Source organism: Scyliorhinus canicula, chromosome 14, assembly GCF_902713615.1.
Source record: "Scyliorhinus canicula chromosome 14, sScyCan1.1, whole genome shotgun sequence".
NCBI lineage: Eukaryota > Metazoa > Chordata > Chondrichthyes > Carcharhiniformes > Scyliorhinidae > Scyliorhinus > Scyliorhinus canicula.
Genome location: NC_052159.1, coordinates 142,434,198 through 142,506,286, shown reverse-complemented (window position 1 = coordinate 142,506,286; position 72,089 = coordinate 142,434,198). Strand labels below are relative to the sequence as shown.

The window sequence follows — 72,089 nt, the reverse complement described above, 5'->3', positions numbered from 1 at the left end:
CTTTTGTTTTAATTTCCTTCAAAACAATGCAAAGAAAAATAATTTCTGAGTCATCATTTAATAAGCATTTGTTTGGTAAAATTTTGTACTTAGTATATTAATTGTACTCACAGATGTCTAACAATTGTCAGTGAAACCTTGCTTTTGTATTCGCTTTTTTGTGTTTTGTATTTGGGCGACACGGTGACACAGTGGTTAGCACTGCTGCCTCACAGCTCCAGGGTCCCGTGACTGTCTGTGTTGGAGTTTGCACTTTCTCCCCGTGCCTGCGTGGGCTTCCTCCAGGTGCTCTGATTTCCCCCCGTAACCCAAAGATGTGCAAGTTAGGTGGATTGGCCATGCTAAATTGCCCCTTAGTGTCCAAAAGGTTAGATTGTGTTACTGAATTGCGGAGGTAGGGTGGAGGGAAGGGCTTAAGTAGGGTGCCCTTTCCAAGAGCTGGAATAGACTTGATGGGCCGAATGGCCTCCTTCTGCACTGTAAATTCTATGATTCAATTAGCCACTTTAACATGCGGTATATTAAAATGTCCAGATGTAGACTGCTAATGGCGGTTTGATTTCTTCTTTTTATTTCCCCAAAACTTGTTAAGTTGTTTTTTTTAATATTTTCCCTTTGCCTCCTTTTTACCTCCCTGCAATATGTGTCATCCCCATTTGCCATTCCCACAAGGAGACGTGTGAAAGTGGCCTGAGAGTATCTCTCTCATCCCTTTCCCAACCTCACTGTTCTTCAGGGCAGCAGTACGGAATGAAGAGCTCGTCATGGGCGTCAATGTAGGCATACTAAACCTCAACAGGACACATCAGAGCCCAATGCGAAATTGCCACTATGCCTTTGCCAATCTTCCATTTATTCCTTATTCCTTTTGGCAGAACCTTACCTTCACTTTACTGTGCTTTTATTGAGACTATTTACATGACATGTTACACAAAGACATGTCTTTGGTGAAATATGTTTTGCAGTTTTGCTCATGTACATGAAAGGAACATCAATGTACAGTTCTGCGAGGGGTGTATAGTTCACTAATACTTCAGCAGCACTTGGATAGGTACTTCAACAGGAGGGAAATATCAATTGAATTTAACTGATGTCAGTATCTGTCAAACTATCCTGAAGGAATTGCAGGTTTGATTTCATTGATGCCAGCTGTGAATGTTTCTACATGCTATATATCAACGCCATTCAACACAATAGCAATTCTTTTTTTAAGATGAACATATTTGCAATCCCTCAGGTGCATCTTATCTCCGAACATCTGCACAAAGTCTGAAAAAGTAAACAGATTTCAATTAAAAATGACAACAAAGAAACTAAAGAAAAGCAGGGTAATCCTAAAGTATCTGGCTCTTAAAGATACAATATTTACAACAACATTTTGGAAATAAACTGATGAATCAAATCTAATGCTGATTTTTAAAAAAATGATAATAATGATACTGGTACGCACCATCATTTTGTTGGCTCGGACACATCTGTGAATCTCTTTGTATGTGCAGAAGCGTATAGAGATCATGTATGCAATGCTGTCTATGGGAGATACATCAAAAGCACCTCACTGTACGGCGACGGATATGTTGCAGACAGGTTGTGTTATGGTTTATTTATTAGTAAGGCAGACATAAACAATGCATGTTATAGCAGAGGTCATGGAATATCAGAGAACGTTCCAGGAGAGTTGTCGTACATGCAGTTGTGCAAATATTGAGGTAGTCTGCGTTTACTTCGCTTTATCCAAACTAAACAGAAATTTTAATCCCAAAATATTTGTGACAAATTTCTTGCGTTGGGGGCATGTGATAGAATTCTAATCTAGTGATGAATCTATGGACTGGAAAATAAAAACGTTAATGGTTTCACAATTAGAGTTTCAATAATGACCTTGGACAGAATATTCCTTACTTCATGATAAATGAGAGAAAAGTATATTTTCTCCATAATTAAAAGCTGCTAATGAGGAATCCATTCTATTTCTGTTATGCTTAATAGCTAAACTTGTAGATAATTGGACACAGTAGTGTGGAACAGGTAGTGGATCGCCACAATACATACATGATACACACATAATACATACAATCGCCTCTTGGCACGAAGATTAGTAAAGAAAATGGAACTCACTCCCTAAAAAGGCTGCTGATACTGGGATCAATTAAAAATTTAATATCAAAGATGGATAGATTTGTGTTTGGTAGGGGTATTGAAGGGCAACGACCCAAGGCGGGTAGATGGAGTAAAGATTGGATTGAATGTCGGAATGGACTCATGGGGCCGAATGGCCTGCTGCTGTTCCCGCTTCTAATTGGAGGATGCAGTAGCTGCATTTATTGAGAGGAGGGAGCGGGAGGGCTTGGGATGGTGGAGCTTGGAAGATTAATGGGACATAACAGGCAGCAAAGTCCCATAGAGAGCGCGTTTAGCTGCATGTTTCCTGGAGCTTGCAGCGGTGAGGAACACAATGCTATAAAACGGCACCTGGATTAAATAGAGGGCCTCAGCGGGGAACGCCCAGCCGAGGCTGCACATAGCCCCGTTGTGTGCACTGAGGAGCTCAGCTCGCCGGAACTCCTCAGTGTAGCGAGAGATCAGGACACCATTTTCAAATGCCGCCCCAATCTCTGGATCCCCCGGTGCAACCCCCAACCCTCCCACAAGCCTCAGCGCACTATGGGAGAGTCCCCGGGCACCCCCGGCCTGATCAGTACCGCGCAAATAATGCCAGCTTGGCACCACCAGGCTGGCACCCAGGTGGCACCAGCAAGAGCCAGGGCACCACCTTGCCCAAAGAGCATGCATCTGGGGGCCTTCAATCCCCCGGGAGACCCTCACAAGTGCCTTTCTGTCTGATCCTTGTTTGTGGAGACAGGTTTTTTTTTCAAAAAAATATACTTTATTCATAAAATCTCTAATAAACATTACAGAACATTTCAAATTGTCTTGACTGTACATTTCCATCAAAGTTACAAATTCCCTTGACTTTCTTCCATTCAATTGGGATGACATTACACACATAACCCTCTTTACATTCCAATTCTTTCTTAAATATTTACATTGTCATGTTTCTTTTATACATTCGAGTGTTGATGACCTATACCGAGGGGTTTTACACTGTTACCCACCCCTCGGTGTACATTTCTTGGAAGACCTTACACAGTGGTCTTTCCCCATTGCGTCTTGGCGGCAGCTGCCCCAAGCTTGAGTGCGTCCCTCAGCACGTAGTCCTGGACCTTGGAATGTGCCAGTCTGCAACACTCTGTCGAGGACAATTCTTTGCACTGGAAGATCAGCAAGTTTCGGGCAGACCAAAGAGCGTCTTTCACCGAGTTGATGACCTTCCAGCAGCAGTTGATGTTTGTTTTGGTGTGTGCCCCTGTAAACAGTCCGTAGAGCACAGAGTCCTGTGTCACAGAGCTTCTCGGGATGAACCTTGACAAATACCAAGTCAAGGCCTCCTTGTACATGGACGACATCGCCGTTTTCTGCTCGGATCCCGCGTCTGTACACAGGCTCTTGAATGCCTGCGACGAGTTTGAACTGGCCTCGGGAGCCAAAGTAAATCGTGGCAAGAGCGAGGCCATGTTCTTTGGGAACTGAGCCGACCGGTCCTTTGTCCCCTTCACTGTCAGGTCAGATTACCTGAAGATGCTGGGGATATGGTTCGGAGCAGCTGGGGCATGCACCCAAAACTGGGAGGACCACATAGCCAAGGTAAGACAGAAACTGGGCTGGTGGGAGCAACGCTCCCTCTCCATTGCAGGCAAAACCCTGGTCATCAGGTGTGAGGTACTCTCGGTGTTACTGCACATAGCGCAGGTCTGGCCCATTACCCGACCCTACGCTGCAACAGTCACCCGGGCCATCTTCAAATTCATCTGGAGATCCAAGATGGACCGTGTCCAAAGGGACACCATGTACAAACCTCTGAATAAAGAGGGAGGAACGTACCCAACGTCGCCCTCATCCTGATGGCCACCTTTGTGTGCAGCTGCATCAAGCTGTGCGTGGACCCCGGGTATGCAAATACCAAGCGTCACTACATACTGAGGTTCTACCTGTCCCCGGTGTTACGAAGGATGGGCCTGGCCTCATTGTCGCGGAACGCTCCAAGTAGTTGGACCGTGCCGCACCACCTGTCGCTTGTGGAAAAATGTTTGAAGAAAAACACCTTTGACCACAAGACAATGAAGCAGTGGTCAGCACGTAATGTCCTCGAGGCCCTCAGGGAAAAGGAGACTGTGGAGGACGTTGGATGGTTCCCTGAGCTGACTGTCAGAGTCATCTGGCAGAATGCCTCATCACCAGAACTTACAAACAAGCACCAAGACCTAGCTTGGCTGGTGGTGAGAAGGGCCCTCCCCGTTAGATTCTTCATGTACACCCGAAGGCTCAGCACCGTTTCACGCTGCCCTCGGAGTGGCTGTGGGGGAAATGAAACGGTCACCCACCTCCTTGTGGAATGTGCCTTTGCAAAGAAGGTCTGGAGAGAGAAGCAGTGAAATTTGTCAAGGTTCATCCCGAGCTGCTCTGTTTGTGGAGACCAGTACTGAACAGCGCTCACCCTAGGTCTCCGAGGGAAAAGGGGATAGATCCCAATGCCTCAGGTACCTCAGAAATCCACACATTAAAGTGAGACTGCCTGTATCACTTTTAATATGCAGATTTGCCCAAAAGTGATCCCGCCCACAGTCACAACATCTTGCATGATTGCATTAGATCTCGCGAGGCATTGTAAGCCAGATAAATTCCAGGAGTGGTGTCTCCCAGCTTCTATCGGCCATACTGCACTGTGCTGTGACGAGCTGCTTTTCAGGCGTAGTGTGGCTGTTCAATCGCACCCACCACCTTAGTCATTAATCGAATGATTGGGTACAAAACCAGTAAAGGTCACATGGGTAGAGAAACACAGAATGACATAGTGCACCAACACTTGAAAAACAACTGACCTACCTACCTAAACCCATTTGCCAGTACTTGCCTTTAATGTTATGACGTGCAAAGTGCTCATCCAGGTACTTTTTAAAGGATGTGAGGAAACTTGTCTCCATCATACTCCCAGGCAGTGAATTCCAGACCATCATCACCCTCTGGGTAAAAAAACTTGTCCTTAAATCCCCCCCCCCCTAAACCTCCTGTCCCTCATCTCGAACATGTGTCCCTCGTGACTGGCCCTTCAACTAAGGGGAACAGCCTATCCATATTGTTTATGCCTTCCATCTTGCACAAATCTGGAATTTAACCATTGCATAACTTGGACCAGATAGGATCATCCTATCCATTAGAACATTGACTTTCAGCCTATCCATAGCATAGAAACCCAGCCCCACTACACCCCAGGTCAATCAAAGAGCTGAAGCAGCTGACAAATTGTTAACAGCAACTTAAGGCACCATGAACATGTCTGTCACAAGGTATACATTATTGAGATTATGGAAGATTAACTTGGTTCCAAACTTCAAATGCATGTCATGTGTAACCAGTTTGACTGCAATGAGAAATCCCGCTTAGTTCCCCTCATGAAGGGTGATCACGAGTTAGTTATTAAACAACTGGCAAATGTGGAGTTGAACCCATGTTCGGTGCACAGTAGGAACCAGGAGGTCCTCCCAAAAAGTCCAAAGTAGAATAGCCAACAACATGGCTCATCGCTAAAGGTACTAACGGTGTGCTACAGCATGGACACACATCTACCACAACAAAACAAAAGAACATATGACATGGGAGCAGGAATAGGCCATTTGGTGCTCGTGCCTGCTCCACCATTCAATAAGATCATGACAGATCTGGTGTGGCCTTAACTCTACTTTCCTGCCTGTGCTCTATAACACTTGACTCCCTTGTCAATTAAAGACCATCAATCAGTTGCCTCTTCAAACCCACCGAGATATGATCACGTGTTCTTACACCCCTCTTCCAGGTACTGACTCCAAAGAGCTGAATTTTCCTATCAGGTTTCTAATCAGATGCCTTTGGAATGGTGAAAGAGCCTTTGTAGGGCATCTTGAGATGTGCCATACATCTTGATGTGGTGTCTACTTCTCCTCAATTGGTGGCACTATTTCCTCTGAACAAGACGGTTATGGTCCAAGTGCCAATCCAGAGGCTTCAGCATATAATTTAGGCTGGTATTCTGGCACAGCTCTGATGGTGGTGCTATACTTCAGACGAGATATTAAAGGGGAGTCGTCCCAGAGGATTGGAAAGAAGATCAAGGGAATTTTTCAATACTTATCCTTCAACCATCATCACTAAAACATGGTCCTTATGTCGGTGGGACCTTGCTGTGTGCAAATTGACTGTTGTGCATCCTACGTTATAACAGTGACGACACTTTAAAGCGCTTAATTGGCTGTAAAGCACAATAAGATGGTGTGAGGTTGCGAAAGATGCTATATAAATGCAAGACTTTATTTCTTTCTGTCCAAGTTCAGTAGTAGGTACTAAGCTTATTTATTACACCTGCTTACTCCAGATCCTCAGAAGAGGACATTTGGTAACGAGGCTGATACCATTTTCCCACCTCCATTCAGTCCTCCCCTATCACTGTGGTGGCTGAGCACAATTTGCCCAAGTACATGAATGTTTATGTTGTAATATTGTACATGAAGCTCTCGTCAGAGAGCAAGGACAAACCTGATCGCAGATTGCACACATAAACAGCTGCCACCACCCTCATGAAGCAGGCACCAGCCCAGGTAGTGAGAGTATGGGAGAAATGGCTTTTGATATTGCGGATAAAGCTGAAGATGTCCAGCATTGGTGAGAAAGGATGAGCAGTATGGTGGTTGATGAGGGATCAACTGCTCCAGGACAGAAGCCCAGAAAAACAAGTGACACATCATCAAATGGAATTCTTAGCAAGGTTAATGATATTTCCCTCCTTTGTACCATGTCATAAACATAAATTATTAATCAGAAATTTAGTGAAGTCATACATGCTTCAAAATAATTCACGCAAATGTAATACATAATAGTTCCTTCTGTAATTGTAATTTTGATCAATAGTTTCAGGATTAGGTGCAGATTGGGTTTGTCACTATTCCAGACACTGGACTGGATTTTCCAGTAACGCTCCACAGCATCTTTTCCAATGGCCATGGGAGTCACCATTGGCCAGCGGTGGGATCTTCCAGTTCCGCCAATGTCTACGGCTCACCCATCCCCGCTGCCGGGGACCCCATCACCCCAGGGGGGTCTCCTATGGCGCGAATGGAAGATCTCAGAAAAGGGCCAAAAAGACCCGCCATTGTCTCGGACAGGATATTTGCTGTCGTCAGGCTTGAGATGAATCTTCAATCTCTTTCCAACTCACCGATAAGGTGATGACCCCCTAAAAGAAGAAAAGTGTCACACTGCTGCTAATTAATTCATAATTTTATTAATTTACTCTTAATTGTAAAATGCATTTGGCACACCATTAGTACACCTATCCCAACGTTGGTGATTTATTCGCCAGCAATGTCAAAATAATGCATACAGCCCTTTTAAATGAGACATGCTTCATACTGCATTATTAATATTGTTGTGACTTAATCTGTACTGCTACCAACCACAGTAAGACACAGGCAATTGTTTGTCCTCAGACAAATTTGGATATCACTTCATGTGTAGAATGTCACATGTTAGATTTCATGAGGCGCATTCAAAATGTGAAGCCAAATCATCCATATATAGGGCAGCACGGTGGCCTAGTGGTTAGCACAACCGACTCACGGCGCTGAGGTCCCAGGTTCGATCCCGGCTCTGGGTCACTGTCCGTGTGGAGTTTGCACATTCTCCCCATGTCTGCGTGGGTTTCGCCCCCACAACCCAAAAATGTGCAGAGTAGGTGGATTGGCCACGCTAAATTGCCCCTTAATTGGAAAAAATAATTGGGTAATCTAAATTTATAAGAAAAAAAAAATAAAAAAAAAAAATAAATCATCCATTTATTCTCATAGTATGTGTTTGGCGATTTTTTCTTTGTGCGTTAACCTGTCGCGTAGAAAAAATTGTGATTTGGGCTCTTGTGTAATAAATAATAGTTGAAATACAAGTGGATGTATGGTTATAGTTCAATGGCTGCTGGCCTCAACAAGCAGTGCTGGGTTCAATACCCAGCTTTGACTGACATTCGCACTGAGTTTAACCCTCAAGGCTGAAATTAATGGTCTTGGCCAGGTCACCTGGGGAGGGATGCAAAGTTGACCATCTAATTTTCTAAAGCACGCTCCATCATGTGCAAGCTTGTCAGCCAGCTCGTGCTTTCTCGTAGTTTCCTGCGCGATAAGGTGAATGGTTCAGTTCAGGCAACATCACAAAATGAAATACAATGTTAGAACAAATCTGAAACATAAAAGGCTGTGGCATGTTGATCTCTGCTGAATTTCTTTCTTCTCCAGTGCTCTGTAATGCTGTTGGTGGCCCTTGGGTGGGAAGTGTTGAAAACAAGCTTTTAAACTTAACTGGGAATATCGTGCATAAATATTTCTAATAAATAAATAAGTGGCAGAACGGAAGAGGCACGCTTCACGTGTACGCATCCAACCCTTTTCGCTTCTCTGAGAAATTAGTGACCCACTTTCTGTATGACACACATCATCTGGGTTTCATAATCTTCTGTTGAGTTGTGATGTTCATCAGGAGGCTCCAGAGAGCTGGGAAGAATCAAGAGAGCCTCCTGCTCTGGTCACTGACCTTTTTTCTTCATTGAATAACTAAAGGGAGGGGGTAATGGATTGGGGGACTGATGAGGGTTGGTGGGGGAAGCAATGAGGCAGAAGTAGCACAACATCTCAGAGCTCCAGGACCCTGTGTCATTGAGACCGGCCCACACACTCCCACACAGAGAATTCCTGACCTTGATTGTGGCATCCCTGGTGGTCAGTGCTGGGATAAGGATGGTGAGAATGGCACAATTGACTATTCCCACAGCATTCCCAGCGATCGCGGTACAATAATATGAGTAGAAACCTCACTTTGTCCTGTAAAAAGTACCCACCGTGGGAATTTTATATTCAGTTATCAATCTCCGGGATTTTTCAATAGAAGGCAGAATATCTAGAAGCAAGCTGGTAAAGGATATAGGCTGGAATTCACCGTTCCCCACTGTGAAGATCAGGAATCCCAATCGTGCGGAGAATCCCACATTGGCCCAAAAACGGGATTAGAGTTGGGCAGCAGACACATTGCCCGTCTCCGGTCCCTCCCCGCCAGTCATAGCAGACTTCCAGCCCCACATTGGCAGGGCTTATCATCATAGAATCAACAGTGCAGAAGGAGGCCGTTCGGCCCATCAAGTCTGCCCCGGGCCTTGGAAAGAGCACCCTAGCCAAGCCCACACCTCCATCCTGTCCCCGTAACCCCACCTGACCTTTTTGGACACGAAGTACAATTTAGCATGGCTAATCCACCTAACATGCACATCTTTGGACTGTGGGAGGAAACCGGAGCACCCAGAGGAAACCCACGCAGACACGGGGAGAACGTGCAGACTCCACACAGACAGCGACCCAAGCCGGGAATCGAACCTGGGACCCTGGAGCTGTGAAGCAACAGTACTAACCACTATGCTACTGTGCCGGGAACATGCACACAGCTGATATGCATTTATTGGAATGCGACTAATGGGCTGGTAGATTGAACCTTCACCTCCCTGTTATGCTCTAAACTCCACGGTGGGAACTCCACTGGGCGATCTTTGGTGCAAGTACGGACATGCACTGTCCTGGTGCGTTGGACCCCGAAGAGGGTCAAGGGCGTTATTCCGTTGCTCATGTGCCCCTCTGCCGCTGCCAGGCTGCAGAGGAAAAATCCCCCAAGGGTCCTGGAGGTTTGGTGGGCTCGGGCTGTGCATAAGGTCTTGACCCCAGGACCCTCGCCTGGGATGGGGGTCCCATGTCTCGTCTGGGCAACCTGAACGTCACTCATGGCATGGTGATCTCAGGCACCTATGTTCAAAATTATCATCCTGGTCTGACCTGTTTAAACTACGAAGTGGCCTTCTCCCTCTGAAGTGCTCCGCCTGTCAGCTGATGAGCAGCTCAGTCAATTCATTAAAGATGCAAACAAAGAAGGCATTCCCTATCCTCACATCGATTCACTCAGGCCTATGCTTTTAAAACTGTTCTTCTTTGAAGTGACGGAGCCTTCCTTTGAAATCCCTGAGATCCTTTGAAATTGACCAGCATTCATTCAATTTCACAGTGTAGAACCTTTACTAGACTTTGTATGGCAGCTCAATAGTTTAAATATGGCAGGCTAGAGGTTTGTTTATTTTTCTTGCCCTTCACACTTGAATGCATCTGATGTGTCCTCCATTGATCCTAATTGTAACGTTTATAAACATCCTGGGCGGGATTTTCTCACCCCAGGGTCGGGCCGGAGAATCGGCGGGACGGACGCGAATCGTGCCACGCGGCTCCGTGCCGGTCCGCTGATTCTCTGGAGAGTGGAGAATCGCCGCCATTGGTGTCGGCGTGGCGCTGGTCGGGGGCCACTCTACGGGGCTCCCCCCAGCGATTCTCTGCCCGGTATGTGCCGAGCGGCCACGCAAAAAAAGCCGAGTCCCGCGGCGCCATTCACACCTGCTCTTACCCAGCGGGACCTCGGCGTGGATCCATCTTGGGGCGGCCTGGTTGGGGATAGGGGGGTCCGACCCAGGGTGGGGGAGGGCGGCGTCTGCTGTGGCCTGGCCCACGATCGGGGTCCACCAATCGGCGGACCGGCCTTTCGGGCTGGGGGCCTCTTTTTCAACGCCATGTTGCGTTGGGGCCGGTGCGGAGAAGGGAGCCACTGCGCATGCGTGCCTTGGCACCGGTCCCACTGTGCATGCACAGATCCGCGGCTCCTGTTTTACGCCGGGGATCGGCAGCTGGAGCAGCATGGTCACTCCAGTGCCGTGCTGGGCCCCTGTAGGGGTCAGAATCGTTGCTCCTGAGGCCATGTTGATGCCGTCGAGAAACGCGAAGGCGTTTATGTCGGCGTCAACGCTTATCCTCATAATCAGAGAATCCCGCCCACCATTCTGATTGACAGATGGTGGCCACTTCAAAGCAGCTAAGTGCATTCACTTCCTCTTTTCTAACCAAAAGCATATATGTAAGATAATTTCAGAAATATCAGTGTACCATGGAAGCTTAGAAATGTTACAGCACTGAAATAGGCCTATCCAGCCTAATCCCACTTTTCAACTCTTGGTCCAAAGGTAGGTTAACGAACATCATCTGCATACAAGTATCTTTTAAACTCTGCCTCTACCATCCTTTCAGGCAGCGAGTCGCAGGCCCCAGCATCCTCCGGCTGAAAATATTTTCCTTCAATTCCCCCCAATCCCCCTGCTGATTACTTTAAATCTATAACCTCTCTGCAATGGTAAATAGGTCCTTTCTATCCGTGCTAAATAGGCTCTTCCTAATTTTCTGCACTTCTGTTTCATTTGCCCTCAGCCTTTGGCGTTCCAATTGCTTGTGTGAGAAGTTGCAGCGGTCAAAATCATTTGTTTTTATTCACTCCCAGAGCATGCCCCTTTAACTTTCCCTGTTAACTCCACAGCCAACTGCTGTCTCCAACCATCTCTGAATTTTCCGGATCCCAATTTAATATGGCAGCAGTGAGCAATTTCAGATGTTTTACTTTACGACAAATATAATTCCGACATGGCAACATTACACTTGTTTCTTACTCTTAGAATCTTGGGAATCCTAATTAAGTCTGTATTGTGTACACTTAGAAAAGTTGCCACCACTTCCCATTAGAAAGTCTCTGTTTATTCATCAAACATTTACTGACAGTGACTGCTGGGAGCAGGATCAGATTCCTCTTCCATTATGGGTTTGTGGCATGAAGCACATTAATTATAGATACATTACAATATTCAACTCATTGAGGAAAAATTAGCTGATCAAGGTTCATTTTCCTTGACAATAAGCAAGTTAATGAAAATACTAATTACTTGATGATGAACTGGAACCTTTATGAGTGATTACTGAGCTGCTGTCGAGAAGCCTTTCAAAAATAGGCAGACTTACAGGGGCCATTTATCTGTGACTACATAATTGCTTTCGAAAACCCATCACTTTTCTTGCTCATGGAATTAGGGATGCTTAAAGTCTTATTGACAAGTAAGGGCTAAGATTTCCTACAGACATAAAAATGTCCTTACTCGCTGTGTTGATTATTCTTTTTTTGTCCCCCCCTTCCCTTCCCTCCCAGAATGAGAAGCATTAAAAGAAACTAGGAAAATTGGTCTCTTTTTTTTTGCTTCTGCATCTGTTTAAAATGGTTAAAAACTCACGGATCTCATTTGGATGTGGTTGTAACTCACGGGTTGTCATGTCTGTTCTCAATCACGCTGTGTAGTGGCCGCAATTCAACAGTGCAATGACGCACCATTGATGAAGTCACGCTCTTGCCATCTCAGCACAGGGTCAGCATGGCTGCATATGGTCGTGGTTCTGAGGTTACAAAAACATTTACAATACCCACAGAAGTAATTTAAGTCAAAAAATTACAGAGATGCATGAATTTCGACATTTATGCCATGCCCAATATGGCTTTGCACCAACACAAAATGTGCAAAATGCCACCAGCACAAGTGCACATGTTTACCAATTTTTTTGTTAGCTCGTTTGATGTGAGTGCCATGATTTCGGCAAAGGTTCACGTACTGATAGTTTTGGGCTTTGTACATAAACGTTACGCGTTTTCTCTAACACGATGCTACAATCAACATTTGCGATCTGAAGCAGACCAAAAACACTATGACACAGGGCAGCTCGGCGGCGCAGTGGTTAGCATTGCTGCCTCACATCGCCAAGGTTCGATCCCGGCTCTGGGTCACTGTCCGTGTGGAGTTTGCACATTCTCCCCGTGTTTGCGTGGGTTTCACCCCCATAACCCAAAGATGTGCAAAGTAGCTGGATTGGCCACGCTAAATTGCCCCTCAATTGGAAAAAATGAATTGGCTACTCTAAATTTATTTAAAAAAAATACTATTCCACACACGTCATGGTCCAAGGCAGCAATATTTACGGATAGGTTTCATTTCTCAGAGTGCCAATTTGATTTTTTCTTCTATTAAATGGGAGCACAGGAACTCTGGTTCACTTTACATTCAAAACGCCAATCTCACCTAGACTGCTCATGCCCCTCCATCAAGCAAGACTTAACTGTACAGTAAAATACATTATTACATTCATACATAGACCTATGAAAGTCTATTCAAAAATCAGTCATGAGCTATACATAGGACCTAGAAGATAAACTGTCTGTGGAAAAGCGATCACATGTACTTTAGATGAAAAATGGGGACAGTGACAGGGACGTTCTTGTTAGAAGGGTCTGTGACATATTGAGAAAAGTGGAAAATGTTGCAGTGGCTGTGCTGTGAAGAGAATTAATAATTCATGTGACAGCATTATAGGGATAATGTTACCTTACCCTTCCTCCCTTCCATTTAGAGATGGATTGAGTATTGTGGATGGACGCGGCAGTATCTGGAGACTATAGTCAATGTCTCCGCTGTGCTCTGTCATTGCATTAGGATCTAAATTTAAAAGGGAATAAGTGAGGAAAAATACTCTAAAACATATTGTTAATAACAAAAAATACCCTCAGCCAATATTTCTTTGTTCTTATAAAAGTTTGCATTGTAAAATGAAGTAGTTTAACAAATGACAATATACACTGCAATGTATTCAACAAAATATTAGGGGTCTTGGCTAACTGAGCGCTCAGTCTGCACCTACCAGTTGCAAAATGCGTATCTCAGACCTTCCTGCAGGAATTGCAGACCACTCGTGAGGAAATCTGAATCCTTAATTCCTCCCATTAGTATTTCCAAAATTGATCTAAGAACATATCCAAATGGCGAGATGGATAAACATTTTGGTGTATGTTAAAGACAACATTTGAAATGTTTTGTGGCTCCCTAAATCCAAGATAATCCCCGAAATGAACTTGGATCTGATTAAACTTATTATTTGTTTGTGGGAATAGAAAATTTAAAAAATATAGATTTACCTGTGTGGATGCAAGTGACAAAGTGGTGGAGTATGGCATGCTCTATGATGAAATTTGAATGCAGCCTAACCTTAGAAACGTCAGAGAAAGAGATTGGATTGCTGCTCCTGAAATATGCAGTCACCACAAGAGTCCCAACCTACGAGTCAACATGAGTTATGTGCTTAAGCTGCACCCTCAATGTGTGCGAGTATGACAGAGTAATAAGGCCCCACTGTTGCCTGGCACTGGTCCAGCTTGTAAAAATTATGACTTAATTAATCCTTTGTGATATAACAAGGTGGGCATTTAGCCTCCTATAAAAAATTCTAGCCAACTGGGACATTTTATGCAATTTTTACGGTGGTTAGAGCAGGATTTCAATGGTTAAAATATGCTACAAAATTGTAATCGCCGACTTATCTTGTGGTGTACCAAGCAGAGATTTCAATCTTATCAAATATAATTTTCAATAGGTTTCCAGTTCGCATTGAATGCATTCGTATTGACCACAAAGTTACAAAACTTTCAATGCTAGAATATTAAAAATGTACAGAACCCTCCTCAGGGAATTTAGTATTTAAGGGATTAAATGTGAAGATAGGCAATTGTTTATCATCCTTCAACCAGATGCCAGCAGGCTGACAAACCACAAAGATGTACAGAACTGACTGGACTTTTGTAGGGAATCATTAATGAACAGAGACTTTTCAGCAGCTTGTTAGACTGGATGGAAAAGAAATATCAGAGCACAGAAAGAATGATCTGATCAAGCACCCAGTGTACATACCTCATACTGCATTTCAGATACTCTTCAAATGATCTCATTTCCAATGTACAGTACTTGGAACTCCTGTGTGGGAATGCAGAGGTGACAGTTCAAAGCTGGAAAAAGCTAACATAACAACCAACCAGACAAAGAAAAAAGATCTCTTCTTTTTATCTTTTAAAGTGCGCCTCTGAGTGCACTGTATCTGCCTGCAGCCATGCTATACTGCCTGGTTTAATTTGTCTTTAATATCAGATGCACTGGTATCGATTTCTTCTGTGTATGTTTTCATTCTGAATAATTCAGAGGCACAATTTTTTTCCATTATGGTCAATAGCAGGAGCAAATTTTTGAAGATAATCAATTGAGTCCTGCCTGACGATTAGTGGTGTTGATATCCCCTGATGAAATAAGGGTAGGGAAGGCAGGCAGATAATATGACACAACAGTCAATCACTGCAATCAGCAGATGTATCAACACTGGTTTCAAGTTGGGAGTCTAGATCCATAACGGAGACCCATAATGACTCTAATAGTTCACACTCTTGACTTTTCATCGTATGTTGCATGTTAGCAGCAGGGTCAGTGGTGTGTGTTGCTCTGAAAGACAGTCACTTTGCCCTTCATATGCAATAGTATCCGTTTATTGTGCTTCATGGGCTATCTTTGCCATTATTTTGCCGGGCTTTTCACATAATCTATTTTAATGAAGCTGTCAATGGTGGTGACACTTACAGTGCAGAAAGAAAGACCCTTTAATAAGCCTTTTAGAATTGATTGATTGACCAGTGAAAGAAAATCTGTATATTTTCAAGTGATATTAAAAAGAGCTGGGGGATAATTTAACTTTGAACAGTGTTGTAAAAAAGGCAATATCAGATTGACATCCCACAATACACACATTTTGAATTCCTGCAGATAAGGAGAAACTGTTCTGACTCGCGAAAGAATCAAGAACCAAGATGCCACAGATTTAAAATAATTAGCAAAAGAGACAAAATTGATATAAGAAAACCTTTTCACACTGCAAGTACAAGCTTGAGCATAACTGCTGTGAGTGGCCACAACCTGCCGGAACGCTGAGCTGAGCTGAGAACGCTAATGCCCTTTGAGGAGAGAGCTCTTGGGTTGGCCGGTGAGGAGCAGGACCACACCTGTACAGAGAGCGAGGCGGGGACAAGAGACAAACGTGAGAACCCTCAACACATTCAGCCATGGTGCAAACCTCACGTGCGTTAACTTCCTCAGTCTGCCCCTGTGATGACAAATGCCATCTCCCTTCTCTTGCAGGTCAATCAGTCAGCCGACCCTGACCATCCTCGTGCCCTCTGGGGACCACAGACCCCAGCAGCTCCGAGGAAGACATCTTAGAGACAAGCAGCGAGGAAGCATCAGAACTGTCACCCGTAACCCTCCACCAGTGCACTTACTCACAGCTGGGTTAGTAAGCAGGTTTCTGGGTCACTCACCAATGAACACCTCGCAGCTGAACATCCACAACAAGCGATCCCTGGGATCCAGCACTCGGAGGGCTGAACCACAGGCTGGTGATATGCCCCTGGGTTCCGTTATCCCAGAGCTGCTGGAGTGTCTGAGGCAGAGTCTCGAGTATCAGTAAGGGATGACAACATCCCTCCTCAGACTGCAAGGCCGACTGGAAGAGTCCCATTGCCTTCTGTCTGAGGAGATGATGCCATCACTCCTAATGTCATGAACCTACGCTGATAGTATCTGCGAGATATCCCAACTTAAAATACAGGTTCATGGGGGTGTATCGTTTTGTTTTTGGAGTAGTCACATGGAACTCAGTGAGAGGAACCAGGCCAGTCATCGCGTAACAATTATTAAAGACTATTTATTAAATTAAAGAAATTACAAATACAAACGGCAGGACTGCAATATTCTGAGACAATTATGTATATGAATCACTAAACACACACACGGTTTATGTAGAACGTACCTCTTGTTCCAAAATATATCTGTGATACCTGAACTCCGTAAGACTTCCCCTTTCCCCAAACAACATCCAAAGTAAATGAATCAAGAAGTCAAATCCAGCTTATAGTTACCATACAATGTAGGGATCATAGTCAAATCTGGGAAATGTTTTTTTGTGGTCCAGCAAAGATATTTAAACTGCCTTCACAAAGTTTCTGCACCGCCTTAGCTTAGATGCGGGTCTAGCCTCCTGACTATGCGTTCTGGACTGATCTCTCAGGCTGTTAGCAATTATACAATTTTTCCCCTTTGATTCTTCATTCTGTGTATTTGGCTGTCTGTCTGTCTGTGTCTCAAATTCTTTGATTCTAAAAATTAGCATGTATATACCTCTATTAATCTCTCAGTTAATGAGGTAAGCTTTTTCTACCAATAGATTTACACCTGATTCTGTTTGGATGCCTGCCAATCTCATTACTGGGAAAGCCACCATGACTTTTGAATGCTGGCCCTTGCTGTCACTAGGCAGATTTCTACCTGTTGCTGGCAGATCCTTTCATGCCTTTTAAATTTGTTTTGCAGCTGTTACTAGGCAGATCAATGACACTACGCAACAAGGCCAACACTGCGATAGTGCGAGGGTGGAGTCCGTAGTGGAGACCATGGCACAGGACATGCACTCCATGACGGGGGTTTCATGGTTTTACTCATGACCTCATGGCTGAGAGCATGAACTCCAAGGAGCAGGACTATAACTGCGTGGTGCAGGCACGAGTGGGAATCAACAAGTATCAGCACCAGAGGGCGGCAGGGCTTCTGGATCTCACTCCAGCAGTCCCTCCATCCCATTGAGCAGACCTGGGGCTCCCGGGTACCCAGAGGCAGCATGGGGCCTTCCACGCATGAGACCCTGGGTGTGTCCAGCCCATCTGATACCCCGCTCCCTGTGAGCGGCACACCAAGGAGGGGAGCACTGCAACATCCGTGAAGCCCAAAAGTAGGCCCAGACCCTCAGGATCCAGGCCCTCACAGGGGACGCCCACCCAGGTCATCTCAGGCAACAGTGCATGGAAGTCAGCAGATTTTCTCAACCTCATCCTGGGGATGCACCTCGACATGGAGGGTGAGGAAGAGTAAGAAACGATAGGCACGGGTGAACCTAGGCACCAGTAGAGATAGGTTACCATTGTAATTTCGCTCTGTATTAAACTTCACTTTGTTCACCCATACAGATCCTCCACAATGTCATGTCATGGTGCCCAGCTCCGTAAACCCCTGTGCGCACTCAGAGCTTCATCACTGTGGAGTGTGAGAATGGCAGCATTATGTCTCGCCCATCTCCCACACTGACTATGCAGTAATGCTGCATTGCATCTGGCGAGGGTCGACCTGCTCCCCTAACACCAATCATTGAAAAGGTCATACACCCCCCACCCCCTGATATCAACACTCAGGCCTGGCATGTTGACCAGCGTTCTCTAGTTATGAGGATGCCATTGGCTGAAAACTTGTTGCGAGTTTGTCCACCTTGTCAGTAGGTGGAGAAAAGCACGAGGACCCCTGGCGTGGGAGGAGCAGCTGAGTGGTGCCATTCAGCCCCTCTGCATTCCTATATCACCCTGTTCAATGGCAGGTCACATCCAGCTTTGTGTTGGGAAGGAGTCAGACGTTTTGCAGAGAATAAAGGAGCATCGATCCATCCACACTGAAAGTCATCATCATTCTCCTACAGCATTTGGTCAATCACTTTGGCGCCCTGCCCATCAATGTAGTCACTTTCACGATAGGTGCCTCCTGTAGGCACCACAGTAGTAACCGGATGTCAAACCCGATGGTAGAAGAGATCTTCACACCCTAGTCCTGGTCGTCCCCCAACCGAGAAGCTAGGGGGGGTGACCTTAACCCTGCTCCCCACGCGAGCATTGGCCATTGCCAAAGTCCTTCCTCCACCTCCTCCATGTGTTGTCCCTCACCGTCCTCCTCAATGTCATCCTCATCCGAGGAGATGGGGCGCTCCTCCAACTCCTTATCCAGCTGCTCACCCCGCTGCACTGGTAGGTTGTGCAGAGCGCAGCGGGGTGCAAGGCACCCTCTGGAGGCTGTATTTGAGGGCTCCCTCACACCGGTCCATGCATCGGAACCACAGTTTCAGCAGTCCAATTGCCTGCTCGACCAGCGCACGCAATGACGCATGAGACTCATTGCAGCAAGTCTCAGCGGGTGTTGTGGCCTCCACACTGGCATCATCAGCCACCTCCTGAGTGAGTACCCTTCATCTCCAAAGAGCAATCCATCTTCTCTCCCTCAGAAACAGCTGGGCATTGTGTGGTTATGGACGATCTGGACATTCAGAAATTGGTATCCTTGCGGTTCACAAATGGCACTCATGCCGCCATGGGGAGTGCAGACCCAAGTAGGTACAGTCGATGTCATCCTGCTCCTGGGACATGCCTACTATCCAGGTAAATTCCAGGACCCTGGCATCCTGGCTCACCTGGTCCCGGTCCAAATTGACGTAAATGTTGGCCCTTGTGCACAGTTGGTTTGGAGATGCCACACAAGTCACCCATGCAGCCCTGAAACAAGCTGTTGGCACAGAGGTTCAGAGCAAGAGTGACCTTCAGGGCCATGGGCAATGGGTGACCACACACTCAATGTAATGCCAACTCTTGCATCACCTGGCACAGATGCCCCATCATCCCTCGGGACGGACACAGTCTTCTCCGGCACTGACCTCTGACATCTGGAGGTAGGGCCTTCTATGGCGGTTACCCGTGGCTGGTAGTGCCTCTTCTGAGGCTTTGCCATCTGAGTCCGTGCTCCTGGAAGACTAATGGGCCTTAGCTCCTCCTCCCTGCAGGGCGCTGGTCTTGGCCGTGTGCAACTGCACGCCGATGTCACTGCTGCTGCTTGAACACAATCAAATGAATTTACAGCTCGACGGACTCCATGATTCCCTCAAATCAAAAACTAAAAGGAGAAGAACATCTAAGTGAGTGATAAGGAATTTTGACAATGCCCTGACCCACAGCCCTATCAGGGTCTGGGACATCCACCCATGCACATCCCCCAATGTGAGTGCCTTCCCAATGAGCCTCACTCCATCCCCTGTCACACTTCCTGAAAGTTGCCCCTCTTAACTCCACCTGAATGAAGCACTTCGACCTTTGAGAGACTCAATGATCTGTGCGCACACATCCCCCCCCCCTTAGTGTGAGGAGCTAGGGCAGCTCAATACATTCATTGGACCTGCATCCTGCCCTCATGGGGGAGCAAGGTGCTGCCACCCGTCAAGGTGACTGCTGAGCGCCTTCACCAGAATGTCTTGCATTGGGGACCACATCTGTGTTACCTCTGTCATGGAGACGTGAGTAGCCTTGGAGTTCAATGCTTGGGGGCTATGCTTCCAACTATTTTTGTTGGGAGCCAATCAGTGGCACATTCATGCACTGCAATGCTGACTAAATTGGCACAATTGAGTCGTCAAGGAAGGTTCAGGGGGCTGATTAGGCAACTGGCCTCCCCTTCTGGCAGATGAGACACACCTGATGCATGTGAAGACTGCAATTTGCAGTCAACTTCATCCTTCGAGGACACCCTCATCCCCCCAGCTCCCCATGGGCTGCAGGTTCCAACTTGAACAGCCAGCCGCCCAGACACTAATCCCTGACAGTCTGGCCTCCCTAACCAGTGGCCTTGAACTTCCAGACATCTCATGCCCTCTTGGTGTGGGAGTTGATTCTGACTGCATTCGTCCTCCCTCTGTGTGAGGGTCTTCAGCCCTCATGAGGCTGGAAGCCACCTCTTGTCAGAGTCCTTCACTCTGCCCATGCAGCCTGGCATCTCATGGGACCCGACCCAGGCGTATCACAGAGGTCTCCTTTGCTGACCCTATGAATTCACCTGCTCCCACCTACTTTCTAGCCATCACTCTAGAAGGGCAATCCCTCAGTGATGATATTGCCACAAGCCCAGCAAGGAGGACATGGGAAGTGCTGCCTGCTTACTAGCCACCATACCCCTTTACACCTAGAAACTCGGAGACATGAAGGGTCGAAAAGGTCTGCTATCGACCCCATCCCCCGAGTTGCCGAGACTGAACCCTGCACCCCGGCCCCAAGTTACACTTATCTGGATCCTCTCTGGTGCCTCCTCTGCAATTCACACCCTGGAGGACAATGGTGACCTGAGCACTCATGTCTGATATCCCCTTCAGAGGTGAAGTCGCCAAGTCATCATGCCGGCACCCAATGAATATTCAGTGAGGGGAAATCCCAGCTAATGATATGCTGATTATATTTAAATGAGGTTCCTGGCTTTCCATGGTGGGATTCCCATTACATCACCGGCAAGGTGCCTGGAAAATGCGGTGACGCATTTCCCGATTCTTGCCGTATTTTGTGTCCGGGTCTCCGTTCTCGCTAACGGCTAATGCGGGCTGAAAATCGTCCCAAATAGGCCGAATGGCCTCCTTCTGCACTGTAACAATTTTGTGATTCTGTGGCTCAGTTAAGTCAACAGAATGGAGATTTGGACGGATGTATAATGGCCATCCAATCATGCTTCATCATGACATTGGCATATACTACTTAGTTGGGGAGAGGAGATCGCTAACCTGAATTTCTTACCTAGTATAGACAGCACAGGGAATGCAGCAACCTAAGGAGAAGGCTCATCGGCAAAACCAACAAACGCCGCTGTGCCAATGTTAGAAATTCCAAAAAATGTAATACTATCCAATATTGAACATTGGAGTTATTTTAACTTTGGATTTGTCCCCAGTAAAAACTGGACTGCCTCAAATGAGTCGAAAGTCGAGAAAAGACTTTGGTGCTGATGCTAGCCTCGTGTCACAGTTCAACATGTTGACAGCGAATCTGCCGCCGCCTGTTTTACACTTTGCCGAATGACTTTGCCATCGGAGTCAAGATGCTACTGATTCATTGTCACCTGTTTGGTAGCACCTCCGAAAATGGATTTTTATCTTGTCGGTTTGCATTGCATTCAATCAAAGATCCCAGGAATGAAAGAACCACAATCTCATCTCCTCCTTTCACGTTCATGTGTTACAGTGTTCTTCCAGCTTTTTTTTTATATGGCCACACACTTTTTGAATTTCAGTCGGTTGCAACTTCCTGTTATATCAAGAACTGTATCAGGGCAATAGAAATTATACAGTACATCAGTCACATCAATAACTATTTGTAACACTTAAACTACAGATTGTTACACACTAAGGATGAAGGTAATTATTCCAGTTTCTCTGCATATAAAACTCACAGGAATGTAGACAAATAAATCAGTCATTAAATTCCCCATCTGTTCCAAGAGAAGTGTATTATCTCTTGCACATTACTCAGATCATGGGGTTCTGACCTTTTCCTTCCCCTGTGTTTAGTATTAATAAGATGGATCACATAACAACCTTGTATTACAATACCGGTCCTGCACAGACAGCACTTGAAAAATACAAGGAAATAATGCACAAAAACCGAGGCTGACAGACAGACATGTTCTTTAGCAAGTTAAACCTGCAGGTCATTTTCGATGCCTAAATCTAATTGAGCACACAAGCAAAAATAAATGTTAACATTTTTGGTATTTGTTCGGGTTATATTTTCTGAATAAAAAATATATCTGCTCATCTCACATCAGAGCTAATCTGAAGCATAAAATTCCAATACATTTGATCAAATGGCATTGAATGCAATTTCTATTAAAGTGAAATGGCTTAATGGGAGAACATTATAACCATTATTATCAGGAATAATCAAAGTATTTACTTATATGTCATATCAATCTATAGTTATATGCCAAAGCTTCCAATAGGGTGGGCTGGTTATAAAATAGGGGCCGGAACCCTGACCATATTTTCACTTCTTTTGCAACTCTAAGAATACTGAAGCCAATTGTAGTCCCCCTCCATCCATTTCAACTGAAGCTAGCTTGCTTGATCATTGACCAGGGAGGAAATATCTCCCGTCTCCGGATGCATTTAAGCACTGAGTCATCAGTCCTTTAATTTGCAGCAGTCCTCACCGACCTTTAGCTGCTGGATTTCCTGAGACGTTCTGTTGTCTTCCTTTGTGGAAACATAGCCAGAATCATCTCAAGGTGAGTAGGCTGCCTATGTGGGAGACCATTTATAAATATAGATGAAGACTGTCTGAGATAGGAAGTGAAATTTCCTCTGGCCTGCTTCTGCTTCTACATCTTGTGGTCTTAATTTAACTTTAAATTATAGATCAAAGAGTTTCTGAATGTTATCTTAACCCCATGATTGCATGTTATTCATAGAAGAGTCCATATAATCCCTGCAGTGCAGGAAGGAGGCCATTCAGCCCATCAAGTCGGCACCAACCCTCTGAAAGTGTACTCCATCTCGTCCCAGTCCCCCACCCTATCTCCATAACTCCACGCATCGGTCATGGCCAATCCTCCTAACCTATATATCTTTGGACTATGAGAGGAAACTTGAGCACCTGGAGGAAACCCATGCAGACACCGGCACAGACACAGACAATTATTTAACTAGTGTCTATGTATTTGGTACATTTTTATCAAAAAAATAAAAATTTACATTTTTATTCTAGGTATATGAAGATAAAGAACTTGCATTTGTATGGCAATTTACAACCTCAAGATGGCTCAAAATAGTTTGCAACCAATGAAGTATTTTTGAAGTGTAGCCGTTCCTGTGTAGGAAATGCAGCAACTTGTTTGTGCAGATCAAGATCCCATTACAATGTGACAATGACCGGGTAATCTGTTTTGGTGAAATCAGTCAAGTGATAAATAGTGGCCAGGATGCATTAATAATCAGAAAAGAAAGCCCAGCATGCAATAGTTTATCTTTGTTCCTTTAAGATCAATAGTTCCTAAGTTTACAATTCATGTTGCGGCTTCCTGATGATCTAGCCTGAACGTTATAATATAAGTAATGCTGGTGTGTCATCTAATTGATGGAATGATTTTTTTTGTGATACAGATGCTTCCAAATCGCTGCGTTACTCCATCCCCTATGGTGTTGTTCGCAGATAGTCTAAAACCTGGAATTAGGGGCTGAATATTAAAAGGAAGGTGGGGAAGGCACAGTGGAGGGTGGGATAGGGTGATTTTGTATGGGGCATCTCTTGCTCAGCTTAACAACAGTGCTTCATTAACAGCGAACAAAATTGAGAGGCTGACTGGTGGGTTGCAATTCAGCTGTAGGTACAGCTCAGGGGAAGAGGAAAGAGAGGAGTGGGAAAGGTTAGGTCTGGGTAGGATGGGAGGAGCGGGGGGGGAGGGGGGGGTTGATGGGAAAGACCAGATTTCCAGAAGATCATGACTTGAAGTAAGGATGAGATTTGGGGGTGTCGAGGTGTGGATGGGTGGGGAGATGTGGGTGGGTGGGCCAATAATAGTAGAGTAGTTTGGCCACAGAGAAGAACTTCTGAAGCTCTTGACCCACAAGAGGTGCTGGAAATTAACTTGCGGCAGTCCTCACCAAATTTTACCGAGACCCTCATTAAAATATTTAAATGAGCGATGCATGCCTGGAGTGGATTGGTCATCCTCTTCCCACCCGCCTACAATAAAATTAGAAGTGCACAGATTCAAGGCAGGTTATGTTGGGTTGATCATTTTTACATTTCAGCCATCCAAAACTCACCTGTTTTTGGAGGTTAAATTTCCCCTCAATGTTTACCATGGAACCTTAGATCAAAGGGAATTTTTTATTTGGCTATTTATGTTCACCCATATATTCATCTTTTAAATTCAGTTCAGTATAGGCTCAGGAAAAATAGATCTAGATTTTTCGCTGTTGTTCATCCGGGCTGGAAATTAGTCAACTACTGAATGGGCCTGCATTCTGTCTCATCGAAACATCTCCCTCCTTTGTGCCCCAAATATACTTTCCAGGTCAGTAATAGTGATCACTTCAAACAGGAAGGTGGTTCAAGTCAATTCAAATTTGGACTGTGTCTATCTTGCATGCTCCCCCACGCCATTTAAATGTGAAAAACTTAACCCAAAACATACCCAGGTGAACCAGGTATCTCGTATCTCTCACCAGCAAGGAAGTGGGCTTTCCTATCGCTGTGTACCCCTGCTGTCAGTGGCACTGCATAAAAGATGGCATGTGTCAGGGGGATCAACAGCCTGATCAGAATAACCCGATGGATCATGTACCCAAGTTACCACACCTGTAAAGCCTACCAAGGAAAGGTTTTTCCCAGAATTACAGAATCATATAACACAGAAGGAGACCATTTGGTCCAACATGTCTGCCTTGAAAAGAGCCATCAAATCAATCCCAATTCCCTGCTCAATTCTCCCCAGTTCTCCATTTTTGTCTTTTCCTTTGAAAATGTACACCCAACTCCCTTTGAAAGGTATGATTAAAGCTACTTCTGCCATCCTTTCAGGCAACGGGTTCCATATCATGAAAGCTTGCTGAGCTAAAACAAAATTAAATCCTTGGGTGGAAATGAATCCAGGAGACAGGGTTCTAGCCCCCAATCTGGACAGCTGGTAAGATCCCTGTGATCGCCTCCTTTGGGGAACGTCCACCATTTAAGTGCCAATCAGTGGTCAGCAGCTCTCCATTAGATAATTAGAATAATCAGGTATTGAGTGCCTTTGAATAAGGGATTCACCCCAGAAGCCCACAAGTAAACATGCCAGACTGCACCACATATTGCTGGTTGATAACTAGTGGTGGGGAAATGAGGCCCTTAATAGACATTAATTGCCCACTTAAGGACCTCAGTTGGTGTTGGAGCAGGAAAACTGGCAATGCTCGCACCCACTCTGGATTTAATTGAGGCAGAATTGGAAGGTGGCAGGATGCCAACCCCACACCCTCTAGCCTGGGTAAATTAAAATGAAAATGGCTTATTGTCACGAGTAGGCTTCAAATGAAGTTACTGTTAAAAGCCCCTAGTCGCCACATTCCGGCGCCTGTTCGGGGAGGCTGTTACGGGAATCGAACCTTGCTGCCAGCTTGCCTTGGTCTGCCTTCAAAGCCAGCGATTAGCCCAGTGAGCTAAACAGCCCCATAGCCATAAATGCCCCTCAGCCTAGAGCCTTACCTCAGAAGAGGTAATTAAGTTCTGCCTCTTATCTCATCTCTGGTTCCTTTGCCAATTGTCTTAAATCTGTGTAATTTAGTTGTCGACTCTCATGCCAGTGAAACCGCTTCTCCTTAGCCTGTCTACCAAAGCCCATCATAGCTTCGAGTAATCCTGACAAATTTCCCCTCAACATTCTCTTCTCCAAGATGAATGATCACAATTCCCACCACTCTCCACAAAACTGGAATCCCTCACCTCAATCTAGTAAGCCTCCTCTGAACTTTCTTCTAGCATCCAAGTTAGCGGAGAATCAGGGGTAGATCTGTGCTATCTGTGCCTAAAACATCTGGAGCCGCCAGGCAATGGAAGATATGCTCATGCAGCTGTGACCTGAGACTAGGTGACACCCCCTTGCAGGCATACTAAAATGTCAATCTGAAGGCATGGTGCTCGCTATGACTTCATGAAACGCCACTTCATTATCAGCAGTTACCCCAAAAGGATTCAAGTGTTCACCTGCTCCATCTCGTACCTCTCTATGGGAACAATTTTCAGCCTCTCGATCCGTCCATGAGAAACTCGGTGTGTGCTCAAAATCCGGAAAGAAACAAAAAATGGGATTCTCCCAGACGTGATTGGTTTTTCGACAAGCAGGACTGGCAGTGAAGATATCTCCAACCGTGGGAGCTGTGAACGCAACATTAATCCGGTGTCAGCGGTAAGTATCCATGATGGATCCCAATACCATGGGCAGGGCGCTAAAATCATTGGCCGATCTCTGAAGGAGATTCGCTTTGAGGACAGAGCCTCTCTTCCTCAGTGAGATGTCTGACTCCTACCTGACAAGAGTGCTGAATGCGTCCTGACAATGAACAGGCTTATCATGGGGATTAGTGAGGCAGGCTGAGCTCTCATCTGCAATAGCCACCTTTGAGGTCAGGGGTCCTGGTGTATTCCTCCAACCCACCTCCAGGGTGGGTCAGCCTCTCTACACTTTGTCAACCCACGGCATCCTCATCATTAGAGAAGAGTGGTTGTGAAGAGAGGCCTCAGCGTTGATGCCGGGGTTCTTTTTGGTGGTGTGTGTGTGTGGGAGGGGGGGAGGTCAGTTGCCTGCAGCAATGTGGCTTCACTGAGTCATCGGTGTGGGGGGTGGCAGAGACATTACGCTCCACTCTCACACTGCACAGGGATGAAGCACTGAGTGTGCGCGGGGGTTTGCGGACATGGCTCCATGAAATGATTGGGTGGAGGATCTGGTGGTGAACAAAGTGATGTTTATTTACAAGTGCCTATTTACATGATTGAGCTATCTTAACCAGCACCTATGTTCACCATGCCCACTAGGTGCCTACAAGTTCCTACTCTTCCTCTTCCACTAGGTGTCTGCCCAGGATCGACAGCTCTAGTTGAGGTGATCTGCTCCCTTCCATACCCTGTTGCCTGCGGTGACTTTGGTGGATATCCCCTGGGGCTTGGACCTTGAGGGCCTGAGGATTCTCTTGAGCAACACGGGTGTTGCAGTGCTGCCCGCATCAGTGTGTGGGGCTGGAGATGTGTTGCTCAGAGGGAGGGAGGGGGGTGTCAGATGGGCTGGACACCCCCGGAGTCCCCTGGGCAGAGGGCCCCAGGCTGCGCTCCTACTGATCGTCTTCCCTTCGGTTGCCCCAGGGCCCCTTGTGCACTACCAAGGGTTAGAGAGTCAGCTGGAGTAAGATCCAGAAGCCCCGCCGTCCTCTGGCGCAGATACTCATGGATTCCCACCAGTGCCTGAATTACGCAGGTGAGGTCCACAGCCACGGAGGTCATGACCTGAGCCATGGAGTATACATTCCCCATGGGGTGCACGTCCTGCAGCAAGGTCTCCATTGCGGACGCAACCCTCATAGGGTTGGCCTCGTAGCATTGGTGTGGTGGCACCATCTCCTCGGACAGAAGGCAATTGGACTCCTCCACTCGGCCTTGCAGTCTGGGGATGGATCCTGTCACCCCTCCCTGAATCCTGTGACTCTGCCTTTGACGTTCCACCAGCACTGGGACGACCGGGCCCAGGGGTACATCATCAGCCAGGGGCTCAGCAGTGTCCTTCCAAGTACCTGATCCCTGGGATGTGCCTGCCTCCAACTGCTGTGGATCATCAACTGTGAGGTGCTCACCAGTGAGTGAATGAAGAAGTCTGCCCACTAGGTAATCCCGCCGAGGTGTGAGTATCTGCACTGGTGGAGGGTTCAGGTGACAGCTGTGATGCCTCTTCATTGGTTATATCTGAGACGTATCCCTCAGAGCTGTTTGGGACTGGTGATTCCAGGGGACATGAGGATGGTCTTAATTGCTCTGCAAGGGAAGGGAGATAGCATTAGTACATCATGGGGGATAAATGATGCAACATGTTTACCCACGTGAGGCTTGAGGAATGACTGTGTGTCCTGGAGTTCTCAATTTTGCTGGCTAACCCCACTTCACCATCAGTACAGGCATGGTCAGGCGCCTCCCCATCCAACTCCAGAGCACTTTCCTCATGTGCAATCTAGTTCCAGAGCTCCCGCATGACACTGGGTGGCTGTGTCCCTCTGACGCTGGTTCATAGAATCATCGAATCCCCACAGTGCAGAAGGAGGCCATTCAGCCTCTCGGGTCTGCACTGACCCTCTCAAAGAGCCCTCCACCCAAACTTACTACCCTGCCCTATCTCGATAACCCCTAAACCTAACCTACATATCCTTTTTGGACACTATGGGTGTAATTTAGCGTGGCCTGTCCACCTAACCTGCACATCTTTGGGCTGTGGGAGGAAACTGAGGGGAAATTTGAGCTTGTCCCGTGTAGACACAGACGGGGAATGTGTAGGTGGGAATTCTGCCAATTCAGATGGTTGAGGGACTGGAGTGGGAGCCGGGATGTGAAGCACAGAGTTAAGACTGGGGTGGGGGGGGGTAGGTGGGGAGAACGGGGGTGGTGGGCAGCATGGGACATGTTGGGGGCAGGGAGAAGAGAGCAGAGGGCCTCATCACCTGTGGGGAATCCGCGAGATGGCTGTCTGAGAGATCACCTTGGAGGCGAAAGAGGGTGCAGTGAGAGACGTGAGGTGGCAGACCTACCTTGGCCGCACAAAGAAGGACCTTCATCTTATTCCTGCACTGTTGCCCCATCTTCCTTTGCGGTGTGTGGCACTAACCAAGGCAGCTATTGCCTCCCAGGCAGGGGTGGAACCTCTGCTGGTGGGCTGCTGCCGGACTGCGGGATACTGGACTTCCCACCTCTTGCACACCATCCAGGAGTCTGGCCAGGTCTCCCTCATTGAAACTCTGCCTTTCGTGATGCCACTTCCACTCGTGGATCTGGAACAAGTGCTGAGCTGTGCTGGAGCTCCCCAGTAATTGCAGTCCGAGATAAAGAATGCAGTTTTTTATTGCGGGATATGTTCAGCTCCGATGACACAGGAAGAGTAGATCATTAAAAAAATGTGGAAAATGAAAAGATTGAGGGGAAGATGATTTGGTTTTGAGGGGTGATTCTGAAGACAAAAGTGCCACATTTGATCGTTACGATAGCCAAAGTGACGCAGAATTAATTTGATGAGCTCTTTGTGAGGGATACCAAAGACATGAGTTTGTCAGGATTTAAAATGTTTTCCTTATGGTTTAAGGTATCTTCGTGCAATTGGTTTTTTATCATGCCACATAAATTTAACACAAATGACCTGTGCTATTTTTTGTCCCACATTTCACAATGGTGACCACCTACACCCATATCAATGGGTCACATTTTATGCTCAGTGCATAAGTTGATCTCCCATTTTTGGAACAATATTTGGAGGCTTCTAAGGTCAACGTATACGCTGACTTCAATGGTATTTAATGCAAGTTGTTGTACTGGTTAAAAGCTATAGCTTTCTTTATAGTCTTCCAGTTTGCTCTCAAAATTTAAGCTGATTACTTTTCTCAATGATAGTAAAAAATCTTGAAGGAGGTAGTTTTCATTAAATTAGCAAGGAATATGGTTGTGCCGCAATGCGATAGAGTAGAACAACATTGTTTTCAAAATGCTAATAAATGCAAGGTAGCAATTAAGAATAACAGTGCATTTAATCCATCCCACAACAATAATGTTTCTTATAATGCTCCAGTTGAATACTTGCAAATCACAAAATCATTTACTTTCTTAAGCATTATTGTAACTGCTGTGGCAAGTTACAGCTATGACTCTCTGGGCACTCACAAGGTCACTCGCAGGGCATGATGCACTATTTTGAGGCAGTATGATAAATGCTCTTAACCTCATCACAAATGAGGTAATCATTAACTCTAGATCTTGCAGTACAGATGACATTAATATCCATTGGGTAGACAAGTCAAATCCCTTCTTTTGTAGACAAAGTGAAAACCTATGCTATTATCCATCAGAATAGCAGTCTCCCAATATATAGACATATTAATTTGATTCTAAATATCTAGATGTATAAATGTGTATGTACGTTTTAATGGAAGCACTGACTGCAATGCCTCAGATGTTTCATCATTAAGTCTAGCGATCAATCACAAGAAATTTAGTCGAAGGTAAAAGGACAGTTATCAGAAAAAAACTTGTATTAAATGCAACAACAGCAGATTGATGTTGAAACATGCTCCTGCACTTAATGATTCTAATGGGAACTTTCTCAAACCAACCCACTGCTATCAAAAAATTTGCTGAATAAATTGTGACTTTGAAGGCAATAAATTGTTGGACTCGATCACTGGGATCAGCTGCTGTATCTGCTGCATGGCATGTAAATACTGTGCAACCAATACAAGTACAGTTTTCCCCGGGTCACGATAGGTTGCAGAAATGGTCAAACCATGACAAATAACTACCCATAAAAGTCGGTATCTGGATGACACCATTACATCTAGACAGGGTTGAGCTCTGAAATGATTCTTAAATTCAAAAAGGCCTGAACTGAGAGAGTTACATTTGCAAAGAGTCGACATATGCTGAACTATTCAAGCACATGAACTGGACAGGCTATGCCACTGCATATGTCACAACTAGTTTTATGCCTTTTTTGCAACATTCCATTAAACCGCTTGTCACAGCCCTGTTTGGAAATCCAGAGTACAGTTGTTAAGTGTGTCTCCTTGGTTTTTAGTCACTGTTGCCATGACTTTAAAAGTGTGAAGCTGCACTCAGGAAATGATGGGAACTTGACAGAAACTGCATCCAAACACAGCCTGCGTTTACTGATAGGTTCATACTGTTGTATCTTAAGAAATAGAGTGACGTACTCAAAAGCATCTTTGGTTTTATGCAAACTGTCACCTTAATTTCAAGAATGAAATCATGGGCCAGCAGTAAAGTGTCGACCTCTCCTCAGGAGATCCAAGTTCCATTTGCAGTTTTTTGCCCGACATTAACACTCGGCATTCCTTTTAGGATATTAACTTACTCGCCTCAACTGACTCAACTGGGAAAGGGAGCATAAACTTACTCTTCCTACCTCTCCCAGGTGGACCCCTTAGTCAGATGTCCAGAAGATGCTAATGACAGCAAGCAATAAATTGGCAATTGCTGGAGACTCCCAGGATCAGGAAGAGACACAGAGAACTTCAAATACATGTTAAAATGAAAATAAAAGCGGTAAACGCTGAGCACTGCTCCCTTTTGAATGTTGAACCTCTATTGGCAAACTAGTAATAAATATTTCCTTTATTATGGGTGGAACGTTACGTCAGAGGGATTTTACAGTCCCGCCATAGTCAATGCACTTTTAAACCACTCAGCATTTTATGGTCCTGCCTGCCCACCCACCCCCACCACAACAGAGCCATAAAAGTCCGCCCTACACGTGGATCCTAAGTAGCTAATTTTGAAGCAAAGCTATTAATGCTATCATGTGAAAAGACAATAATCATTCTATACATTCGTGGATTAGCTAAAATTTGTTGCGTTAATCTCAGTTTGCCATTGTCACTTGAATTTCCTTGGGCATTTATGCCACGGTCGAGGTACAAACTACAATACCCTCTACCAATTATTTAAAGAGCTTCGCCCATTCAAACGACCTGTTGAAGTAAATTTACTGGAATTACTTGAGCGCTAGGCAACTGACTTACCCCTAAAAATGTCGACCCAGTCAGGCCCAAAGTCCCTTCAAGTTAACAAGGGAGATTTGGGGGCTCAATATCAATTTTCTAAGCCTTTTAAAAAAAAATTATTTTACTTAACTATAACATTGTCAGTCTTGGTGCAGTGCACCTGAAATGTTTTAGATCCCTACAGCTTCCAAACGTTCGGAAGCCCAAGGTAGCTGGAGTGGCCGCCCTAGTGTGCGGAAAAGTCTTGTACTGAGTGGTAATGGAAGAAGAAGAATAGCGGAGGAAGGAGGTTCTGAGAGTGAGGGAGTTATAACACTGCAATGAAGTTACTGTGAAAAGCCCCTAGTCGCCACATTGCAGCGCCTGTTCGGGTACACAGAGGGAGAATTCAGAATGTCCAAATTACCTAACAGCACGTTGTTCGGGACTTGTGGGAGGAAACCGGAGAACCCGGAGGAAACCCACACAGACACAGGGAGAACGTGCAGACTCTGCACAGACAGTGACCCAAGCCGGAAACGAGCCTGGGACCCTGGAACTGTGAAACAACAGTGCTAACCACTGTGCTACCATGCCGCCCATAACATGACACCAGGCCTCCTTGCTATTACGCATATTAGTGACAGCAGTTTTACGCTGATTTTAACATTCCTGCTTGAGTACATGAGCTCTACGAGAAATTTTGGTGCAAGTTCCCGTGTGTGCAGAGGTCAGTGTAATTTTGCCATGATGCCTGCGCAGGTGCAATCCATAAAATCCATAAAATTTGGAGTTCACAACTTCCTCTTCCTGCCGGTCGATAACAAAATGAACCTCCAGGTGGCCATGCAAATATTTACGGTGTAGAACATCTGGTCGGTCCGAGAAGTGGGTGGTTATAAGTTGCACAATGAGAAACAAATTGATGGAGCATTGCAAAAGTGAGTGTTACGTTGCTCTCTGGTTCAGTTGCAACCTGCAGTCTGTCACGCTATGACATTACCACAGTGGAATTCATGATGATTAAAGATAAAGATGTGAAGGTTGGTTCCTGGAGGGAGTGGTGCACTTCTGTCAATGTACGTCAGCTTCGTCAAAGAGCAACCATTTACCAAAAAATAGTCACATTTGTACAAACTTCACGTTTCGCAACAGCCATTCCGTCTGTTGGCGCTGAGGGATTCTGCAGCATTTACATAATTAAACATAACATGCGCAAGACACTTTCTGTGAAGTCGGATGAACATGGAAAAGCTTTGTTGTGTAGATATCTGACAAAATAGCAATTCTGGACTGTAACTAAAGTAGGCTTTTAACACGGGCTGAGTCTATTTAGAGGACAAGAAAAGTCATATAGCACACTTATTAGGTGACAGAATCACAGAAAATACAGTGCAGAAGACGTTCTTTGGCCCATCGAGTCTCCACCGACGCATTACAAACACCTGAACTACCTACCTGATCCCATTTGCCAGCACTTGGCCCATAGCTTTGTGTTGCATTATAAAAGTTTTTTGCAGTAACTTTAGCAGAAATTAAAAATTTTAGTTCCAAGGAAGCATGGTGGTTAGCACTGTTGCTTCACACTCGCACAGTGGTTAGCACTGGTGCTTCACAATATCACATTGGTTAGCTCTGGTGCTTCACAATAGCACAGTTGTTAGTACAGTTGCTTCATGATAGCATAGTGGTTAGCACGGATGCTTTACGGTGGTATGGTGGTTAGCACTGTTGTTTCACGATAGCACAGTGGTTAGCACTTTTGCTTCACCGCGCCGGGTTCCCCGGTTCGATTCCCGGTTTGGGTCACTGACTCTGCGCAGTCTGCACATTCGTCCTGTGTCAGGCAGCGGAATGTGGCGACTCGGGGCTTTTCACAAGTAGCTTCATTGCAGTGTTAATGTAAGTCTACTTGTGACAATAAAGATTATTATTATAAATTGTAGGCTATCATGCAATATAAGAGGCTTACAGTGCACGGATTTTATGTATACAAATATGCAATATGTAGTACATATAGTTGAATATAAAATATAGTATTTTATATAATATAACTACATAACATGTGAAACTAACTGAGTCAAACAAGACTCAAAAGTAATAAATCAAACCTCTTTCCCTTAAGTTTATTTAAGTCTGCAAGGCATTTGAAGTGCTGATCTGACTGATGGGGAGCAGGAGTACAATATCGCTGTCATTCGATCTAGAAAGTGATATTTCGATACCTGCACGCAATGGGAGGATGTTAATGAAGGTGCTTAATGCTGTCATTGGTAGTAAGACAATCCAGGGCACAAAGAGAAGCAGAACTCGGATGTGGCTTGCAGTGTGGTTTATAATATTCAATTTGAGAAAAAAAACTCAGGCCTCCAGAGGGGCGAGTCAGAAAAGCTGTAGACAGATGCTATAAACCCTGGAGTCCACTGCAAATGCACTCAGGTCAGGCAGGAAGGTTAGACCCACGTTGCTGTATAGAAATGAACAGAGAGAAGTACTTTGGACTTTTATGACCTCAACAGGAAATAAGTAGATTATTTCCTTTCCTAATCACAAGCTTTGATTATACTTCGAAACAAACGAGCGTTCTTAAAAATAAAATTGCTTTCATCCATTTTTGAAATAACACTTTGATTTCCAAATACTGTACGTACAGTTCAATGATTCTGATAAGGACGGATTTTAAGAAATTAATTGGTTAAATCAACTGCAACAAATGCCTTCCACCTGCCTGTAAGTCAAACATATTTTTGAAAATTAATGGCATGCAATATTATAATGTTTGCATATCAAATTTATGTGATTAAATCATTAATGTTACAAGATAATTGAAAGAATTAGTGCAAATATCCAAACTCACATAGGAACCCAGAGTCAGCTGCACGCTAATGCAATGTCTGTTATTGGTTTAATGTAAGCTATGACCAATAGCATCAAATTAATATAAACAGGCTGCATATCTTAATATACCAGTTGCTATTGCATATCACGGGCAGCATACAACAATTTGGTGAATCATGTCAGGCGTAGAATGTTGGTATCTCCTCGTTAAATATATCCCATTCAGTTACTATGCTAGTCATAAAAAATGCAGATGGTAAAAAGGTTAAACCTTTTGTTAGACAAATGTGCTTTACTTTGCAATAGCTATGAATTGAAGTTTTATTCAATCTATGTAATTTCACTTCATGTTCCTGTCACTCTCCACATAGCTTTCCTTGAAACCACCTTTCACTGGGAGAAACAATTCATTGGAGCTTTTAGATCATGGAAGTCACTTTAATTACAAGTCCCTGATACATGCACATTGTGAAAAGAAAGGCATATTGAAATGTGATTAACTTTTTTTTATTGCAGAATCTTATTCTTTTCCACTCTATTGATTTTAGTTATGAATATTATATAAGGTGGGCTAGAAGTGAAACACAATGAGTAAAGTAATAGGTATAGGTAAGAATTTTGATTATGTTTGTTTAGTGTCTTCCTACTTGAGAGGCTGAAATCCTGTCAAACACTTTCTAGAGTGCTGATATTCTTGGATAACCTTTTCAGGATGGTGGTGGCATTTAGTTAGCTGGCATTATATACAAAAATGGAGCAGGCAAATTGGAAATGATAATTAGAGGCCTAATGTGTATGGTGTTATAAATGTGTTCCTGAAGCTCACATTCCGATTCACTGCATAATAAAAACAAGCTGCCTACAGTTACTAAATCTAACAATAGGACTGCAGCTATAAGGGTTACTTTATTTTCTCATAGGTTTCCAATGTTATTTGACTCGATGTAAAGGCATAATTTCTTAAGACATCCAGTCCAATTTCTGTTGAGTTGTGAGAAGGCAGAAGTATCAAAATGCAAAAAGCTGCATCCTATATTGTTTCCACACTTAGACTAATCACTGATGACCACCATTTTGAAAGGAAGCAGGGACAGGTAAAATTGACAGTGTAAATTTTTTTTTGTTTTAATGAATAAGAGAAGGATAAGAAAGAGGAATATTTTGGAGCCTGAAAATGTCACACCAAGTTCACAGACTTAATGTGCATGCAGTCAAATGGTTCACTATATTGTGTAGTCAATCCTTTGATAAATCAATTTTGCTTCCCATTTAATACAGGAATCCTGATATCATTTAGTTTACTTTAGTCCTGGGCATATGTAAAATTATTCAAATATAATGACCTGCAATAATGTGATACACTAAATAAGAAATTAGCACCATGCAAAAACCCTTCTTGGATGAGCTCTATTTATTTCTGCTGAGTAAAATGTAATAAATGTAATACCACTATAAAAGTGGTAATATCTATATTTATTTAGCTACCCCATTGCTTTGAAGTGTTGATTCAGTTTAATTATTAAACCACTAAGGTAGTTCTTGACTGCTGTATCATTCCCAGCACCAAGATTTATCACATCAACAACATTCATTAAATGTTCAAAGAAGAATCAGTTGACCACAAAAAAATTCTCCCATAGGCTCATTAGTGCAAAAATGTTTTTTGAACCTGATACGAAGCCAGCAGTATATGATTATGAGCAGGGCTTTCACATAGCTGTGAGAAAGAGTGTCACCTTTCTGACCACATTCTTTTCTCTCTTCTGTAGATCCTCATAAAATATTTACTGTTGATTCTGAATGACCATCCTCATTATCCATAGAATTCCTCACAGATTCCCCAATGATGTCATGGAAATGTTCGACCCATTATGTTAAGGAAAAACTAGTCTTAAGTGACCCCCACCCCTATCATGGGATCTTCTGTGGACACCACATAAATTTCATCATGATGCAAAATTGAAATATATTGTCCATGACCTGGTTCCTAATTCATCATAAAAACGTACATGCATATTGAATCTACAATACTAAATACAGTACAAATCAGACCTCGAAACAATTGTAATTTTCAGATTTTGATATGCAATAGTTGTTGCGTTTGCAAATAAATCTATAAATGTTTTTCTCTGAAATCCTTCTGTATCATTCGTAAAATTATCACTGCTGTCTTACCTACGTTTATGTGTCACGCTAATTTCTCAAAGCATTGTACCTCATTAAAACTGACAGGTTAGCAGAAGAAATCAGTGGATGCTGAACCAATGTATGTTGTGCAAAGCTAGCCTCGTACCAGCACATTATAGCAGCACATGACCAGGGTAATGGAAAAATATGCAGCAAGTTTCCACTTTGAAACCAGTTTCAAGCTGCGCCAGGTTCTCTCAATCACAATGTTGCTGAAGCGCAAGGAGTGCATTATTTACATGTGACCCAATTTCTAGTGCAACCAGGCCTCTTAAAACTTTCGCAATATTTGTGGATGAAACTGCAAATTAACTGGCATACATAAAATTGGATGTGAAACTTGCACCTGTAATCACTAGTGAAGGAAGTTGGTGTTGCTGTCATTTAACAGCACCAATTCAGTGACCAGAAACTCATGAAGTGAGTTGCTTAAAGTGGTGGTTTGATAATGTAGCACACAAAAACTTGCTTCCCACTTAAGGAGTGTATGCAAAGCCATTCTTTTTGCCAGGTACCTAAACACTGTTATTGAATGACAGTGTGGGTGGCACTGTAGCACAGTGGATATCACTGTTGCTTCACAGCGCCATGGTCCCAGGTTCGATTCCCGGCTTGAGTCACTGTCTGTGCGGAGTCTGCATGTTCTCCCCGTCTCTGCGTGGGTTTCCTCCGGGTGCTCCGGTTTCCTCCCACAAGTCCCGAAAGACGTACTGTTAGGTGAAATGGACATTCTGAATTTTACCTCTGTGTACCCAAACAGGCGCTGGAATGTGGCGACTAGGGGATGTTCACAATAACTTCATTGCAGTGTTAATGTAAGCCTACTTGTGACAATAAAGGTTATTATTAAAAAGGGCAGTCGATATGTTTTCGGAAAAGCACCAGCTTTTATATTTGTGCACATTGAAAAGTGTTTTATGGGGTCTTCAGATGTTTATTCAGAGAGTAGCCAGGCTCAATAGAACATAAAGATCTCCATTCCTGGTATCTGCTGAGCTCATTTATCTCAGGCAGGGCATGGGAAGGGAGAATTACCATGAAGTTTGGAAAGGCAAATTAACCCCTTGCTGTTATCCAGTGACTTTTGTTTAAAGTCCATTTGTGACCATAGGTGAATGTTCAGCTGAATATTGCCCATGAGTATTGGCCACTTAAGTAAGTAGGAGAGGATGACTGAACCCTTTAAATTGTACACCAGCAAAGAGTCAGTGCCTCCAGGAAATAATGAGCAGTGTTAAAAATGCAAATCACACACGTAAATTGCTATAACATGCAACTGAAATAACTATGACATTAATATTAGCTTCAATACAGTTGTCAGATTGTGCTACGTGCAGTTTTTAGGATGCACTTTAAAACAATGTGTTAAAGGGCTAAACTTTCCTGGAAAGGTTACGGTGAGTTTGACATGTGCACCAATTTTCATGCACAAATCAGTCAGCAAATTGATGGAAATAAAGACATGCATCACGGGTTGTGAATCTCCAGACCTTACCAGCCAGGATATTGCAAACAGAGGATGCTTGTAACTGTCAGCAGGATAAAATTGCATATTACAGTATGAATAACTATTTTTTGAATTATTGTGAGCAAGTCAAGGCTATGATTTATTTTTTAGATGCAAATTACAGCTAGAAACAGTTTACCATGATCTCTCCCCTATCTCACTTCCAGATATATATATTATTCTCCAGTTAAATGATGTGCTATACCATAACATCGGGCATCTGGTTAAATCTCCCTGGAACATAAGGTGATATGCAGTGGCACGGTGGTTAGCACTGCTGCCTCAAATCGCCAGGGATTTGGGTTCAATTCCAGCCTTAACACTGTGGATGTATCTACACCACATGGACTACAGTGGTTGAAGGAGGCAGCTCACTAGCACCTTCTCAAGGGCAATTAGGGGCAGGTAATAAATGCTGATCTGTCCAATGACGCCCACATCCGACAAATGGATTGAAAAAAGTGCAGTGAAATCTCACTGTCGAAACGCTAAAATAGTGATTGAAATCAATCCAATGTTTTATATTTGTTGCATTTTTTACGCTGCATTGCAGAATAGTGAAGCACTGAAAGCATGGATTCACATTCAGACATGCAAAATAAAGTAGTATTTGCTTTGCTTTCACATGAATTGTACATGAATGCAATGATAAAGTATTATAACAATGAGAATATAATTATGTGCTAATTACATCTAATATAGATGACAACCCAAATAGTTATGCTAATTGATGCATTGATTACCAGATATCCTCTGGCAATGCAGCAGTGATAATGATAGACAGAAGTCTTCACTGTCAGATCACCCCTTTCACTGCATGTTCAAAAGCAGCTTGCTGAAAATGTCAATATGAAGATGCAATTTAATATTGACTGTAAATGTTTCATTTATGACTAATGATTTAATAAAATCTACAGCTCGAGATGTTTAGTTTATTGTATTGACTTCTTCTAATACCAATTGTTTTTGTGGCAGTTAAAAATCCCGATTCTCTTATTACATGATCTGCCTGTCAGTGTACTGTATGCCACAAGCCGTAAATGCACATAGCGTAGATCCAAAGAATATCCCTTCAGCAAGAGAATTTAGGTACACTTGAATGGTTAGTATATTGTTTTTTTTAAAAAAGGAAACACATTTCCAGGCTCATTTGCTCCATTCTGCTGAAGCCCTACTCTGGATCGTGAGTAACAATACATGTACGTGATCACAATTGACCCTTTAATGCAACATGGAGGGTTTGAATTCTGCTTTGAATGAAGCATTACATCGAGCCCCCTTTCCCTATTATGGCGGATTAAGCATCTGTTAAAACTTTTATGGCACGATTTGACGAAGAGCAGGGAGGTTTTTTTTCTCTGCTATCCTTGCCAAAAACACTTCTCTCAATCAATAGCACCAACACAAAAATCAGAGTTAATCATGTCACTACTGGTTGTGGGATATTGGTCTGTGCATATATATGACGGCCATTGGTTCCCCATATTCCACTTCTAAGTATGTGAAGTGTTTCGGATGTTTTCTTAAAGGACAGCAGGACACAAATATAAATGCAAACTCGTCTTTATTTTAAAAATCTGATATGTCATGTCTTATCTATGTTCAATTGTGTGCTCTCATTAATGCTGCAGTTATAAGTTGAATAACAAGCTCATAAAAATGCCTGATGTGCTTAGTAAACAGCTGGTACTTCACACGGGAAACCTTCTACTTCTACCATATTCCACTTTCCACTTCATCATTAAACTGTGTGGTCACACATTGGTATAATGAGAAACATTTGTTTTATAAACTAATTTTATTCCGTAACCTTTAAATATAGCTCTTTTATCTTTCCAGAAACTTGATGCATAATAAAAACATGTTTTCTTTACAGAAGCAAAGTGCTTTAATGAGCAAAATGCATCGTTTTCATAATGGCTCAATTACAGAGGGTGTTATTTGCCTCTGTTCAAATAAGCAGGGTGAATTACTTTTTTGCTTCATAATTTATGGCTCGCTAATACAATTGTTGAAATAAACAGTTTTGAAATGTCCAATTCCTGAGTATATGGTTTCGCGACTAGTAGTAACAATCTTACTCTTAGCTGTTTCAAGATGGGGGGGTGGTCTGCTGTCATTGGTGAAAAGGTCAGTAAATACTATCAGTAATTACATTCCTAATAGTCAACATGTGTTCTTTTTTTTAATTAAATGATCTTTAAACAAAGTTTTTTTTAAATATTAACCAAAAAAATGACCTGAAAATCTACAGCTGGAAATCCTGGCAGTTATACTGGGGCTATGCCCATTCATGCTATCCACGTAGACCCCACCAGAGTTTTGTTGTGGGATCAATGTTGGGAAACATAATTGACTTGAAGCTAGTGGGCATGCACACCATTACAGGAGCATTTGCAGCACCCATTTATGCCATGTTGCTTAAAATTCCTGGGTCTGGCCAGTATTGGACACAAATCTGACCGGCTCCTCCCCGAGCATAAACATCCCATCACCCTACGGATGCCATAGAGTTCCCTCTCAGCCCTATTTTGGGTTCACAGTAACTTAATTGAAGCCTACTTGTGAAAATAAGCAATTTTCATTTCATTTCATTTCATCAAGTCTCTTTTTTCAAAACCTGTATCTTTTCTTCAGGAGTTTGGGCTACTGCTCTGGCTTGGATTTCCCCGGCGTGTGTTTTCCTTAATAATCTTTATTAGAGTCACAAGTTGGCCTACATCAACAGTGCAATGAAGTTACTGTGAAAATCCACTGTTCGCCACACTCCGGCCCCTGCTCGGGCACACTGAGGGAGAATTCAGAATGTCCAATACACCTAACAAGCACGTCTTTCGGGGCTTGTGGGAGGAAACTGGAGCACCCGGACGAAACCCACGCAGACACTGTGCAGACTCCGCACAGACAGTGACCCAAGCCGGGAATCGAACCCGGGTCCCTGGCACTGTGAAGCAACAGTGCTAACCACTGTGCTACCGTGCCACTCTAACGTCTTGGTGTACCAGCCTATAGTCTTATCTATAATTCCTCAGAGTCTGAAAAATGACAATTCTCAGATTAAAGAGTCTCTGGCCTTGGCTGTAGCTTCTTACTGTCACTGTTCTAATAAAGGGATCGCAGAGGTTTTGTGCCTTCTAAGACCAACCGTGAACTCCTGAACTCTTCAGGGGCCAGTCTTATCCGAGTCTCTTGTTGCCTCACTGATATTCCAGTTGTCTCTAGGCACATCAGGGAGTCCAGGGAAACTTGAAGCAATTCAGGGCCAAAATGTTCTGCCAGTCTGGTGGGTGCAGTCATATTCAAAGCATTATTTCAAATCACACAATAATCCGCGCAATGAACTTCCGCACGATGAATTGTATGCTTGCAACTTGTGCATCAATAGTTTACCGGTATGATGTATACTTATGTTCACAAACAATTAAGTCTGCCTCATGCCATTTTGTTCTCTGTCTATTCCATGCCATATAATGTTGACTACTACTTACACACATTGCTACATTCTTTACCAATATTGTTTTGCTCAACCCAGACACCTTCCATGGAATGATAGAATAACGCAGCACTAAAACAAACACAGAAACAACCCATTTGATCCATTAAGTCTGAAATAATGTTTATTTCCACATAGAATCATAGCATCCCTACAGTGCAGAAGGGGGCCATTTGGCCCATCGGGTCTGCACTGACCCTCCGAAGGAGCATGCATACCTGGGCCCAAAACCCCACCTTATCCCCGAAATCCTACCTAACCCCTGGACACTTAGTGGCAATTTAGCAGGGCCAATCCACCTAACGTGCACATCTTTGGACTGTGGGAGGAAACCGGAGCACCTGGAGGAAGCCCACGCAGACACGGGGAGAATGTACAAGCTCTACATAGAAAGTCACCAGAGGTTTGAATCGAACCCAGGCCCTGGCGCTTTGAGGCAGCAGTGCTAACTATTGTGTCACTGTGCTGCCCTTGTGCTGTGCCACATCATACGGTGGCATGGTAGCACAATGGTTAGCACTGTTGCTTCACAGCTCTAGGGTCCCAGGTTCGATTCCCGGCTTGGGTCACTTTCTGGGTGGAGTCTGCACGTTCTCCCCGTGTGTGCGTGGGTTTCCTCCGGGTGCTCCGGTTTCCTCCCACAATTCAAAGAAGTGCAGATTAGGTGCATTGGTCATGCTAAATTGCCCTTAGTATCCAAAAAGGTTGGGTGGGGTTTCTGGGTTACCAAGATGGGGTGGAGGTATGGGCTTCAGTTGGGTGCTCTTTCCAAGGACAGGTGCCGACTTGATGGGCTGAATAGCCTCCTTATGTACTGTAAATTCAATGATGATCCAGTCCAATGCACAATCCTGCTTGTTCCATGAGTCCTTCAATAATCATTTTTAATGTGACCATCTTGCTTTTAAAATAATTCATGAATTCTACAGAAATGATTTTAATGCAGGAAGTCGATTTGGGACTCTATGGATTTTATGTACTTTTCCATACTGGGATTGTCTTTAGACTGTTAGCAAAGCCAATATACTACCCTGAGATTAGAAGAACACCATGCTCCAAAGTTTAATCACTGTAGCAGAACACAAAGAGAATTTTTAAAATTTATATTACTTGTTTCTTGGTAGTGATCATTTAATTTACAGGGAATAAGTAGAGCAGCAGTCAAAACAATCTCTTAATGCTTCTCAAGCTGTTCATGAGCAACTTTAAGAACATAAGATTACAGGACTAGAAAGAAAACAGCTTCAGCCTATTTGGCCTTGCCAATGAAACAGAATTCAGAATTCACTACCTCTCTCCAGTCTATCCAAATATTGTTTTTAAAATTAGTGATGGTCATCTAAACATTCACCACTCCTGAGTGTGAAAAATATATATCTGATCTCTTTGTGCACCTTCATTCTTCTGAGCTTTATCCAATGCCTCACTCTCTAAGCTATGGCGATGAGTTTATTCAGTTTAAGTTGCTGATTTCCTTGATAATCTTGAACATCTTAATAATATTCCTTTCTTTGTCTTCGTTTTGGAGTTGAAAGCTGTTCTGCCAACTATATCCTGCTTATTATAACTAAACCCTGTAGTACATAAATCATAATATACCCCGGCATGCGATGATGCTCCCAAATTTGAAATTAACGTGATAATTTGAGACGTTTGTCATTGAAAGGTTAATATGGTGCAAATAACTTGGCAGAGCAAGTAAAAAGCTCGTAAGAGACTGAAAAACTTAACGAGGAGCGTAAAAGAAAGATAAAAATAATGGAAAAGCTAACATAGAGGACAAATATACACGGGTAAAAAGTTGATTTAAAAAATAATACGCTAGCATCGAGAGATATTAGGTGAAATGTAGAAATGAGCAATATGAGTGAAAATCTGTGGAGTTGTTCATATGGTATGGCGTGATGAGAAATAAATGGTAAGATGTAAAGGAAATTCCATTGATGAAACACTATATCGTGTGTATTGGCTAAACTTGCACATGATTGACAAGGCTGCAGAATGTAACAAGTGGACGGCCGTCACGGAGAAACCAGCTCAACACAAACTATTGCACATTTGGGTGGGAACTTGGAAGGTGTGATGTCCAGCGCCCTTGTGTCGAGCGGTATGCGCCATTGTATTTGCCACAAGCGTTTACTGTTCAATGTTTCCGTCCACTCAGATCAGGAAAGGAAGTCCTTCTGGGGCTTAAACGTCCCCTTTGCAATGCCAGTGTCCAGGTGTGCTTTAAAACTTCAAAGCCTATAGTTAATGATAACATGGTTTGGGATGACACTATGGACGCAAAGTTACTTGATGTGAAGCAAAGAGTGGAGTGATATCTCATTGATTGAGGCAACTTATCTTGTTGGATATTTTTCATATCTGCTGATGAGGATGTGATTTCTGTGGCTACCTTTAGGAGTTACATAAACACGTATTGCAAAAGTTTTAGACAATATAAAAAGTCAGATATAAGTGACCTATCTATCCTTCTTGACCTATATCCTCCACCTGCTGCTTTGGCTCCCAAGTAAACCCTTCCTTACTGTTCCTTTAGTGTAAACCTAACGGCCCGCATTCAATTCACCGGCCAAATGATGCAACTTGAGGCCCCAACCTTTCGGAGCAATTGCACGTTTAAATCCTAAAAAGTATTTTGCATCATCTCGCGTTTCCCAATGTTGCAGGATGCCCAGTCAGCAACGGCACTTTTAACTGGTCCTGTGGTTTTTTTTTCCAATGCTTCCTTCCAGTTTATCCCGTTGTATAAAAGGCTCCGACCTCCCGCGTCCTTTGTTCTTTTCCAGCCAAGAAAATTTTGGGGAAAAAAACATGCGTTCGCCTCCAAAATGGCCATCGCTCGCATTAAAATAAAGTGATTGTTCATGTTTAAGGATAAAGTGCCATCCGGCAGCAGGGTTTTTGAGATTGAGGAGCGATTGCGAAACTCTCTTTTGACTCATGTTTGCATTGCGTTTGAGAGTTTTTCCTCTCTGTGTCTCAGCCTTGTTTCTCGGGGTGCCTGGTACACAGGGAGAGGATGGGCTCACCCGTTTGAATTTCCTTACTACTCCAATGTTAGAAGAGGCGTCTGGTTTTGTACTTGGGTGCGCGTCTGTGTATGTACGTGTGCTGAACGCACGATTTTAGCATGGCAAATTTCAGTCGCATGTATGTACTGTGCATATATGTGCTGTGTGGTTATGTTATGTGTTCAATCTATACCAACGTGCAGAGTTATGTCCTCCATGTGATTTGCGTGCGTTGCGCATGTGCGTTTAACAAATATGTTGCATGTTTGTGTGTACATGCGGCATGTATTGTGTGGCCTGTACATAGTATTGTGTGTGCTTGTGTATTAGATTTGCTCATATGTCCATCTATGCAGGTCTTATGAGATTGCGTCTGTATATGTTTTATATATGTTGCTGTGTATGCATGCAGCATGTATTGTGTGTGTGTGTGCATGCATTGTGTGGTGTGTATGTACGTATTGTGTATGCTTATCTATTATATTTGCTGGCATGTGTATCTATGCAGGTCCTATGAGCATGTGTCTGTATATGTTTTATATATGTTGCTGTCTGGGTACATGTATTGCGTGGTGTGCATGCACATATTGTGTGTGTTCGTGTATTATGTTTGCTTGCATGTGTATCTATGTCTGTCTTATGAGCGTGTGTCTGTATATGTTTTATGTATGTTTACATGTTGCGTGGTACATGCATTGTGTGGTGCCTGTATGTACGTATTATGTGGTCTTATGTATTATTTGCTCGCATGTTTATCAATGCAGACCTTATGAGTTTATGTCTGCATGTATTCTATGTCTGAGTATAAGTGCCTGCACTGTGTTTATGCGTTAACACATATACAGACTTGCATTGTACATGTTATATTCATATGTACATGTTATATTCATGCGTGTTGCATAGTGTATTGTGCGTGTGTCTCTGTTTACGGGTGTTGTTGATAGTGCAAAGTCTACAGGGGAAATGACAGCTACTGAAAAGGCACCTTCCTAGTAGCTGTTTCGAGTCAGTTTTCGCAATACCTCCTACAGGCGTTAAATGATCATCTCGATTCTACATTTTCAAAGCTGCCGGAATAAATGTGACTTCTGGGTATCAGGAGGTCAAGTACGGCTGCTCAAATATTTTTCTTACAAAATGACGGATTTATTAGACAAATAAGTAGCCCGGTTGATGCAAAAACCCCAGTGATTGAATTTTTACGTTAAGTCAACAACAACTCGAACTACATCAGTGCCCCGAGATTTAGTGATGATAGCTTAGATTACTCAACAAATAGGATTTTGAAAATGAATACAGATTTCTAGGGATCTGCTCCGGCACTTTGCACATGACATTTTCTCTGCCAAACCAACCCCGCTACCCCTCCCAGGGTTGCTATTGATACCAGAGTGGTAGAGACCATCTTCCCTGTCTGCAAAAGGTTGTTTTAAAAGTTTCAGAACATTAATTAATTGGGGCCATACACCTAACGCGCGAAACAAAAGATCTCGATCATGTGCGATGGAGATTTTCTCAGATAATCCTTATTGAAATCGTAACCCCCTCCTCCTCAGTATCTAACTGTATCTTATGACTTCGAATCCTTTCAATATAATTATAATGTATGAACTTCCAGACCAACATGTCTTTTTTTTTGTCTGTTTGTGAAATGCTGTTGACTGGATTCAAGTATTAACGTTTGAAGCCACATGGCCGTGAACCCACATTTATCTGACTGTTTGCACACTCCTGCTATCGCTTTCTCTTAATGCTTGAAAACAGCTGCTGTATTTTTTTAAGCGCTGGGCAGGTCTCAGATTAAAAGTGTGTGCCGCACCACTTTTAATCCCTATCCACATCCCCCCCCCCCCCCCCTCCCAACACCCTGTTTATTTCTGCAGAGTTTAGGAACGTGGAGTGGAAGTAACTGACCGTGGCGGTGAAATTTCTCGGCAAGGTTTTACCAAGAGATCCTTCGGCCGGAATATTTCATCTGCATTTTCACATTGCTAAATGCAACACACACACACAACCTGGCAGCTGAATCATGCTCATTCCTGTCCGATGTGCTGGTAGCAAATAATATGTAGCATCTAATAAATCCAGCTGGCGTTCTCTATATAGCCTCGTGCAGAAATAATTATTGTCCCGCACTGCTCATGTCAAAAGGCCTCTTCGACTCATCTGTCATGAAACCAATTTCACTTTATTTACATCCATTTGGTAGTTTAATTACTGTGCTGATGAATAGCCTCGAGGAATTAAGTTACGATTCCTTAGAAACCTAAATCGACAGATATATGGGCTATTTTTTTTTCTCGACTTGGGGACAAAAAGAGATCGCATGCTTGTGTGCAAGAAAATGATTTGAGGATGCGTTGAGTATCTCTTGTTGGCTGTCAGTTTATAACTCGTTCCTTCCACTCGGGGAGCTCGGAGTTTGTGTGTGTGTGTGTGTGTTTATTTCAAGATATTTCTCACATGCCCGGTCTGGTGGACTGAGGAAACAAATCGAAACTTGAGTGAATTGTTCGACTGGTGCCTCTTCTTGTTCTGCATTGACTTCGGAAAACCCATGTGGAGCGCAATTGATTTTTTTCTGGGGTTTTTTTGGGGGGAGGGGGGGGGGGATGACAATAAACTTCGGAGCCCATCCATTACGAACCTGTTATATTAACAATTCAATTAGTAATCAACAAATATTAGTTAATTACAAGGCCCCGACATAGCGGGGAGTGAGCTCCTGTTCCTCAATGTGACTACAATTCCAACATTCGTTTTGCATAATGCTGTCGATAAACATCTTTTCAGTTAGCTGGAAGTTCGAGCTGCATCCCACCTCCACTTTTTAGCTGCGATTTCACCGCCGCTATTCCCTGCACTTGACCCGGATAAACCCTCATTTTGACATTTCACAAAATTGGCCTGGACTCATTTTCCAATTAGTCGTGAACTTTGGTGCTGTGTGTGTGTGTGTGTGTGTGTATGTGTGGTGTGGGGGGCTGGGTTAGCTTTGATAGAAGCTTCAGTCAAGTTCAGCTCATTGGTGGGCCAGCCAACAACATTGAGCAACATCTTCCAACTCAGATCCTTCCTAAAACGGCGTGATGGGTGTTCCCTTTCTCGGCGGGTTTGGTAACAATGGCCACGCGCGACTCGCAGCCCTGGGGACGCCGGTCGGACGCCGATCCCCCCCCCCCCCCCCCATTCGTAAGGACATTCGCCCAACCGTCCAACAATATCTTTATGCATCATACCGTGGTCGACAATAAAGTGGACATCTGGAGCCAGGAGATGTTTACATTTTGCATCTCTCAATTTCGTTACAAATTAGCTCACACTTTTCAATCGTGTTGCACAATCCTCAACATTTTTGTCGGTGAGATTGCCCAGAATTTTCTCCGTAACAATACACGTTATCCGACTGCTAAAGAGCGCCCACATGCTCTGGACGTTGCCAAATGCCAACCATTACCGAACGACTTCATATTTTCTATGCAGCAGACAGGAAGAGAATTAAGGCAACGGACGTCTTCATAAAATGATAGCTTCGAGCTTTTTTGATCAATTTCATGTGCAAATCAAACTCGATACTATTGAGGTGACCACGTGTGGCAGTAACAGGGACGCTACTGGTCATCTTTCAGGGTACTCCGTTCTGAAAAGGGTCACCCTTCTCCATGAACATGTGCGATTTTTTTAGGGAGGTGTTGACGCGGTTAGAAAAAGGTGGGGTGGCTGGTGTTTCTGGTGTGCAGCCTTTTGATTAATAGATACATGTGGCAAACGGCCCGACATATGGTGTGCGAAGCAGCTTGAAATGGTACCTTAGGCATCCCCTACGGCGATTAACATATTAGAGGCTTTTGTGCAGTCAGACAGTCAGACTTCATCTTCTGAGCGCCTCGTAAAGTCAGAGCACAGAGCTGTTTGATAGGCTTTCAATAATGCATTACTGCCAATGACAGACTTATACTTAAAGGGATCCCAGCTCTAATGCCTTTTATATATAAAAAAATCACTTTAAAATAGAGGTTCAAAGAGACGAGTGAAACTGCTATCTCAAGCTCCCCTTGTAGAATTTAAACTTCAAATGAGCCACTACTACATAAAGCATGTTTTCTGGGTGCTCGGCAGAAATTTATGTAGCATGGAATTTGATGGTGTTACTTTTTTCTGAGAGGACCCGAGCATGTCAACAAGCACCTGACTGCATTACAATTACATTTCGTCATGTTATTTCAGAACGGCGGCAATGTTGCACTAATCTGGCAGGCGTCTTTCAAGACGGTTCAACAACAGTCGAGGCCGTCGCGCCGTCCCCAATCATATTTCGCTCGCCCGTTGTTTGTTCCATGACAAAAAAAAACGGCAGCTGGACCTTTGAGCTCATCCAGGTACCCGGTAACTCAAATTGGAAATGAAACCCGAACAAAACAAGGACAAAGTATGGGAAAGATGCAATGGGTGACTAACAGCCTTAAAACGCAACGTTATTGTCACGTAAAGATAAATTATTATGTGTGTATATAAAATCAGCAAACGTGAGCTAAATTGCAGCATCGGTTCTGCAAACACACCAGCTCCAGTTGTCCCTCTTTCGGCGCTGACCTCTGGTAAGGTCACTAATGGCCATATTATAGAAACATCGACCCACGCTATTCCAAATAGAAATCATTCGAGGAATATTGTAGTTGAACTAAGCAGAAGTCTATTGCTCAGGAATTCTGAATTCAGACAATTGTTTATTGCCCTGTCTTAAGGTACAGTTCCTGTAAAATGTCCCTTCGACGTTAGACCGGGAATGTCGTTATAATTAACAGAACCCCCCTAGGCTTCTGACCGAGGGAAGATGTTTGTGCGCTGCTGTCGTAATGACACAAGTTTAAATAACGATGTCGGTGCATTCTGTTGCCTTAAAGTGTAGCTATACGAACAAGTCGACCGAATAATCCGTCTTATTACAGGGCTGTTGAAAAATGTCATTCTTAGCTATGGTACATTTTTTTTCACAAAGCCATCAATCGCCCCGTCTAAAATATGAGCTAGATGCAGCCGCGAAGCGCGCGAAGTTCAGTTGCGTTTTGGAGCAATATTGTAAAAGTTTGGAAAACTTATGTCCGGGCTGGGTCAGATCCTGGCGCTATCCGTCGGCCGCAGTTTAGAGGTGAACCGATAGCCCCAAGTTCACCCTGAAAGAACCGGTGTCGGCTGGAAATGGGTATTATTCGATTTCATAAAAATCCTTCAGTTATTTATCGCCCACTACCCCCCACCACCCCCCGGCTTTCCCTCTGCTGGGAGTTGTCTGGGGGGAGGGGGGGGGGGGGGGGGGGAACCACCATACATAACCTTTGCTGGGCAAAAAAAAATGCACAGAAGCTATATCGGAAGACACATTTCTTTACGTTGCAAATTCGGAAGTGATGTGACCTATCGTTTCCGTAAACGTTTAAAGCCCGTTACATTGTTGTACCTTTTACCGTTTTGCTCTTTCTGCGGCGTCGCTTGTTGCCGGCGTCAGTTTGACATAACAACTTATTCACTGAATCGTGTTATAGTACGAGAAATCTCACGATCAAAATGCGCCCAGTGACTAGGATGGAGAGAGAGAGAAAGTGAAAAAAAAAATCCCCTGCAGTCGCTCAAGATACCTATAATGGATATTTAAGACAAAGTAGATGTCCTTACCCCATTATAATGGCTGTGTCCTGGCAGGCAAAAGTCAGACAATAGCAATAAATATAGCTTTTTTCTTTTGCTGGCAAAAGACTGCACCTGCGACTCTTTTCTTCATCGCGCCGGGAAAAATCAGGCTGCTGCCTGGAAATATTGCATTTTATATCACCAAAGGCGATTAATATTGCATTAACTGTATTTAACATTTTTAAACGCGCGCATTATATCTATATAGACGGAATCCATTTATTGAGAAACGAACCGCTGAGATGTCAATATTCATGAAATTTGAAAAAAATCTCAACAACCTGGTTGCAATGTGCGGGAAGAGATTTGAGACGCAGCCCCCCCCCCCCCCCCCCCCCCACTTTTTTGAATGTTTTCACCCCGTAAACTCCTATAATCTGCCATCGCCCCTTTGATGTGGGCAAAGTCATGCTAATGTTACAGTTAAATTATTCTGACACCGTCCCGGGACGCGTGGCTCCCAAGCTTCATTAAATGTTTATTGTCAGTACCTGACTGCCTGAGAATTTCCTGTGCAAATGAGTTTGCCATAGACTGATCAAGCAGTGAAAGGATGTTTATATATATATATAAAAAATAAAAGCTTTGTGTCGGAGAGTGTAGTCCATTCCCTCGTGAAACCACGGCAGGTCAGGTCAATGTAAAATTTAGGGAGGCACAAATTTGGAAGGGTTTCGAAATAATTGTGGGGGGTAGAGTGGGGTGTGTGTGTCTCGGTGGGGGGGGGGGGGGTAAAGTTTGTCGGCACTAGCAGATTTTAAAGCAAATAAACATGCATCCCTACACTGTTCTTCAGGCGAGTGTAGGTGGTCCTCACCAGTTTGACCTCTGGCACTGCCATCTAGTGTTGTGGTTGACTCAACAAAGCCGCTTCGGAATCTTGATAGCCAGCCAACAGAAGCTGTAAAAATGTTACTGTGGAGATGGCGAGTAAGTGGGATGACAGGATTTATTCGGGGCGGTTATGTCTTTAGCGAGAAAATAATCAGCGCCACTTTTTTTTAAATCTGTGATATCCACGTGGCAATGTCAACTCCGAAATGAGCACCGATCGTTCGATGATTTAAACATTTGAACCACGGTTATTTAGGTTTTTTTTTTACCGCTACCAACAATTTGCGAATGCACCACCAGCTTTAGAATCACAGCAGAGAGTCTGAGCTGTTATTTTTTTTTTCGTTTGTTTGTTTCATTGCTGTTGTTGCAAAAGGAGTTTACTGCTGAAAGTCAACGCGGGGAATTTAAAGCTGGGCGCACGTAAATTCCGAGAATTTACAACAATCTCGTTCCTGCGCTTGACTTTCTGTTCGCCAGCCGGGAATAATAATGATTATAATTGGCACAACTCGGCTTTCGAATCCTTAGATGTGGCTTGTGTCTGGGTGTCACGCGCGATATTTTATCCCCCCCCCCCCCCCCCCCAAATTAATATTTTCTTTCCGGGAAGCTTTCTATTTGGGAGGGAGGAATGGCCACGTAACCGCCACAACCTGTGCAGTTTCCATATCCCTTTAATATCTGCCGTCAAGTCGAGGATAAAAGTCATAGTGGGAACGGATTGAAATAAATCGTTTGTTAAATGCAATTAAGGAATAAATGTAAATTAAATAAAGTTCAAAATGTTTAAAAGCCCACTGGGACGTTTTTTTCTCCTTCTTATCAAAGCAGATTTTATTTTCCTCAAAGAGGGTTTTGCACCCGTGCTGCACAACAAAGCTATCGTGACAACAATTACCAAAGTTTTAATTAGCCTCTTGTCATCATTCGCTTTATTAATTTGTTGAATCTCTTGACATGAATTATTTACAAAGCAATTCGTAATTTACATTTGCGAGTAGCATCTCAGATCTGGCAATGTAAGCGGTAATAATTACAATGGCGAGCTGAGTCGAGTTAGAGGGATGTATGTGTTGCTGTATCTGGCCGATTTGGGTTGCCATTGAGCTGTGTGTACTATGTAAAAAGAAACAGTAACTTGGATTAGGTGATATTGGCGCGACCTCACCATGTCGCACACTTCCAGGCTTGGCAGCGATAATAAAAAAAATAAATATAAATAAATGGTTACTTGCACGACATTGTTTGCAACATAAGAGCGTTTTATTATTATTATTAATAAACTGATTAAGATGAAGCCTGGGAAGGCCGGCTTATCGCGAGTTTCTTCACCACTGATTGAATATATCATAAAACTGATGTGTTGTGCAGGACAGGGTTGGGAGCCGTCTATTTCGAATTCAAGAGGGATAATCGCATTAAAAGTAATTTGACAGGGCTCCGAACGCGCGTGCACGTGATCCTACGAGCGGCTGAGCCGAAATCAAGAGAATGTGTTTTTTAACGGTAATTTTTAGATTGTGATTTCTTCAGGCGAACCCCCCCCCCCCCCCCCTTCCCTCATCACCATTCAAGGTCTCTAGAATAACCCTGGGTTACTCTGCAGTACTGGCGCGCGTCTGCCTTGTTGAACCAGCAGAGAAATTAGCCAGGGTATCAGACAAGAGGAAAAATCAATAGGATCATGGCAGTGAGTGAACATTATTCATTTATGATGGTTTAATATAAGTTGAAACCAATTGCCGAACAAGTGTTACATGCGAATTCCACAATTCTCACGTTATTCCTTGAGGATAGTGACCCGTTGTTTTGTGGAATTTGTTGAAGTTTGCAGACAAAGCCAAACACAGACACTGCGCAGTTGCTTGTAGGCACACTTATAGGTGGAATGTAACAGTCAAAAAGTTAACATTAATGCAGTCTTGGAAACGAAGGTTCAACTTACATAATGTCTACGCCTAATAGCTTATTATTTTTTTAAGTTAGTATATTAGTTGAAATCCAATTAATATTTCAAAGGTAAATTTTCCACCAACACACTTTTCCTTCAATATTATTTAAATGTGTTATGCCTGTTTATTTTTTCCAATTTGCGTTTTACCGGACAAAGGCGTTGCATGTAATTAACTGTATTGGGGGTGGCGGATCGCCTGTTTATCTCAATACTTTACGTGAAATCATAATCATACCTGTGCCACAGCTTGGAGTTTTATCAGGGCATGCTTTTACCTGTGCACGTGCACAACAATGGGTGTCCCTTATTATAATCTGTTATTGTCACAAGTAGGCTTACATTGCAATGAAGTTACTGTGAAAAGCCCCTAGTCGCCACATTTTGGCGCCTGTTCGGGTGCACAGAGAATCATCCCGTTTATTCACTGATAATGATTGCAGCTGCATTGTTGCACTGACAGAGCTGGACAACGTGTGCAGTTCGGATTACTCCACATCCAACATTGCATTTGCGTTTGTTCCAACACGCGCGTGGGATCAGCGAGCTTGAGGGACACATGAGCACATTCCTATTCGATCTAACGGTGTGTATTCGCGCCGTGAAAGGGCTGTATTTTATGACAGTGTATTCGACGCGTGCCTTTTGAGAAGCGCGCGACAAGGGAGTTTCCAAAAGTGAAGCCGAAACACTGCCGGCTTGAGCTGGGACTCGGGGTGGTAAGTGTTCGACTAGTGCAGTAGGTGGCATCGCAAACGCGCTCCCTTGATGTCCCTGCAAACGACAACGTTCAACACAGACAACGGGTGACATCTGGGTGGAAAGTAATGCCAATTAGGGGAGGCCTATATGTATCTTAATAACCTGTTCTGCCCTTATGCGCAAAAATACAATTATCCCAATTTGGAGACACTTCAAAGTGGAAGTATGGTTGCAAACCAAGTTCTGCATGTGTGCGTGTGCGTGTTTTCTTTAAAACTGTTAGTTCATTTCACAGCTCACATATCCGTTAATTTAAAACTCTTCAGACTCTCGATTGATGTAGGTTCATGGAGTGTGCTCTTGGTTTACGTTATGACTGCGAAATTAGAACCCGCTTCACATTACAGACGTTGCAACCTTCTCGGCTTTTACATCTAACCGCTTGAATTAGGTATAACTTGGCTCCAAAGGGATATGGGGGAGGGGGAATTAGGATCAGGATAATGAACTTGATGATCAGCCATGATCATAACGAATGGCGGAGCAGGCTCGAAGGGCCGAATGGCCTCCTCCTGCTTCTATTTTATATGTATGTTTGTGTATCCACAGTTTGAACCCCCCTCCCCCCCCCCAGATGCAAAGAAACATTACACCTGTAAACAGACAGTTGTTTCCCTCGATTCGATTTTATTAGTAAATGTGATAAGACACATCTCCCTGTTGTATTTGGCTTACAGAGATAATTTAAATAAATAAGTAAATAAATTTTAAAAAAGAAACACAATCCAGGAGAAAGCTTGGCAAATATACATTGGACAGGGATTGACTTAAAGTGAGACTTCTGCTTTTCCTCATTTACGTATGATGCACACGTGGTTGCAGTTTGTAAACATACATGTGCGCAAATTAAAAAGTTATTTACAATAAACACCTATGTACATTTATAAACACGGTCAGAATGTTGTGTCTAGTGAAAACAGGCAGTTAATAGTGAACTCACACCACCCACAAGCTCTATCAAGCTACCCATCCTATAGTGCTCGTCAGTTCCAATGCATAGAATGTCTGCGCTGCAGACATAACATTTTCGTATCGAATCCAGAGGCGCCAAATTCGGCATCTCTCCTCAGTCCATGCGGTTATTTTGCTCCTGGGCACGTAGTTTAAGGTGCCCCGCAAAGGAGGCTATTTCCCACCCAAAAGCAGAATCAATAATTTAGTGTGAATATTTTATGCGCAAACTTTTGGTCGTCCTACATCAAGTTTTTTTCTTAACGCGAGATTCACTTGGGAGATTTTGATCGTAAACCATAATATGCTAACATGTTTTCCAACCAGTACAATATACTAAATTCTGCAACATACTTTCTTTTCTTAGTGCAATTACCAGAACGGAGTGCCCGTTACATTTAACAAAATAAAAAAAAAGTGAGCTGATCAGCATGCAGAACTTTGGAAACGGTTATCACTGTAAAAATGTCAATCGTGTGTTTTTTTTTGTAGATTTTGACTTTTTTTTAAATTGACAATCCAAAATAATTAATAATGACGCTAGATCGATATCTGCATAAATACTGTCCCCCAAAAACAGCAAATCAAGCCGTAATATCCACACGCACCAGTGTGCTGCTGTCGTCCCCCGGATACATTGAAGAAAGGGTGTAACTCGGAGAAGCCACCACGGTTGCCACTCAGAAGAAATGAGCGGACCGTCCCCGGGGCTGCAATTGTCAAAACTGCCTGAGTTTTAATTCCGTAACTGAAGCAATTGCCTTCTGAAAGTCAGAAAGGGGATGACAAAACATAACGGATTTCTGGGGTCTGTGAATGACATAAAGTGTCGAGATATCCTACTGCTCCCCCCTCCCCCCACTCCCCAAAAGAAAATACAAAATGCAAAAGGTAAAGGATTTGAGCGTCACTGAAACACTGGGGTAACAGGAGTGAAATAATATTGAGGTGCGTGAACATCAAAACAAATCTTCTTGGCATTGTCTGCCTGCCAGTTTGTTCCCCCTCAACAAGATAGTGGCCATGGCTGGCTCGCTTACAGTTTCATCTGGACGTTTCGGCGTGGAAAGCGGGCGATCTGAATTACCTGTGATTTGCACACTTCACCAATAACGTGAAAAATAACACAAACACCACTGTGCCTCAGAAACCGAGGATTTCGCTTGATGATGGTCGTGGGCACGTCTCTGCCTTTCTCTCAGTTTCTTTCTCCTTTGCAAAAACCTCCTCTTACACAGTGAGATTTTTTTTGTGTTTTTCTCTCCCCCACCCCCCTCCTTAAGACATCAACACACAAACAACAAAAAAAAGTACTGTGTCCAAGACTGGGAATCAGTTGCGGATGAACAACAACTTGCATTTGGTCCTGTCCTCTCTCAGCATGAAGTAAAGGGGGAACAGTGGGGGGAAAGGGGGGGTGGGTGGATTCCGTTTTGCTTTCTCTCCCTCTGTCTTGCAGCTAGTGATTGGCGGAAAATTTCATCCGTTTCTGCTTCTGTCTTTGATTGCAAAACCAAACCCGCACAACGTTCTTTTTCAGGTCCAGTTTCTCGGCGATCGCCGCGATCTTCTCGGACGAGGGCCGGGGCTGAACGGCGAAGTAAGCCTCGAGGGAGCGCTTCTCCGGCGCGGCGATGGACGTGCGCTTGCGCTTCTTCTCGCCGCCGTTGAAGATGTCGGGTTTGTTCATCTTCTCCCGGTGCGCGCCCTCCGCCTCCTCCAGCCAGGCTTGGAGGATGGGCTTGAGGGCGATCATGTTGTTGTGGGACAAAGTCAAGGACTCGAATCTGCAGATGGTGCTCTGGCTGAGCGAGCCCACGCCCGGGATCTTCAGGTTGGCCAGCGCCGAGCCCACGTCCGCCTGGGTCACCCCCAGCTTGATGCGCCGCTGCTTGAAGCGCTCGGCGAACGCCTCCAGCTCCCGCGGGTCGGCGTCCAGGTCGTTGACCGAGGGCAGGCCGGCCGCCACCCCGTGGCCCACCAGCCCGTGGGGGTGGTGCGGGGTCATGCCCATGGCCGCCTGGTGCGGGTGGTGGTGGTGGTGATGGTGGTGGTGGTGACCCAGGTGGCCCAGGCTGTGCATGTGAGCCGCGTGGGGGTGAGCCGAGGTGGACACCACCCCTCCGCCGGCGCCCCCTCCTCCTCCTCCCCCTCCTCCTCCTCCGTCCCCTCCGCCGCCTCCTCCGGCCACCGACATGCCCCCGGCCAGGGTGAGCGAGGACGAGCTGAGGTGGTCGATGAGCTCCCCCGGGTCGAGCGGCTGGTGAGGCTGGTGGTGGTGATGGTGGTGGTGATGGGCGTGAGGGTGCGAGGACAGCGCGGACGGGTGCGGCAGCGCCACGGCCGGGGTAGAGGTACATGGCACCGTGTTCATGTTGTGGTAGGTGGCATCCGGCTTGAACGGGTGGCTCTTGCCCTGGGACACGGCGATATCCACGGCTGCCAGAGCCTCGGCGCGGGCGAGCAAAGTTTCATCTAAGCTGGCGAAGATATTGTTCTGCAACTGTTATCAGAAACACAGAGAGAGAGAGAGACCATCAGCAGCTGATTTTCAACAGGGAATAGTCACATAACACTTAAAAACAAACAAAACACCCTTTTAAACCGGTGCAGCAAGAAGTTGCAATTGCAAAAGGCACTTACAATAGGAGAAATCAAACATCTTAAGCAGCGTTTGTCAAACCATTGCCTCACAGCACTATTAGTTACTCCACATTCACAAGAGAGAGGGGGAAGGAGAGAGGAAGAAAGAAAGACAGGTACATACCGAGGGCGCTGGAAGGCAGGCTCTCCTTAATGCTTCCGAGCTGGAATGCAGAGAAGTGTACTTGTGCTCAGGTAGGGTATGGTGCATGCCGAAAGCTGGCTGCTTGCTGTTCATGGACATCATTTTGAACACTGTACATAGGGATGCTGGAGAGAGAGAGGAAATGAGGCTGCAACGGGGAACTTAGAGAGAAAGCAAAAGTTGTGGGCTCAGATTAAGGTAGATCTGCACATGCATTATTGTTTTTTTTTGTTGTTGTTGTTGTTGCAGACAGGCACGCCTGTAAACAGGGTCTGTGTGAAGCTGCAGGGCCGCTGTGTGCCTGTCTCAGTCAGTGCTGCCTCCCTATTGCTGCCCAGGACACACAGATGCTCCGCTTACACCTGCTCCCCACTCTCGGCCCAGCCTCTCTGGCGCTCACGCGAGATTTTACGGTCCCGCCCGCCGGAGCGCGGGGGCGGGGTGGAGGGGAGGGGGGTAGGGGGGGGGGGGGGAGTAGGAAGCGGTTGCCCGGAGACAAAGCAGAGGCCGCAGCCCATTGGAGGAGGGGAGGAGGAAATGTGCGCAGGCGCTCTGGCATCTCCCTGCTGGTTGATTGACAGTCCCCCCCCCCCCCCCCCCCCCACACACACACCCCAGGATGGGAAGATAAGGAGGAAGACTACAGCTCCCACAATACCACCTCCTTCCACCTCCAACTGGTCATCAGCACGTGGAAAGTAACCATTCCAGCCACAGGAAGCGAATGCAAACATTGCAAAGGGGAGAGGACTCTGCTTCCAGAACCGAGGGGACATTGAAGGCTTCCTCGCTCACGCTCTGGTCTTCATGTGCCTGGTTGGCACAGATACAGGCTGGAGACTGGGCTGAAGATTGCGTCTCCCCCTCCTCTCCCCCTCGTGTCTTATATCAGCTGCCCGGGGCCGGGGAGGGGCTGAGTCCGAAGCATTCCCCGAACGGCATCTCCGATCGAAGTTTGAACACCGAGTGAGGACGAAGCCAATCTGGTGAATGATGTTGGCTCTTTGCACCCCCCCCCCCCCCCCAACTTGCCTCTTCCCCTCAAACTGAAGAAGCGCTTGTGGCTGAGCAAAGGGAATGGAGTAGACACTGGGACTCTCCTTAACGCTTTCTGTTGTCTGTGAGGGGGTGGGGGAAAAGAAAATGTCCAAGAAACATTAAACAAATATTGCCTCCGAGGAGGCCGTCTGCGCACGCGTACTCCCCTCATCCAAGTATAGGAATCTATTGCAACACCTGAATCATGTTAAAGATGCCAATGGCATCGGGTCGGGTCGATTGTATAGAATTAACTATAGGTGGTCTTGAAGCTTTTCTGGGCCGGCCAACTTCACAGAGCTTTGTTATTTAAAAAAAATCTCATTTAACCCCCAGCTAATTCTGAGCTTTATTATAGTCCACAGTTTCCATGTGTCCAGAACGGTATTCTATCACTGATATCAGTCTGTGTTTTACACGCGGGATCTCGATTTGAACAGTAACAGCGAATGATCCGACCGATATGATTAACAAAAGTCTCCCTCTAAGCTTATCTGAATAGATCAATCATAGATGTGTTGTTTACAAGTGTTTTATTGTATAATCCACGCCGTGTTTTAGTCCTCACTAAAGTGACTGGCATCATAATGACACAACAGTGGCTATTTGATTGATTGATTGATATTTATCGTCACATGCACCGAAGTACAGTGAAAAGTATTTTTCTGCGGCTAGTACGTAAATAGTAGACAAAAGAATAATCGACAGAGTACATTGACAAACGGTGCATCAACAAATAGTGATTGGAGTGCTTTGACTGCGTTGAGGCCAGGTACTCGAGAAAAGCCCAATATAAATGCAGGTCTTTTTTATATCATCACCGTCATTCTGTCATGGCAAATACATTTTTTAAAAAAGGTTCTATTTCCAATATAACCTAAACTTTTGAAGTCCAATTAAAAACTTATGCTAAAGTTTCTAGAATTTGCTATTTTGAATTGTGTATGCCAATGTGTCATTCCACACTGCATGGTTACATGTCACATGTTATATGGGATTTCGCAGAATGATTTCCAATGATGTGAGCTAAATCTTTCATCATACATATTTTGTTCTTCGTGGGTCTTAGCAGGACAAGTTTTCACGATACACTTGTTCCGTTACGGTGAACAGTCTAACATGTGTTTACAGTAACACTTTGCCAATCTGTATTCCCAGGTTTCTTTTGGCTCAGTAAAGTGTTGCCTCGACGCGTTTGGTTGACCTGCAGATGGGGTTGGATGTGATAAAATGGGATTGTACTGTGACGCGGGAACATTAGCTCCAGCCCAATCGAAAAAAAAAACCTGAATGCATTTACTTTTTATAGCGAAACAGTAGTTTGAAACCAGGATTAATAGCATCGTTCTGTTAATAATTCATAACCGCGCCCCATTTTCAACGATATACGATTGTAATGCGATGCATTTATGTTCGAGTATGCCCACCGTGATAGCTTCGATTCGGTAGCAGTGTACACAGTTAATATAAAACAGGATCAAAAATGTTTTATCGGTAAATATTAAAAATCAAGAAATCACACGTTAAATAAAAACGTCGGCCTGCTTATCTCTGTGGCGGAGACAAAGACAGAGCCATTGGTCAGCACGAGTGGTACCATTAGTCAGTCATTAGCAACTTATAAAGTTTTTAAAGGTCACCATTTAACACTGCGGTTGGATATGTCTGAGGAATAATAATTTATATCTGATAGAATTAAAAGCGATTCAGACACCGGCGCCTGTAACGCTATCGTAAGACTCTGAAAATGATCAGCATCCCTTTATTGTGAATGGCTGTGGAAGCATTTGACATAAATCCTGGCAAATGAATTTCTTTCCAACTAGTTCCAAGCTGTTGCACTTACGACACACGTTTTTCTTTAACGCTACAATAGTGCGGTACGAGTTTAGATGTCATGGCCAATAACATCCTAATTATTGAAATATAAATGGCGAATCTAGTATGTGTTTTTGCTCCTCGCATTTCCGACAACTGATTTGTAAATGTATTATTATTCATTTATGGGGTGCGACTGTCCAGTATTTATTACCCGCCCCCCGATTTCCCTTGAACTGCGCGGCTTGCTAGTCCACTTGAGAGGAGAGTTAAAAGTTAAACACATTGCTGTGGATCAGAAGTCACACCAAATCAGGTAAGGACAGAACCAGGTGTGGTTTTCTAGATTTCATTCCAGGTTTCTTTAAATTGAATTTAAATCTCACCTTCTACCAGGGTGGGATTCGTACCCTGGGTCTCTGGATCATTATCCCAGGGACAATACAACTGAGCCAAATATACATCAGGTTCGCTCAGATTTCCTGGGATAGCAACAAGTGACCAACAGAAGGGAAAGCTCCAATTATGAAATTCCAAAAGCAATGGATTAAACCTTAATCTTCTTCACCAGTTAGCCCACAGAGTCCACTCTACTGAAGCTAAAAGGTGGGAAGTTGTGGGCCTGCCAAGTGCAGAGATGAAGCTTCTGCTCCTTGTAAATAAAACAGGAAATTAGTAACAGCGACAAAATTAAAAAATAATACTAAATTGTTCAAAATTTTTGGGGGGAAATTCCGTCTTCCTCCATTTTCTGTTCTCTATAAAACATAAAACTGGATCTCCTTGTTTCCCTCTTATTTTATTGCCAGCCCCATGAAGCTGTGTGGGAAGGGATGGAAGGTTGTCCCGACCCGCACAAGTTGACCACGATAGGAAAAGAGTTTGCATGTTCACCCCGTGCCTGCGTGAGTTCCCTCTGGTTTCCTCCAAAGACGTGCAGGTTAGGTGGATTGGCCATGCTAAATCATCCCTTAGTGTCAAAGGTTGGGTGGGGTTACGTGTATAGGGCGGGGGACTGGGCCTAGGTTGGGTGCTCTTTGCGAGGGTTGGTGCAGACTCGATGGGGCGAGTGGCCTCATTCGGTACTGTACATATTCTATGGTTCTACGAAGGCAGACTCGAGAGACCATCTTCTCTGATCCGTTATTTCTCACACATTCCTATACTACGGGAAACAAAGGTTATAAAATAACATAAGAGGTTCACAAGTCAATCATTAAACATATCCTGCAATAGCTCTTCGGAATTTACAACGCGCACAGAAGGCATTTCACCAGAGGCCTGCGCCTGAGTTAGAAGCCTGCGCGCTGAGTCCCTGCAAGTCCCCAGGCCCGAGGGCATTCAGCTCATAGCTCAGAGTAACTGGGCCAATAAAGTATAGAGAGTTCTTTAGGATGGACAACACAGAATGACAAGACCTCGTCCAAGACATGTCCGAGCCGAAAGCTAGCAAATGGGGAGAAATTCTTGGCATGTTCTTGTATTTCTTGATGGACTGTGGATAATTACAGCAATTAGATCTTCTGTTTCTATTATCCGCACCGAATAAAGTTGAACACGTGAACATTGTTATTATTTAAACATGGAGCTGGAGTCTGAATTAAAAACTTGGATTACAAAATGCTTTACCCAAAAGGTTTTGCTTGGAGACATAATTTGGAAAGGAAGAAAGAGGAATACATATATTGCTGGGTCTTCAAGATCGACAGTTGGTTTATCGATATTGATATTGGTTTAGCACAGGGCTAAATAGATGGCTTTTAAAGCAGACCAAGGCAGGCCAGCAGCGCGGTTCAATTCCCGTACCAGCCTCCCCAGACAGGCGCCAGAATGTGGCGACTAGGGGCACAGGATGTTGTCTGGGCTGGAGCGTTTCAGCTATGAAGAAAGGCTGGCTAGGCTGAGGTTGTTTTCCTTGGAACAGAGAAGGCTGAAGGGGTGGGGGGCATAATTGAAGGGGAGTTAGGAATAAACTATTCCCATTAGAAGTGGGGTCAATAACCAGGGAGCATAGATTTAAGGTAAGAGGCAGGAGAGTTAGAGGGGATTTGAGGGTGAAAAAACATCCAGAAGGCGGTGGAAATCTGGAACTCACTTCCTGAAAGGATGGTAGTGGTGGGAACCCTCACAACATTTAAGAAATATTTAGATGAGCACTTGAAACATCATAGTATACAAGACAAAAAGAGAAAACACTAGACCATCTCAGCTGGTCGGACAGCATCTGTGGAGAGAGAAAGGTGCTAACGTTTCCAGTCTGGATGATTATTTGTCAAAGCTGACAATGCTGCCTTCTCTCTTTACTGATGCTGCCAGTAGAGCAGAGACTGTCCAGTATTTTCTGTTTTTGTTTCAGATTCCAGCATCCGCAATAATTTGCTTTTTGCGAACAGGACTATGGACTAAGTGCTTGAAAATGGGATTGGAACAGATAGGTGCTTGAGGGCTAGCACAGACACGATGGGCCGAAGGGGCCCTTGTTGTGCTTTATGTTAACTACATTTTGTTGGATAACGCTGATGTGAAGTTCCTTGAGAGGGTTCAATAGGTGGGAGGCGTTATACAAGAGTTGTTGTTGACTTATCTGTGTCGTTAAACAAAACGTGATGTGGAGATGCCGGCGTTGGACTGGGGTGAGCACAGTAAGAAGTCTTACAACATCAGGTTAAAGTCCAACAGGTTTGTTTCAAACACGAGCTTTCGGAGCACCTGAGGAAGGAGCTGCGCTCCGAAAGCTCGCGTTTGAAACAAACCTGTTGGACTTTAACCTGGTGTTGTAAGGCCTAAACAAAACAGGTGAAGATGCTGAGAAGAAACACGATTTTTCCGGAAAGATTCAGCAGGCCTGTGGAGAGAGAAAACAGGGTTAACGTTTCTGGTCGAATATGACTTTTCTTCAAATAGGTAGAAGTCACATCCGACTCGAAACGTTAACAGCGACACTCGCCCCCCACAGACGTTGCCTGGCTTCTTCCCAGGCCTTTCTCTTCTTCAGCTTCCCAGCATCTGCACTGCTTTTACTTCATCGGTTTTTCAGGATCAATTAAAGGACGATTCCGCTGCGCTGGGGAACTTTCACGCACAGCCCCTCCCTCTCAGAGCAGCGTAGCCTCTGGTTAGAAGTGAGCAGGAGCAGCTCTGCTATTATCGTTTATATTGCACGCCACATGATTCCCCAAGTCTTTATCAGTAGTCTGGGTTCTAGCTCCTTGCTGTGATACATAACTCGGCCCGTCCATTTCAGCTCACGTCCCTAAAATCGCAGTCACTAGCTGGCAACCTTAGTCACAAGGCAATGGTCATTGCTGAAAAAAAAAATCAGGTTTTCGGCGATTAACTATTTTAATTTCGGAAACACTTTTTGCCACCTACAACAAACGAGGCCACTTAGGAGTGTGTCAGAGAGTGGGTCAATGGGCGCATGTGTGTACATGTCAGCGTGTGTATAGTTCTCGAGAATCCCCCCATGTTAATCGCCATTGAATAGGCTCAAGTTGCGTTGAGCCTAAACTCCTGAATATCATGCTTACACTTCTCTGGCCCTCCTTTACCAGAACTCCTTAAAGCCCACCTCGCTGACCAAGTTTTTGGGCAACTTCCCTAGCATCTCATAATGTGGCTCCAAATCATATTTTATTTCATAATGTTCCTGTGAGATGCCTTGGGAGGTCTTATTGTTTTGAAAAGCGCTGTAGAAACAGGTTATTTTTTGTTATAGAGGTGCACAATACCAGATAAACTGGTATTTCAAAGGGTCAGAGATGAAACACTCGAGGTGTGATTTTTGCCAGCAAAGTACACTTCTGTATAGAAGTTGCTGCGTTTCCTCAAGGCGACAAGTTGCCATTTATGCAACCTTCTTCAAGTAACTAAGATAATGAATGGACCCTCAAACCAAATACAGGTCAGACCAGCCCGTTTTAAAAAGAAATTGTAATTCGCAAATGTGGCCCACCATTTCAAAATATAGAGATCATTTCAGCGGTTAAAAACAACAGGAATAGATTTGTTGTCCCCCTCAACCACCACCCCCTGCATTGCTCTAAAAGTATTGAAAACACAATCAATGGTTTCATTTTTAAAAAGTTTCTCAGACATGGAATGCACGTGCCATTTAATTGACTTGCTTCTTCACTGGGGCGTGTTGTGTTTTTTGTGACGCCCATTGAAATGCAGAATATGATTTCCTCACAGGCGGCGCATTGCATCGTTGCCAACGCTCAGCTCCTGCCAGTGGATCGCAATTCTGTTGAGAATTGTGTGCAGGAATGTTGTGAGTGCGCTCCCCCCGGTCGATATTATTTCGGAATAATTTTTAATAGGGCAGAGCTTGTTCTGAACAATCCTTCCATAGAGATTTCCCACAAATAGCTGGCTGGGGCACTTGGATGAGATGGCGATGTAAAACTGTGTGTACAGGTGAAATGCCTCTGATGCTGAGGTAGTGCCAAGATACCTGTAAACGCCTGTGCATACCATCATACAGGCTCGCCCGAGTGCAAACAACGTATTTCCCCGATCACAAACAACTTATGCTACGATTTCAACAACTTCTGATTGGACTTGTAATATTGACTCAAATAAAATATCGTGCAATTTTTCTGTTACATTGCACACTAAGTCTGTTATGCTTATACTATCATACCAGTTTAAACGCCTTGTATGTAACAGTATGACACAGGTGGTAACAACAGCACACGATGAATATCTTTAAAATTTACAAAAACGAGGTAGACTCATGAAATTCACTTTGCGCGAAAGGAAACCTTGCACCTACGGATGTAATATAGGGCAAACTGTTTTAAAATGACAACTATATTTTCAACTACAATCATCAATTTCAGGTCAGTTTCACGAACCCAGGATCTGTTTTCACGTTGGCAAATCGGTTTCTGAGTCAACAATGAATAGACCCACGTGGATTGTACAATCTGCGCCCCATACAGGGGTAGGAATGTTAGCAGGCTCAAAATAGGGAAAGTAACAGCGAAATAGTGACTTCAATCGCATTTGAATAAATCATATCCTGAGATTACCTGTCTGTACGCGGCCGGCATCATTGGGATTGCAGCCAGGAGTGTACAATGGTGTAATGTTAAATATTGAAAGCTTTAATTGTGGTTTCTCCCCCCCCCCCCCCCCCCCCCCCCCGGGTTGCTTGCTGGTGAAACCCCTTCAGGGAGAAGATAAGAGCGAGCCTGCTTGGGACCTGGATGCCAGTGTCCTGATTGTAGAGGGACATCCACCCCCGAGATACCCACTGTTAATCTCATTTCCCGCTTGCAAAGCTGAAGACCCGACCTGGCCAAAGACAACAAAACGAAGGGCGAGCGCCCACCCTCCCTTTGAAATACGGAGCCCACCCCGGGAAGACCAGTTTCACGTGGAGAGAGCAGGGCTTCCCGAGAAAGCTCTGATCCGATTTACTAGAATTTTCCTTTCAACGAAATCGTGCAGCTTTTACAAGGCGCGCCATGAAATTTTAATTGATGAACTGCGGTGCGTCCAAATCAATGAGGTGTCCATTCATTCAGATTAATCTATGTGTTTAAAAGAAAAGTTCTGTACAGGGGTGAAACTGTATTGACCTGTTAACTTTCAAAGGAAATTGACATCGAAAACAATTTCTTAGCCAACATATCAAATGTTTGTTGTCAAAAAGTTTATGACTTAATCTAAAGTGGCACAATAGATAAACAGCGAAGCTCGTCCGAAAATCGAAATATTGTATTCCTTTTTTAAGTGTCCACTACACTCTCTCATTCGGGTGATTGATTTTTTTTAAGCTTCCCTGGTGCAATAGTCGACCCGCATGCGATCTGAGTTTAAAAGACGAGCAAAACAAATAGAGAAAAAGCGCCCCCCCCCCCCCCCCCCCCCCCCCCCCCCACCACCACCGCCACTTGAATCCAACCACATTTTCACCGTGAGAGGCCGGGGCGAACTTGCGCTTTCGGCCGCGAGGAGGCAGTGGCGAGGAGCCCGCCCTCTTACCCCAGATGAAACCGGCGCAGCTCAACGTGGGGGAAATGGCTATTTTGCCAAGACGTGGGGACTAACTTTGGGGAGATGGGGAGCCGCCAGCTTCTATCCAGGTGGTTCCAGCCAATCCTGCATTCCCAGTTAAATTCCCCAAAGCCCCCTTTCGGCCTCAGCGTCACCTGGGCTAGCAAACCTTTGAATCGACTGCTTTTTGCACGACGTGGGGAATATCGAGGCAAGGAATGAAATGGACCCCTCCTCCCACACACACATGGTGTGTGCCCCATGCGGCGCTGCAAATACAGAAGGAAACCCCCTGTGCTGAGGCAGCCCCCCCCCCCCCCCCCCATCACCATCACAAGTATTCCTGTCACTACACTTTAACCACGGGCTGCATGCCCTTCAGCTCTGGCAGTGCCAAAGTGAGATCTGCAGCGCTGCAGAAGCTGCCCTGCCCAGTACTCCTGGCTAAATTGTGTACCCCTTAGCTTAGTGGCCGGGGCTGAATAGGTGGCACCAATGAGCTTTGGTTATGGCAGACATCTAATATTGGGAGTGGGATTGGGAGTGCTCACTGCTGTGGGCAGCCCTCCCTCCATCTCGTTCCTGGTACCAACACTTTCCCTGGGTCACGCTCAAGTCCCATTGGAAACTTATGTGAGTTGATCACAGAATTTCTACGGGAGTGAGCTATTCTCCCGTCTTCTCTCCACCTTCTTCCTTTTCCACACAACGGCCCAATTCCCTCTTTGGGTGCTTGCAGTGAACCTGCCGCCACCATACTCCCAAGTAGTGCATTCCAGACCATAGCTACTCCCCATGAGAGAATTTCCACCTCCCCATGGCCTTTTGCCTCTTTTGCCAATTACCTTACATCTGTGCCCTCTCCATCCTTTTGGAAACATTGTCTCCTTATGCACTCTACCCAGAACCCTCATTATTTGGAATACCTCCATCAAACCTCTTCCCAGCCTTCTCCACTCCAAGGAAAACAGTCAACTTCCCCAATCTATCTTCATCACAGACGTTCCCTCATCTCTGGAACTTTTCTGGTGAATCCTTTCTGCACTCTCTCCCATGGACCTTCCCATCCCTCCAAAAGTGCAACACGCAGAACACTGATGTCCTGGTGTAGTTCTTTGTGAGCTGTCTTTCACATGAAAGGTCCAACAGAGTGTCACATTCAGGTGGACACAACATATTCCAAGGCATTATGGGTGCGGTCAGCGGCGATCTCAAAGTAAGATGCCTAAAATGATCTAGGTATCTCTGGGGCGTGATTTTCCCGAAGACAGTTTAAATCTGGCACCAAGTTGAGGTGCAGCAACAGTGAGAAGGTCTTCAAACTGATAAGCAACCAATAACATTGAAGTATTCACACGCAGCAAAGTTCAGTTAGAATTTAAATTTCCAAATAGCTAAAATAAATCATAACCATCTATTGTGCTAGCTAAATACAAGATAGAAAAACTTCAATTACTTTTTAAGTGTGAGGTTATCTATTTTGGCCGGAAAGATAGTTAGGCAAATTATTATCTAAATGGATAGCAGATTCAAAATGGGTCTGGGCAGATGGATCTGGGTGTCTTTGTTCATGAATCACAGAAAGTCTGCATGCAGGTACAAAATATAATAAGAAAGGCAAATGGAATCTTATCATTTATTGCAAAAGGACTGGAGTATAAAAGTAGAGAAGTATTGTTGCAATTGTAAAGGGTGTTGGTGAGACCACATCTGGAGTATTGTGTCCAGTTTTGGTCTCCTTATTTGAGGAAGGGTGTGGTGGCATTAGAGGCAGTTCAGAGGAGGTTCACCAGATTTATTCTGGGGATGAAGGAGTTGATGTATGAGGAGAGGTTAAACAGTTTGGGCTTGGAGTTTGGGCTGGAGTTTAGAAGAATGAGAGGGGATCTGATCGAGGTATATAAAATATTAAAAGGGATTGATAAAGTAAACATGGACCAAATGTTCCCCTTGTAGGGCAATCACATACACGAGGTCACAGATATAGGTTGAGAGGTGGTAGGTTTAAGACTGAGATGAGGAGGGACTACTTCTCGTAAAGGGTGGTGAATTTGTGGAACTCGCTACCCCATACTGTGGTGGAGTCCGAATCATTAAATGGCTTCAAGAGGGAGACAGAAATATTTCTGAGGAAAAAAACGGGTTAAAAGGATATGGTGAACAGGTGGGGAGGTGGCTTTGAGACCACAAAGAGATCAGCCATGATCTGATTGAATGGTGGAGCAGGCTCGAAGGGCTGAATTGCCTACTTCTGCTCGAATTCCTATGTTCCTCAGTTCAAAATTCAGAAAGCTTTAACTTGGAGAAATTTGACATCTCAGAAATTTAAGTGAAGTTTTTCAGAGCGGGTCAGAGTGTTTCACAGTAATTATGAAGTTAATGTCAGAAGCCTCATTTCATCGCATTCAAGTGCAACTTTTAACAGTGAGACTAGTAGCATATGAGTAGAAGGGTAAGATTCTGGCATGGATAGAGGATTGGCTGACTGGCAGGAGGCAGAGGGTGGGGATAATGGGGTCTTTTTCAGGATTGCAGCCGGTGACTAGTGGTGTGCCTCAGGAGTCAGTGTTGGGATCACAACTTTTCACAATATACATTAACGATCTGGAAGAAGGAACTGAGGGCACGTTTGCTAAGTTTGCAGACGAGACAAAGATCTGTAGAGGGACAATTAGTATTGAGGTAGCAGGGGGGCTGTAGAAGGACTTGGGCAGGTTAGGAAACATAGAACATAGAACAGTACAGCACAGAACAGGCCCTTCGGCCCTCAATGTGGTGCCGAGCTTTTTCCAAATCCAAGATCAAGCTATCCCACTCCCTGTCATTCTGGTGTGCTCCATGTGCCTATCCAATAACCGCTTGAAAGTTCCTAAAGTGTCCGACACCACTATCACAGCAGGCAGTCCATTCCACACCCTAATCACTCTCCGAGTATAGAACCTACCTCGGATATCCCTCCTATATCTCCCACCCTATATCTTATAGTTATACCCCCTTGTAACAGCTACATCCACCAAGGAAATAGTCTCTGAACATCCACTTTATCTATCCCCCTCATCATCTTATAAACCTCTATTAAGTCGCCTCTCATCCTCCTCCATTCCAAAGAGAAAAGCCCGAGCTCCCTCAACCTTTCCTCACAAGACCTACCCTCCAAACCAGGCAGCATCCTGGTAAATCTTCTTTGCACCCTTTCCAATGCTTGCACATCCTTCCTATAGTGAGGTGACCAGAACTGCACACAATATTCCAAGTGTGGTCTCACCAGGGTTATGTACAGTTGCAGCATAACCTCACGGCTCTTAAACTCAAGCTCCCTGTTAATAAACGCTAACACACTATAGGCCTTCTTCACGGCTCTATCCACTTGAGTGGCAACCTTCAGAGATCTGTGGACATGAACCCCAAGATCTCTCTGTTCCTCCACATTCCTCAGAACCCTGCCGTTGACCCTGTAATCCGCATTCAATTTTTTCCTACCAAAATGAATCACCTCGCACTTATCAGGGTTAAACTCCATCTGCCATTTTTTGGCCCAGCTCTGCATCCTGTCAACGTCTCTTTGCAGCCTACAACAGCCCTCCACCTCATCCACTATTCCACCAATCTTGGTGTCATCAGCAAATTTACTGACCCACCCTTCAGCCCCCTCCTCCAAGTCATTGATAAAAATCACAAATAGCAGAGGACCCAGCACTGATCCCTGTGGTACACCGCTGGTAACTGGTCTCCAGTCTGAAAATTTTCCATCCACCAAAACCCTCTGTCTTCTATGTGATATTCTATGTGATAGCCAGTTACTTATCCAATGGCCAAATTTCCCTCTATCCCACACCTCCTTACTTTCTTCATGAGCCGACCATGGGGAACCTTATCAAACACCTTACTATAATCCATGTTTACGACATCAACTGCTCTAACTTCATCTATACACTTAGTTACCTCCTCAAAGAATTCAATCAAATTTGTGAGGCAAGATTTACCTGTCACAAATCCGTGGGCAAAGACATGGCAGATGGAATACAATGTGGAAAAGTGTGAGGTTAGGCACTTTCATAGGAAGAATGGAGCCAAAGACTATTTTTTAAATGGCAAAAGGCTTAGGAAATCAGAAGTACAAAGGGACTTAGGAGTCCTTGTTCAAAATTATCTTCAGGTTAACATGCAGGTTCAGTCAGCAGTTCGGAAGGCAAATGCAATGTTAGCATTCATATCGAGAGAGCTAGAATACAAGAGCAGGGATGTACTTCTGAGGCTGTATAAGGCTCTGGTTAGAGCCCATTTGGAGTACTGTGAGAAGTTTTGGACCCCATATCTTTTTAAAAATTCATCCATGGGATGTGGGCATCGCTGGCTGCATCAACATTTATTGCCCAAGAGTCAACCACATGCTGTGGATCTGGAGTCACATGTAGCCAGGCCAGGTAAAGGCAACATATTTCCTTCCCTAAAGGACATTAGTGAACTAGATGGGTTTACACGACAATCAACAATGGTTTCATGATCACCCTTAGACTTTTTAATTCCATGTTTTTTTCTTGAATTCAAATTTTGCCATCTGCCATGGTGGGATTTGAACCCAGGTCCCCAAAGCATGACTCTGGCTCTCTGAATTAATGGTCCAGTGACAATACCACTACGCCATTTCCTCCCCAGTGATGGTGGAGCATCCTTCTAAGGAAGGATGTGCTGACCTTGGAAATGGCCCAGAGGAGGTTCACAAGAATGATCCCTGGAATTAAGAGCTGGCCATATGAGAAACGCTTGAGGGCTCTGGGTCGGTCCTCATTGGAGTTTAGAAGGATGAGGGCGGATCGTATGGAAACGTACAGAATACTGAGAGGCCTAGAGTGGAGGTGGTTGGATATTTCCATGAGTAGAAAAAACTAGAAACCAAAGCCTCCGCCTCAGACTGAAGGGACCATTCTTTAAAACTGAGATGAGGAGGAATTTCTTCAGCCAGAGGATGGTGAATCTGTGGAATTCTTTGCTGCAGGGATCATGGGGAGGAGACAGGAGAATGAGGATGAGAAACATATCAGCCATGGTTGAATGGTGGAGCAGACCAGATGGGCCGAATGGACTAATTCTGCTCCTATGTCTTATGGGTTTTATGGTCTAACGTCTTGCCAGTTCAGTTGATTTCCCACAGATTGTATTCTGCGGAGGGGAAGGAAGGTGTTTCATAAAGCACACCCTTTGGAGAATCACAGACTCTCTGACACCAACTTCTGGATTTCTTCATTTTACTGTGCATGTGGGGACTGCTGAATTTGTTGTTTATTCCATTGGAACTATGACGGAGAACACTCATAGCTTCACCATCACTGCCACAAAATCCAGGCCACTGGGAACAGCGTGGGAGTGTTCTCCTACCCGGCATTTATCTCTGAACCAACATAATTAAAATGTCGC

At 44.4% G+C, this 72,089-nt stretch overlaps 1 protein-coding gene and 1 long non-coding RNA gene across 2 annotated transcripts; both read right to left on the bottom strand.

The window, feature by feature from the left end:
* Positions 1–12,304: 12,304 nt before the first annotated feature.
* LOC119977182 lies at positions 12,305–50,616 on the bottom strand. The gene is made up of 5 exons (XR_005463134.1): positions 50,509–50,616; positions 50,294–50,413; positions 14,765–14,827; positions 13,414–13,519; positions 12,305–12,428 (listed from the first exon to the last, which is right to left on the bottom strand). It is a non-coding gene; the product is annotated as an uncharacterized LOC119977182 (long non-coding RNA).
* Positions 50,617–54,673: 4,057 nt separating this feature from the next.
* On the bottom strand, positions 54,674–58,186 carry pou4f1 (POU class 4 homeobox 1). Its single transcript, XM_038817860.1, has 2 exons — positions 57,792–58,186; positions 54,674–57,527 (listed from the first exon to the last, which is right to left on the bottom strand). The coding sequence occupies exons 1-2, from the start codon at positions 57,912–57,914 to the stop codon at positions 56,484–56,486; spliced, it is 1,167 nt and encodes a 388-aa protein (XP_038673788.1). The 5' UTR covers positions 57,915–58,186; the 3' UTR covers positions 54,674–56,483.
* Positions 58,187–72,089: the final 13,903 nt, after the last annotated feature.

Excerpts from the sequence above, each read along its gene's own strand:
- pou4f1 (XM_038817860.1), bottom strand. The coding sequence starts at position 57,914 with ATGATGTCCATGAACAGCAAGCAGCCAGCTTTCGGCATGCACCATACC. Across the intron at positions 57,528-57,791 it reads CCTGCCTTCCAGCGCCCTCG|TTGCAGAACAATATCTTCGC; the intron begins GTATGTACCTGT and ends TTCTGATAACAG.